Source organism: Acipenser ruthenus, chromosome 1, assembly GCF_902713425.1.
Source record: "Acipenser ruthenus chromosome 1, fAciRut3.2 maternal haplotype, whole genome shotgun sequence".
Classification (NCBI taxonomy): domain Eukaryota; kingdom Metazoa; phylum Chordata; class Actinopteri; order Acipenseriformes; family Acipenseridae; genus Acipenser; species Acipenser ruthenus.
Window position 1 is genome coordinate 22,500,221 of NC_081189.1, and position 62,045 is coordinate 22,562,265.

The 62,045-nt window shown below is 36.9% G+C and overlaps 1 long non-coding RNA gene across 1 annotated transcript; it reads right to left on the reverse strand.

Moving 5' to 3' along the window:
• Positions 1-49,993: 49,993 nt before the first annotated feature.
• Positions 49,994-58,747, reverse strand: LOC131740215 (uncharacterized). Its single transcript, XR_009330845.1, has 3 exons — positions 58,549-58,747; positions 57,085-57,172; positions 49,994-50,314 (listed from the first exon to the last, which is right to left on the reverse strand). It is a non-coding gene; the product is annotated as an uncharacterized LOC131740215 (long non-coding RNA).
• Between the last annotated feature and the right edge of the window lie 3,298 nt (positions 58,748-62,045).

The following is a 62,045-nucleotide window of genomic DNA, read 5'->3' on the forward strand; positions in this document are numbered from 1 at the left end:
ACAAAATGTCATGTTATTTGCAATGAAGGATAACAAAGTGGATGAGTGATATACTAGAACTAGTCACCACTTTTTCTCTATCTTCTCTTCTCTTCTCTTCTCTTCTGTGCACAGGGGCTGGAATGTTTTTGGTGAGCCATGTGTCGACTTATTAATGATGTAACCATAAGAAGCATATCAACTGAAAACGCCAGGGATTGTGTGCCAATTGTGTGTGTGTGTGTTTTTGTTTTTATAAGTATGGATTAGAAAAGTATTCAGAGAGTTCTTATGATAAAAACCATATCTTACTAAAGCGAGCAAATAGCAGATTTAATTAATAGGATTTAACAAGATTGACTAGATATGAGAGGAAGAAGAAGGGAAACCATAAGATTGTAAACTTTTGTGTTCTATTCATTACAGTACACAGGAAAACCCCATTGCCTTTTGCCAACTTATCAGAGAGTTCTGGTGCAAGGCATTACAAGCATCTGCAAGTATCATCAACATTTTAAATTCTGCAGCAGGTGTGCTCCTTGCAAGACAACATAATATGGGGTAGGTGAGGTAGGCTGTTTACAGTGAGCAAGTGGAGAGGTGTTATAACCAGACCCACCCTACACACACACCCCTAGTTTCTTTCTTTGTGAAAGGTTACTTGCTGAGTTTACATTACTCCTACAGGGAGACTGCAGAGCTGATAAAATCACATGTCACCTACACATTTACCGCAAGGCTGGGTTTTGGCTTTTCTCATTTAATCACCTAACCAGTAACATGTGAAACAAAAGATAGCTTTTTTTTTTCTCTGAAGAGGACATTTGCAGTTCAGATTGAGCACAAAATACAAGCACACTTTACTGAGAACTGATATTAATGATCTGTTTCTACTGAGTGCAATTCATCTTCTAAGATTTCAGAATTATTATATTTTTTTGACAGAGGCTTCCAGTAGTTCTAGGGGCGAGGCAAGGCTCGCTACGCTAATCCTTTTGGTCCAGGCTCTATATAGTCCAGGCTCACCTTCCACTACTTTCTCCTCCACCTCCTCCTTTGCAACTGTATCTCCCTTCTGGGGGTCGGCAGTCCTCTATCTCTCTGCATTGGTGACCTCTGACCAACGTCGGAGGTCGCCAATCAAACAATGGTAGCTCCTATCGGTCCAGAAGACCCTGGGCCAAACAGTCCATCATCCCATACTACAACACTTTGCATCTTACAGTGCTGAGCTTCGATCTTTGAACATTACATTACATCTTTCCATGCTTTAAAAGTTTTGAAGACATTGAAAAACACTTTTAGTCGAAACTTTGTCATTGCATGCATTTAGTTTGTTTAATGAAAGTAGCTGATCTCAAACACTACAAGAATGCTGAGTTTCTTCATCTAACTCAGCATACTTGTAGAGATTAAGATCAACTAGGGAAGACAATTTGATTGAACCCTTAGAACTTATGTTAAAGATCAATTCACTTTTAGACAGGGAAAAAGTTTTTTTTTTTTTTTTTTTTTTGAAATAATTAATATAATATACGAAGATGATGAAGTGTTACCAGTGGTGACTTGTGACTTCGGAGCCAGAGGAGGCACACTTATGTGCCTGCTTGCTTCCCTGTTCTAGCAATATATAAGTCAGAGCAGATAATGATCATACAGCAATACCAAGAAGTATAGAAATAAAGACATATTTTTACAGTATATTATTTTCTCAACTCAGTATCATAGGCATAAATAGGCATGTTTGCATAAATAGGCATTTGAAAGAAAGGGCATAAATAAAAATGGTAAAACTGAGTGCTAAATAAACAAACATTACTATGATTGATAATTTAACAGTAAAGGGAAAGTTTAAAAATAGAATACTTAAGTTGATTAAAAAGTTTTCTTACCTTTACTTGTAGATAAAATCTGCACTTCTCTCTTTCTGGGTTGTGAAATGGTCAAGGACCTGGTCGTACCATCAAGGGTTCTTTTCCAGAACCTTCACCATTCCCTTTTCAATTATAGAATTGGTTTTTAAGGTGTTCTTGTGCCATTGTGTTTCTTGTATAGCTCTTTAACCTTTTGAGAGAGGAGAAGCTTCTTTCCACACCAGCAGACGTCGCTCCGATTGTTGCTATTAAACACAGCAGCTTGTACAGCTGGTGCATAGCTTTTTCAAGACCACCGCCCTTGAAATACTGCAGCAAATCTGAAATTTTGCCACTGTCACCTTGCAACTCGGTGTCCGAATAGAAAACTTGCAGCTCTGTTTTCAAACGTAATTGGCCATATCCTCAGTTAAGCAGTTAAATGCTTCATCTGGGAACACGTTCTTCATTGCTGCAAATTTCTCGCGATTCAATAGCCCAAGGAATTGCAACTTATCCAGGCTTGCATATCGATGACGAATCTGGAGTATTAAATTGTCCAAAATGGAAAAATACAGTATGCTTTATGTCTTGGAACTAACCCTGCCGTCGGCGACTCTTCTCCTGTGTGTGTCCGCTGACTCTTCTGTCAAGTTGACGGCTTTTTCGTACAATGTATTAAATGCTTCTTCAGTGCTTTTCTCCTCTGTAGAACAGAGCATCCAACAGAGCATCCAACACAACATCCATAACCTTTTGCTGAACGATATCAAATAATGTATCTGTATCAGAAAAAAAACACGTTGAACCTGAAAAGCAGGATCGTGAATTCAAAATCTTTGAGAGTTCGAATGAACCCACTTGCGCCTCTGATGGCATCATCATCCATGCCCTCCGTTGACAATGCGTCAGAAAGTCTCAACCAGCTTGTTTATATAAAATCTGAGGTCTAACCTCGGATTTTATATAAACTTTCTCAGTATATTCTAAAGTACCAAAGGGAGACTTTAGCAACCGATCTACCACATTTATGGCCTCAGCCATTTAAGACGGTGGCACGGGTGCCACAGAATTCACTATACTTTTAATATACAAAAATGAAATCATGTTTCCTACCTTCGTCCAAAATTAAATTGAATAATATTCACCTCACATACAACAGTGCATGCATAATAGAACATGGGTAAGGTAATAATTATATTGAAATGAGCAAGGCTGGAAGCATGTCAGGAGACCTTGTTAAAAAAAGAAAAATCATTTATAGCACATGTGATTTTTTGCAGTTTGTATTGAAGTCTATTGCAGATGGGGAAAACCATTGGAGCCAGTGCCTCCGGCTATCTGAATAGTGTTGTTTTTTTAAAAATGTTTTGTGTGTGTGTCTCTCTTATAAACAGCTGTAAAATTTAAGATATTAAAACAAAAAGTACAATTGATTGTGTGGTTTAATTATATGTTATATATGAATAGAAAACAATTATAATAATTATATATAATATTATTTATATGCATTTTTGGGGGAGGCACTGCCTCCCTTGCCTACCCTGAGGAGCCTCCCCTGAGTGTTACATATATCAAAGCAATATTGTTTTTCTCTCTCAAACACTATATTATTTTATGTGCTTATGTACCAAATCTATCTGCAATATTTACCAGTGTTATATGTGACATTTCACTTTCTTTAAGGGTGAATGCTCCTCTAAAGTTAATTACTGAATCTGTGTTATACAGTACATTTGGATATAGAAGAACATTTTTATAGCTACTTACTGTCAATATCTAGTGAATGTGTTTAAATTATTATTTTTGTGTTTATCATTTGGAATAATACATTTGATCATGGTTGTTTGTATCTTTTCATTTGTCTAATGTTACATTCTGCAAAAACCTTAAGCATTAGTGCAATAAAGTAATACAAACAAATGTTTGTCAAAACAGCACTATAGTACAATAACAAACCCACTAATCATCTTGACATTCATAACTAAGGTTATGACTCTTATCTGAGAACAAAAACAAATGAAATCAATTTGAATCATTGCTGGAATAAACAGGGTCAGGTATCTTGTTTTCATACAGCATCTGCACCAAAACACTGCCTTTACGAGCTGGTTGACATTAAACAGTAAAACGAGAAGATGGAGTCAATAGTCAGTCAGCTCCCTTTCTTCAGGCTGAGTGCTTTGTATTTTTCTTTCTTGACTCACCACCCTGTGTAGCAGTGCCTGACTCATATGTAAACTGAGAAAGCTAAAAGCCAGAGTGGGATGCACTGGCAGGTAAATGTCATTCTGTAGTGTATCCACTACAGCCGCCAGCAGCTGTGAAAACTACCAGTAAAACAGAATGCTGACCGTCATTCCTCTCTAGCCATAAAAAGGTCAGCAACCCTGGAATGACCAGGCTACACGGTAGCTAGTAGATATTTAACAGGGTACTCATGTCCTGCTGGAGTAGGTCTCCAGGGAACAGCAGCAGATGTCTATTTGTCTGTCCCCCTCCCTTCTGTGCATATAGGATGCTTGTGTGCTTTTAGCTCCTGGGTGTTCATAGTGCTTTAATGGATTTCAATACTGTACTGAAATTATATATGAAATGGCACCTCTGAAATAAAAGTGCTGCAGTTTAATAGGAAACCAGGTGCAAGTAAAGTTCCTTGCATCATATTATGAAAAAGATAAATTTTAACTAGGTTGCTGGCCATTTATAGATTTATCCATGGAATACTTTAACATTAGAGTTACAAGATTTCCAAAGCTCAGAACCAGGACACATAGATTTAAAATAGTTTGAAAACTATACCATTTTTTTATTATTATTATTTAAGAATGCTTCTTGTTTGAATATAGTGTTTTTATCACCTAATGTTTTCAAATTAAACTAACAAAAAACAGCAGCCTCTGACTGCTGCACAGCCACTGCACCTTCCCTTTCCAATTCCTGGCCATGCTGAACTACATGTTCCATTTATATGATTGCTGATTGTTTATGTGATTAGCGCAAAGAGTGCTATCTGGCTCTATTGCAAACCAGGACTTTTTTATGGAAAAAGTCAGGATACTGGGAGATTTAATGGGAAAAAGGGACGGTCCCAGTCAAACCGGGATGTCTGGTCACCATATTTAATGTACTGTCAGACTATTGATCCACTGAAGCATTGTGGGTATTTCTGCTGGGATCCATTGCTGCTATAGTGTATAGATCTGAGGTTTAACATGAACTCCCACTGACCTCATGTTCAGCCCGGACTGGATGTACAGTAAGTGTGAGTGCATGTTCCCATGTTGAATGTGCTGTATTATGTGCAGTGCTTCATTTTTCGCAGTTCTTATAAAAATGTAGATGCATCTTAGACTTCATCCTGTGGTAAAAACATGTACATATTCTAATACAATTTGAATATAGAACATATGAATGTAACAATTGTAATCACATGTGCAATGGACAACACTGAAATACTCATTTTGACTAATAATTTTCCATTATTAGTCAATATTCAATGATTCTTTTTATCATTTTGTGTCCTGTCAAATGAATAATTTTTTTTGATGGTTGAATAATTCCTTAACAGGTGCAACATAGGCTATATTCCACACTGGTCTTTAAAGGTTTTTATTAAAAGTTTTTATTTTAAATTCCTTAGTATCTTTCTGAGACTTGGACCGGGGGTGTGAGGCCAGTTCATGAAGCTGACCTTCGGAACAGGAAGTGAAAAAGCATCAGGTAGCAATAGCTTAAAATTTCTTAGTTTGTAGTGTGGAAATTAAAATGATATCTTTGCTACTGCTAAGGGTAAGACAATATAAAGGGTTAAACCTAGATATCCTGTAGGCATTATATTGCTATTGTCTGTATTCCACACACTATAGATTGTGAATCATGCAGATCTGTGTGGTATCTCAGTGCCTGGAGTAAACATCAAATGACTCAGGCTCCTCTCTTGTCAGTAGTGTAATACAGTACAACCCATGGATTGCAAACCACATGCCTATTACACAATAATAATTCCCCGGAATCAAGGTTACAAACACCTGTTTTAAAGCTGACAGCTCCTTGATAAATGACAACAAATCAAATACATCATTTCAACTGCTAGTTAGTAAATCAGTTTACAACATATGACCCTTCTGAAGCTGTTTCCAATGTGAATGTTGAATAATTAAAACAAATAAAGCAAAGACTGAAGAGCCAGGCTAGTTGCAGAGGGAAAGACACACCACAATACTGAAAATCCCAGCAACTGGTTAGCTGTTTTGTTGGGAATTGTGTTTCTTACTAAAAACTCCAAACCCAGCATACACAAGGAAACTAGTTTTGTGTAAGAATGTTTCCTTCTGCATGCTGGGAACACTGAAGACAGCGTGGTTTGAACAGCTGCTTGAATGCACAATATTATTGATTATGTGCAGGTAGCCAGAGATACAACTTACTGTATATAACGATCATGTGATGGTTAAAATGTTTCCTTAAAAAGTGTTAAGAAACATTTTGTGTATGCTAAGCTTTATAATTCCAGTAAATGTTATATATAGGGGTAGATGTAAGTACAGGCGCAGTGCAAATAATTGCGGATGCAAAATTCAAATTGCATTGCAGCCAGGCAATTATTTTGCACTGCACCCACGTAAGCTTAAGAGCAATGCAAATTACTCAACATGCACAAATAATGATCCACAATTATGATAATGAGGGTCTCAATGAGCGCATCGGTCTATTTAGAGGCCACACTTGCAGCCCAGAGGTGACAGAGTTAGGAGTACAGAGAGCAGGAGACACATTTGTGGAGCACGAAAATACAAACAAAAAAAAGAAATAATGTCAGAGAAAGGGCAGCAAAGTCCTCTTGACACACAGAAAAGTTTTCTGAGAAGGAGTTGAGAGTCCTTACGGCTGAGGTCACTCAGCATGAAACGGAGTTGTTTGGAAAAGCCTCAGCCAAATTCAGTTATGCTAGTATCCTTAGGAAATTATATGTATTGGCCTGCCCTTTTCAGCATGATATCCAGAAATGTGCCTAGCACTCTGGAAAGGTGGATTGGGCTATCCCTCCAGATATTCCAGAGGCTAAGTAGTGCAGAGAACACAGCACTCTCACATGTTATTATTTGTTTATTTAGCAGACACCTTTATCCAAGGCGACTTACAGAGACTAGGGTGTGTGAACTATGCATCAGCTGCAGAGTCACTTACAATTACGTCTCACCCAAAAGATGGAGCACAAGGAGGTTAAGTGACTTGCTCAGGGTCACACAATGAGTCAGTGGCTGAGCCGGGATTTGAACCGGGGACCTTCTAGTTACAAGCCCTTTTCTTTAACCACTGGACCACACAGCCACACATGTGCAGGGATAGCGGTCCCTAGATTGACGCTGGGGTCTAGCTCATCCCTCAATTCAGCTATTAGGTCTAGGATGACCTGCGGAGTGAGACAATAACACTTTAGCACCGCATCCGCTGGCATCCCAAACAAAGTGACCCTGGAATTGAATATGCAGGGTCTCCTTCATCTTGCCCTTCTCCTCCGAACGTGTTCCTGTCTCTCCTCAACAAGAGCCAAGCGTCGCGGCATCAGGAAGTGTACAACAGCAGCCACCCTGAAGCCAATGACAGGTCTCTGCAGGTGTGTGCTTTTATACAGTTCTTAATCACTTGCCTTTACAATGGCTTACACCTTGTAAGAAGAGGTGTAAAGTTTGGAGGGTCAGCAATTGCCTAAGTCCAAGGCAAAATCCTTACATCACATTATAATGTTTGTGCCCGCTTAGTATCCATACTCTTTCTCCATTTGAATGCATTTCAATATAATTTGAATGGATTAATGATGGCAAAGTGCAAATTTGATAGCAGGTGCAGAACGCCAGGTGAACACCATTCTTTACATGCCGTGCATTTTTATCTACCAGTAAAATCAGACTTTACGGCTGTTAAACACGATTTACAGCTGCATTATGGGGGTTTTGCACCCGCAAATCACTTTGCGCTTATCCTTACACCTACCCCATTCATAATACATTGTATATTGTCTGTTTATTATGTTTCTTGTCTATTTATTCATTTACTTTAGTACTGTTATAGGATTTTTTCTAATTGCATACAGCTTAAAACTCACTTTGCCATATTTACAAAGCATTTACCACCATACTAAGTTAATATCAGTGTGGCAGGGCTCAGGCTCTGCACGTGTAAATAATGTGTTTTTGTTGGTTTGTAAATAAAATATGTTTAATTTGAAAATAAAGTTTGTGTTAGATATGGAAGGGCAGGAGTTTCGAATTCCCTCCCTGCCTAATTCAAGTCCAGGCGCAGCATGTGGCCAGGTGATTGTCCTCTGCCAGAATATAATTAAAAACCTTGTGTAGAAGGTGGCCATCTGCCGAATTGATTAAGTGATTAATTTGTTGCTAATCAGGAGATGGTCACCTGCATAAAAGACTGCAGCTCTGTGCACTCGGGGTGGAGTGTTCGGAGGAGCGAGCGAGAGCGGTGTGTAAAATAAAATAAAAAAGTACGATCAGTGAGATCAGTGAAGGCTACTGCCCAGCCTGTTCACAGTATTTGGTGTTTGTTATTTTGTTTTATTTCAAACTTTTATTTTGCTCTGTGAGCAAGTGTTTTTGTTTGAATATTTTATATATTTTTGTTATTGAAATAAAAGGCGCCGCAGCGTCCTTTTCCACCGCAGTATTTTGTGTTTGTTTTCTTCCTGCATTCTGGACGTCACCACATCGGCTACCCTGTCACAGATACTTTGAATGAACATTGTTGTAAATGCAAACTAGTGCAAATGGTATGTGTTTTGGCGCTTTGTGGATCCTTATTAAATCCAGCTCTTCAGTGCACTACCGCAGAATGGAACCTGCTTAATCAGGACAGTTTCTAGGCAAATCTGGATTTACTAGTGTACATTTCTGTTGTATGGAGTGGACAGCAGCCAATCAGATTGAATTGTTCAACAGTGTTTGTTATGCTTTCCCAACAGGTATGCTCGACCGCAAATACATGAGGCAATATTACCAGAACTAGAACATGTCTAGTACATTGGGTTGAAAGGGATTCTATTGGAAATGATTTTGCAGGATAAAATATATCATTAAAACCTATGCATATAATCCCACAATTAATCAAACCATTATAGTTTGCTTTCACTTCTTCCCTGCTTATAGTGTTTCACTAACTGGTTAGCAAACAACATCCCAAACTCAAGAAAGCACATTCAATATTAAACATTAAACACAATTTTGTAAATTTGCATGGGTTGACCTAATGGTAAACAATACTGTGCTCATTCACCACTACATTTCCTTAAAATCAATTTGTGACCATGCAATTTTGATGAAAAAGTATAAAATACAGTATTTCATCCAGCCTAAATCTAATCATCCAATTGATGTTTGTACTGTATAAAGCATGTAGCACTATCATCGCAATTGCACTGGGGTATTACAAAATGAAACATTTTAATGTTTTAGGTTTCATTTTTTATTATATAACTGTAGGACATTCCACAAAGAAAAGGTTTGCAGGGGGTTTCTACCACAACATTTTACCCGAATGCTTTGGAGGCAGGCCTGGTTCTGAGCATTAACGAGAAAGGCGACAATACACAGGAACAAAGCAGCTTGGTTTCCTGTATACAGTCGCATGCTGCCAAAAAAGTACAGCTCTTGTTCCTGTAAACAAGATAAACACTCTGACTTTATCTTACACACACCTGCTGTTTGGAGGCAGGCTTAAGGGACAAGAGAGTATAGAGAGTCTAGCAAACAAGAACCAACCACTGCTGGACAGGAAACAAGAGTTTGTGACAAGAAAAAGGCACTGATGAAACTCTAATATGAGGTTGACGTTGCATTCAGTGACAACCAAGCAAAGTGTGTTCTTGCATGTGTGTGTTTAATGTTTAACCAGAACATGGTCAACATGTCTATTGTAGGAACTGATCAAAAACATTAGAGTTTGATAAACAGAATGTACACAGGCACTATTGAAATTCAAACACCCTTGCATTTACCATATAGTAGATGACTATAGAGCATTCTGATAAAATGCCCTAAAGTTTTGTTTCCGTTAAATTGTTTATCTTTTTCACTACGTTTACATGCAGGCTAATTTTCCATTATTAGTCAGAATGCTCAGTATTCAGAATAAATATTCCAGTTATGTAAACAGCATATTCAAAATAAGGTTAGCAATATTCAGAACAAGATATGTGGAATATAGAGGTGTCTTGTGGAATACTAGTGCAATATTAGTTCCTGTAAACACTGTAGTCCAAATAGTTGACTTATTCAATCAGAGCCCATGGGGCACACAGTATTTGTGCGTCACCACTGCCAGGAAGAATGGATTATGCAAGATTGCATGTGAATAAATAAGTACTAAGACAAGTGAAGTTTAACACTTTATAATGCAGTTATTCATTTTTGGAAATGATGTGTGTTTATAGCATAACAGGTTATAGTTTAAAAAGTTGGGCTTAGATGTTGTTAACTATTAATGTTTTTTAAAAATGACCTGTTTCTACAGCCAATCGGTTGATGCTCAGTACTAGAAATACAGCAGCTTCACAAAGATCACTGGAGAAACATTTTAAACCCTCTTACTGTTATGAATAATTCTATATTCAAAGTGTTGGACTGAAGTTTGCCTTTCTTTCTATTTTGATCTTCTACATATTCTGTTCAGCAATGTCTGTGTAGTATTTATTATTAAAATAAATACATGAAGGACACAACATCAAATTACTCCTGTTAAACCAGGCATGCTTTGTAAAAACGAGTAATTCTGTCTTTGCACATGCCCAAGGTGTGTACTATTCTAGATATTGTATCTAGGATTGGTATTTCAGTTCTGTATTTATCCCATTATTACTTCCAGCACTGTTATTCCTGAAATGCTTGTGATTGTCTTCCATTCATTGAAAGGGATTGGTTTTCCAATAATTCGATTATGAATCCTGGAATTAGTATATGCTGCTGATAATTTGTATTCACACTCTTTGCCCTTTTACAGTTCATTCAGGGGGACCCATTAGTCAGTGAGCTGAATGGAATATCATAGTGGTATAAAATGTTTGTACAATCTCGCCTCAGCTATCCTGTCAATATTTGCACTGGAGCGGCACAAAAAAGAAATCTAACACAGACCAGTTCTACACAATTAGAAGCAATATATTTACACTTCACACCGTATGAGCTTTCTACTCATAATCAACAGGTATGTGTTGAGAGGTCTGTGGACACAGAAAAAGCTAACAAGTAAAATATTTTTGGTGTGTACTTTTGGATGTTCGTAACTTACCAAAGCAATAAAGGATTCAAAGGAAAAAAACAAAAACAAAACCTAAACCTCTATAAAATTATATTTACACACACACCAGTAATAATCACTGGAGAAGACAAGAGTTTTCTTGTTTTTTGTACTGGGTATTGTAATGTATGATTCAATAAGTCAACGATTTACTTATTTGTTATCCAACTATCGTTTAACCTTGCAACAGGACAGATGGTCATGTGGTGAGGCCAGGGAAACACAGCAACACTAATGTGTACATTTAGAAGTTTGAGGCGTCAAAGAAGCAGGCACATTTAAAAAAAAAAAGGGTGGTATGGAGTGTGCTAGACCAAATAATAATAATAATAATAATAATAATAATAATAATAATAATAATAATAATAATAATAATAATAATAATATCTTTATATAGCACCTTTCATAGTGGACCACCATCACAAAGCACTTTACAGAGTTAGGCTGTGAACTGTGCATTATATGCAGAGTCACTTACAATAGGACAAGGAGATTAAGTGACTTGCTCAGGGTCACACAGTGAGTCAGTCAGTGGCAGAAGTGGGATTTTAACAGGTGACTCTCAGTGGCAGAGGGAGGATTTGAACCGCTGACCTTCTGGTTACAAGCCCTGGACTTTAACTATGGGACTACACTGCCTCCTGAAACACCCTCACCCAATGGCAGGGATGGACTCTGATTCTTCCTATCTTTGTTCCAATCCTGTTCAGTTTTTAATTGAACCAAGTAAACCGCCATTCAGGTCCTGATGCAGCTAACCTCTACAGTGTTCCTGTTAAACCTGCCTGTCCAAAGGAGTGGATCATGTGACCAGGACAGGGCTGAGACACAATAGTGTGATACAGTGGGGAAGCATTTATTTCTGTTAAGATGGGGATTCTTGCAAGATAATTGGGCAAAAATACCCACAATGCTAGCAAATTGATTTCTAAATTTCTCAGTAATAAAACACAGAACTTAGTGTCCAGCCTTCACTGTACAAGCAACAGGTCTGTATCAATGATCACGTCACCCACAATCCCTTTCTATTTAAAATGAAATTGCACTGCTTTTTGAGGACACAGGTACCACTAACAATAACTGTATTTAGAAACAAAGCAGCAGACGTATACAAGATGCTCTCTCAACAAGACCCTTCATTTTAATTTAATGTCAGAAGACTCTGCAGAGTAACAGTACATGTCAGTAGATTCTGGAATTACCTGGAATGTGTGTACTAGGCAGCATACAGTTGCTACATGAAGTCATTCTTATGCAGCTGTTGGGATATTGACTTCAACGCTGATGTTCTAAATTTGCCAGCTATGAATGATGGGCTATGTTAAATTGCACCACAGCACTTGCATACACTGCATTCATGCAGACCTGGGGGATTTTAAATATGTAAACAAGCATTACAGGAACTACATCAAACAGATTCTCTGGCATAATGCTTGGCCCTTTCTGCCCATTGGACATGTCCAGGAAATTGACCTGGTTAGTAGTAGTTACAGTAAATACAATGATTAGTTCACTGCACCCCCTGAGAAGTGAACTGTGTCAGTACAACCACATGCTTTCAAGTGTGTTATTCTGCTTAAAAATGACCTGATAGCATAGTAATATAATTGATGAGGTTTAGGAGACCTAGAGATGAGCCATTGGGCTGCAGTTGGAATACGTTGCATCAAATCACTCAGCTTGTCCAAGCCTTTCTACAACTAAAATATTGAGTAGCCTTGAAGCGCTTGTTTTGCTTCTTTGCCTTTGATGTGTACAGAAAAAGTAAACAGAATAGTGGCAATATTGCCGCACAATGACGCACGCCAAGCATATCCCTGTGCTTTATGCCTAACTATTTACTCAGGACTTTCAAAAGCAAGCAAATGTATGAAATATACAGCCTGAGTGCAGGTTAAGTGACCAGGCTATTATGACCTAAATGTTACTGCTGAATCAATAAGCTGAGCATTTTTATTTCTGAACTGCATTACAGTATTACAGTTATGATTTTGTTTTGTGTAATCAAGAAAAAAATACAGATTTTTGATCAAAATGTTTTTTACTAAGTCTCATTAAGTGCTACTTTATAGAACTATTAAGCATGTAAATGTTTAACGGCAATGACAGCTTTTCTTTTTCCTATATTGTATATGTATGGGCAGCAGTGTGGAGTAGTGGTTAGGGCTCTGGACTCTTGACCAGAGGGTCGTGGGTTCAATCCCAGGTGGGGGACAGTGCTGCTGTACCCTTGAGCAAGGTACTTTACCTAGATTGCTCCAGTAAAAACCCAACTGTATAAATGGGTAATTGTATGTAAAAATAATGTGTAAAAAAAATAATGTAATTGTATTTTAAAATGATGTGATATCTTGTAACACTTGTAAGTCACCCTGGCTAAGGGCATCTGCTAAGAAATAAATAATATCAAACAAAAAAAAAATAATAATGGGTAATTTCTCACCCAAATTTTGAAGATTTGAATTTTGGAATGTACTCCAGGTTATTGTGTTCTCTTGCTAATCACCTACAAGGATAGGTTAAGGATCTCCTGAGAGTTTTTGTGTTTCAGAATTAATCATATGTCTACAAACAAACAGTAACAGCTCATGTTTAGATGGGAGTTTTAAAAGAGTGACATTTAAAAAGCTGCAGTAATCCATTAATTAAAAAAAAAAAAAAATCAAACCTTTGGGAACTATTTGGATTTTGAATGCACATACTTATGTTTGCCCTTTAAATACAGTCACTGACAAATAATATAATTATGGGTAATTATATACTATTGTATCTTCTTATGTTAGGTACTGTTCCATCTCATGAAACTAGATTTCATGTGAAATCTAGTTTCATCTAGGGGGCCTCAAAGTAACTTTGGGGGGGCGGGGAGGGGGGGGGGGGGGGGGGTAAGAAGAGAAACAGCCATGACTTACTTGATTCTCCAACCTGTTTTACAACTGAAAAATAGATAAACCAGAATACATGTGAGTAATGCAAGTACATTCACACTGGTTGTGCTGACCGATTACACGGGTTATGTGTCCTGCATATTACCAGGACTGTTTTCTTGGCTAGTCAGATTGGAATTTTTCAGGCCATTAAAAAAAAATGGTAGTGATTTCAGTTACTCAGTCGCAGTGGGCTTATATCTCTGGCAGTGTCAGCTGTTAGTGCATGTTACAGCATTTAATAATCACATTTTTAAACAGCTGAGATTTACCTACATAGACTTTTACAAATGTGACCTTCACTTTAACAAGCTTTTCAGTAAAACCAAAAAAAAGTACTGTAGAACAATACATGAAAACAGTTTTGATTTCCTTTCATTGTAATATCAGGCCTACTGAAGAAGAGTGTGGTTATGACAGGAAGCTGATGGAGAAGAAATTCACTAGAATTCACAAATAAAGTCTTTAGCCAAAATCATTTATTACTGCAGCTTTCAGAATGCTACAGTTATGACAAAATAATGGCATTCAAATGTTTTTTAAAGATGATGATCAATAACTTCCAGCAATTAGCTTCATCGGATACCCCAAAAAACTAAAATATTTGTATTCTTGACCATTGTGTTTTGCTTGAGTAGTGTGTTGTTGAATTGGTGTGCAAATGTGTAACTTCTTGTGCGTTTCCATTTGGGAAAAAACTCTACACTCACTGCTATTATTCTTAAATATAAAAAATATATTATACATTTCTGCCTAGAGAAAAACAAATGGGATATTGGCAGGGTGGTATTTCTGTCAGTTAATCCCCTCGTTACCCTACTGGATTTGCGACACTGTGTCAGTGGAGCCAACAATGTAAGACTTTAGAGACTCAACTGGCACTTCAGTCCAAAACCAGAAATGTTGGAGTGGCTCTACTATAAAATAGCATGATAGGTGGCTGGAGCCGCAAGTCCTGCTATGCAAGATGTGTGATGATGTAGACGCTTTGAGGCCACAGAGTATTAGTGGGGGATTTGTTACAACAAGCCTCCTGATTTGTTCATGGTCGGACTCTGTGTGTTCTGTTTCCTCAGCCCCTCTTTTAAACATATGGCCAGACTGGCAATCATTTTTTCCATGGGTAGGTTTTAAACCCAATCCCTGCCAAATTTAACAAAAACTGTTCAAATTATATCAAACTTTATTTAGAAAGAACAGTCAAACCAAACAAACTCTTGGGGTGGGATGTAGTTCCTGCCAAAGTCTGATATTAGGTTAATATGGGAACTTAATATGGGAGCTTATCTGCACATGTTGTTGACCTACAGTCCTTCAAAAAACAACTACCCGGCCAAGCTAGACATACACCCTGTATATAACACACCTCTTGTATACTACACTAAAAAAAACACCATTGCATACGCTGTAGAATACTATTACAGAGTACACTGGGAAACAATAAGGCACATTCAGTATGTTCATTTTGTTTTACAGACATGATGGATAATATAATATGAAAACACTGACCATTTGTTGTATTAGACCATTGAAAATTGCTTACCTGCCATAATTTGTTCTTAGTCTAAAAATCTGCTTTGTCAACTCTCTGAGGAAATTGCACCTTCAGCGGTCCCTGCTATTTGTGACAGCACCACCGTCATGGACACACCAACGTGATGATGTCACCTTGCTGCACTTTTTGTCAACCATGATTGGTGATTGTATGACCACTCCACAAAATAACTACTACTCAACTGTAAGACCAACTTGCACTATGAATACATTGATGAAAGTTCTTCTTGCCCTCCAAAGTTCTCACATGATAACTATCTTATACTATAAACAGTACTATAGCTGTACTGTGGAATATTTAGTTATGTATTATATAATGTAGACATGCTAAACAAACACCAGAAAGGTAAAACTTGACTGAATATGGCTGCATTGCGCAAAGCCTAGGATTTCATTTGAATTATGCCGTTGTAAGACTATAGTCTTGCTTCAGTCTGACAGAATGTTCCCACTCAGCTTATCTTAATTTCCCCCCTTCTTTATATATCCACACTTAGCAACAAAACTAAAGCAACATTGTACTTAATTTAGCTGCAAATAGCCATGATGTTAGAAACATAATTGGAGGGAAACAAAGTGAATGGCATACTGTCTCGTAAATGTAACTGGCCCTATTACAGAGCCTGATTCACAGGGTGCACAAATATGGAATTTTACTGTATGCACTGCAATATGCTGAGCTTGCTATTTCAAGATATTAATACACTGTAGCTCTTGAGCATGTGTGCCGTTTCCAGAATGCCCCGCTGGGTTGGAAAATGGAAGGCACCTGGGAGAATTTGGCTTCGGAACAGGGATACCCCTGCTTTTCAGTGAAAACCACAAATTATTTCTGTAAAGTTCTGTCTTCTGTTTTACACAAAAGAATACAAACATAGCGTTGATGCTTGAACTTTATTTATATGTTGTCCTGTAGCTCATATGTCTAGGCTGATAGCCCAATTTCTCTGTCTACTCTTTCTACTTCTCTATATCCATTGTTGTAACCCACCCATTTCCTGTACGTCATCTATTAATGTCCAATGCACTCTAATTCTTAAAGGGCTAGGTAAATGATTGAACATTACAATTCCCATTCACAAACCAGATAGGACTACTGTGCAAGACTCAACCTACAAAAGCTCAGAGCAAATGATTGTTCTACAAACATGCTACACAAAGCTAAGGATTTGGTAGAGTCACCATGTAGGATTCAAGCGGTGGCAGGGTGAGCTGTCACCTGTCCCATTATTAGTGATAATTTTATGTTTTGGGTTGTGGTTTAGCAGGGATAGGATTGAAATTCCCTAACCGTGCCGGATATTGGTCCTTCAGGTTCTCAGTATTCCAGCCATGTGGGAATGTCACTGGAACAGAGGAAACCACCTAATAATGTGACAGGGGGCAGCTCACCCTGCCACACAAGCCCTGACAGTAGTTGAGTCTGCTGAGTAAGCCATCAGCACACATCCACACACACTTCTGCATTGTATTCACAAAGCATACTTAATTCAGTGCTTGGGTTTTTAAAAATTTGACATTAACCTTTTAGGTGGTTTGTCTTAAAAAAACAACCTTGATGTGATTTAAAGCTTTGTGAATTGCATTGTACTGTGGGGTTTGCACATTAGGCAGCATTATGCAATGGGTTGATTATAGTATTCAAGGCCTAGTAGTTAGCTTTATCTGGGTTTGAAAGGGATATCACAGTGGGTGTCCCTCCACTCTGAGAAGATCCCTGACAGCAATCGCAACATGGGAATTAAGGACCACTTTGTCACGCTTCTTTATGCAATAACGCATCTGAGAAAATTGGTGACTGATATGGGAAAATGAGGGCTGCACTGATTGTATCTTCTGAATAATGTCAATCAATATGTACAATAGCTTAACCACAGCCACACCGAGCAGAATAAGATGGTAAAAATGAAAAGAGAAGAAACCGAGGCAGGTGTATCTAGTACTGTATAAGACTTAGATCAATACATCAAGAGCCAGGATCAGCTTGAATCCCAGCCTCTTGCACTGTAGTAGAATTCTGCGTTTATAGTTACTGTGCCAACACAGCACAAATTACCTGCAAGATAATACATTGTGGCAATAATTAAGCAGCAGTATTGTTTTGTTTCTGTGTCTCTGTGTGTGTTTTTGTGGTAACACTTTATATTAAGGTGCTGCTTATTAATGTTTTATAAATGTTTTTTTATAAATATATAACAGATGCTTAATAACTATGTTATAGAGTGTTAATTAAGCATTGTAGATGGTTTATAACCATGCAATAGTCATAGACAGAATTACGTTTAAACATCTCAAAGTAGAATAGGTGGCTAATTTAATGTTTAAACGTAATTCCGTCTATGGCTATTACATGGTTATAAAACATATATAATGCTTTATTAACACTCTCTAACATATTTATTAAACATCTATTATATATTTATAAACATTTATAAAGCATTAATAAGCAGCACGTTAACATAAAGTGTTACTGTTTTTTGTTTGTACTGAATTGCTTAGGGTATGTTAAACTAAGCCGCTTACAGGGTGGGCTCAACATTCTAAGTTTAGTGGCACCTACAAATGTATTACCTAATTGGCTAAGGCGATCCATGAGGTTTTGTTATAGACAGTTAAACATGACTTGTGATATCAGGAAGCCTTTCTAGTTTCTAGTTTGGCTACCAGGCTTGTAAAAACTGTCTGTATCTAATGTAAAATATATTGCTTTTACATACATTCTTTGTAATAGCCAGACATTCTGTTTCCATTGCTGGTTGCTACCAATATCTGCATCTTCTATACAGCCTACAGATCCCCAGGTCTTGTTGTAAGAGTGAGACTTTGCAAATAGCAGAGCTAGACGGGGATACCCCAACCCACTGCAGCCTACACCATTCACACACATGTTCCAGGGGCTAACAGAAAGCTGTAGCTTCAGCACTGTGGGGTGTAGAAAACCCATTATAGCACAAGTGGAAAGAAAATGTTATTGATTCCCTTTCCATGGAGTAAAAATGTGCTTAGTGCTTTGGAAATGTCTCCAGAATGTTTTTTAAAAAGTTTCCTAGCTTTGTACACATGTCTCCATGTAATTTTCAGACTATTAACATTCTATTTTATATAGCCTCTGTGCAACAGAACTTTGCAGGGCTATACAAAAGGTACCATCTCAAGCCTGTGCGAGACATTAACCACATTCAAAATGCAACTGGGATCGTTTGTTCAATTTCTGCAGATCCCTCTTGACGAGCTTTGAAGGTTTCTTATTATGACTTTTCTCAACCTGCAATTTATTTGCCACACAAAATGTTTTCTTGCTCACCAGGTAAACTATCAGAGACCTATCTTAAAACAAATGCAAAGGCAAATTAAATAAATGAAACTTATTTAAAATAGCAAGAGTTAAGCAATAAAACCCGCTTCATGAGAAATATATTACAAGTGACATATTTGACCAAACAAGAATAGAGCAGAATATTCCGGTAGGATACCACAGGACTTGAGATCTGAGTCAGTTTATCAGGTTCATTATGTAAGTTGCTCATCTGCATGTTCAGTGTCATGGCATATCTGAACAGTAAATAACCTGTAAAGAAAAGCCATTAAGCATTGCAAGCGCCACTGAAATAGTAGACAGCTGTGAAGAATGTTCTTTTTATTTCAGGTTTTTAATACTTATTAGTATTTATTGCCTAATTAAACCAAACCCAGGATGTATCCCTCATTGGGCATAAATAAGTTAATAGGCTGTTCATTAGGTAGCAATCCAAACATCTCGCTGAGGGTAAAAGGGACCTCTTACTTCTGTAAACAGCCCTTACACAGTGTACTCTCTTTTGGTAGAAGCCTTTAGGTTAGATACAATAGAAACTCTCATCAGAATGACGCCCCAGCCTCCCACACACACACACACACACACACACACACACACACACTTTGCCAACCTAGAAGGATGGGGAGAGTTTCACAAATCCCATTACAAGTACATTATAATACCTTCCCTTTTGGTATTCTGTTTCTTAAAAGTCTGCCAGCTTCAAATCAATATAATGGACATGTCAAAAGAAGAAACAACTTTTCACTACAATATTTTAATTCATAAAAGGCAAGTACATTTTATCTGCAAAGGTCATTGTGAGATTCTAGAAATAAAATACAGCACCAACATACTGTATTTCCTAGGCAACCTTGAAAGAACATGATACTAGTTTCTATTTTGATCGGCTGGGCTCAGTATGGTTTTATACCTGTGAACACTATATTAGCAATATCATCATTTTCATAATATATTACATGACACTTTTGTTTGGATAGCATACAATAAAAGGGTATTATACAAGAGGTGTGTATTTTACAAGCGATGTAACCCGAGGCTGTGTAGTCATGCACATTATACACAGGGTGAGCATTAAAGGTTAAAGCATTACTTTAAGTTACACTTTATCAGTAACAAAATAAATAAAAAAATAACTATAAGTATGCTAGGTAAAAACATTGAAATGAATACCATACCATATATATATATATATATATATATATATATATATATATATATATATATATATATATATATATATATATATATATATATATATATATACATATAAATATATATTTATGCAATCACAGCATTTGTGAATTCAAGGAGATTTTTTAGCAAAAATGATTTTGTATTTTAAATGCATCCAGTAATGTTATCTATTTTTAAAACCGACAAACTTACAGTTTACTTGACGTTCATGTTAATATAATGACAAAGTAAGCCAATCTCAATGGTCTTTGTCAGTGATTTGGCTCATTTGGGCTCCTTATTTATACAACCTGGTAAAACTCCTGGAATCACATACATTTGTGTTCCTAAAAACAGAAAAAATAACAGAATGCAAGAAAATGGAAAGCAGCTACTTATATTTACATGCACTACACTTCAATTTTGGTAATTGCTGGAAACTTAGAAAATTGCGATAAACAGTGCAAAGTGGAATATTACAGCGCTAAAAAGAAACAATTGTGTCGCCATTAAGCAGTTTTAAAAGTGCAATTTGGACCAATTCCAAATAATTTTTATAGATGAGAACTCATTGCCAACCTTCTGAGTAATCACATGGAAAAGTAAAATGAAATGATCAAGAATAGTATATATATATATATGTGTGTGTGTGTGTGTGTGTGTGTGTGTGTGTGTGTGTGTGTGTGTGTGTGTGTGTGTGTATTAATTTACTTTTGATAAGTCAGAGAACCAGATATTCAGTAAACTAGTAATAAAGGAGGCAGGACCAGTCAAGGGACTTTTAGTGCTTCGCAGTACCAGGCTGAGGTGGCAGGGTAGGGGGAGAGACTGTGTATACTGAAAGGAGGCTTTGTATGTGACTGGACTGATTTTGCTCTATTGGTTGCCTGCACAATGCGACCTACAGGTTAGATATAGGGAACTAAACTCTAGGTTGGACTCCATTAGTTTGCGTACAGTTATTGCATTGTTGTACATTGTTGAAAACACATTTATATTATATTTAGCTGGCTCTTTGAGCTAATATATATATATATATATATATATATATATATATATATATATATATATATATATATATATATATATACAGTAGCCTACATCTGGAATAAAACATATTCTAATTTCAACAAAGACTAAATCCATTGGTATTATGAATGCCAGGTTCAGGCAAGGCGATCTGTAAAACAAGGTGAATAACGTCATGCTTGCAAAGATTGAACTGCATGCAGTCTGCTTTGTTCTGCACAAATGGAATTCTATGCTCTTGCTGCTGCTGTTGACAGAACATCCTCCCATTTCCTCTGAGTAAAAACACCCTGGGCCTGCCAGAGCTGAGGAGCAGTGAAGGAGAAACACAGGGGTCCCTTTGTATAATTACTACTGAGCAACCATATAATGTTTTGTGTTTAAAAGTCAAGGTTGAGTTCATAAAACCTGCAGACTGACATGGGTTTGTTTTATTGGTTGAATTACAAATGCAAGCGCTTGTATATGTGCACAAGAATAACTCTTCCCACCTGCTCCTGGTAGACAGGTATGATTTACCTAAAGGGTGTATCTTAAAAAGGATAAAAGGGCTCATTTATGAACTGAGACTCTCACACTGAATCATTGCCCAATCATTAGCCCCAGGATAGCCTGCTGCAGCAGGGTCACAACCTCATTAGCAAAGTCCTTGCAAATCCAGGAAAGATGATCACCCCATTTGCACAGTGCATGTAATTAGTTTGCTTCAGTCCCATGGCTAATCTGTTAAGAATGGGACAAAGACTACATGAATTTCACATGCCATATATGTTGTTATTTCAATGTGGGGGTTCTTTGTGATTTCTATGTAATAAAGCTGATAAATTATATCTGACATTTGAAGGCTGGTGGCATGCTTGCATAGCTGATTTCATTTTACACTAACGTTACAGAAAGACAATGCATGATAAACAATGCAATAGTTGTTGTTTTATACCAGGTTCAAGTTACATTTTCAATGTGTTATTGTCCCCTTTCCTTTCATGCTGTTTGGAATAGATCTGTTTCTTTTTGCAATGACTCACAAAACCCTTTTATCGCTTCTGTTTTAAGGTGCTTTGACCAAGTTCAGGAGTTTCTCTTCTGTTCTAGCTGACTACCATGCACATACATAACCCAGGCTGGATCAGTCAAAGAGGCTTTGTAGGCTAAGAGCTAGCGTCATATACAGCAGATCAAACTCGGTGTATTGTCAGCAATAAAAAAGGGAAATTGACCCTCCTGTTTACTAGATGGTGCTGACTCCTACCTCTATAAATACACTTTAGCTGATCCAACCTGGGGTACATATGTCTATGGCAGGAAATTAGAACAGAAAAACAGCCCCTGAGCTAAAGTCAAAGCAGTTTAACGCAGAAAATAAAACAAATAATTAAAGTACTGTAATATCTGATGACCGTTACATATTTTTTCATACAATTATTACAAACACTTTATTCTAATCTTCAGTGTCGTATTTGCAAAATGACTCTTAATTAAAAATAATCTGGAAATAGTTTACGAATTTACAGAAATAGGAAACCTAAAAAGCTACTTCTTTTCTGTTTCCTCGTGGTTGACGGTGGCATGCTTAGAGTGATCATTCTTAATTACTTCACAAGCATTGTGAATATCAGGCGCTACTCCATGTGTCTGACATCTGCTTGTGTCTGCTTAATAAGCACCCATATGGGTGGGCTGTGTAAGAAGCAAACATCAGTGTTGAAAATTCATGTAATAGATGCTGAGGCATCATTTTTGGAGATTGCTGGATTAATAGTAATTAAGTAAATCTAAATACAAAAAAGTGTAGCACTTAATTTTTTGACCCCACTTACCATAACTGCACTAGCTGCATATTCATGCCTCAAAGATTTTTCACATTTTACTGGTTGATTATTACTGTATCCTGAAACATGACCTCTACTTTCTAATAAATATTTAAAGATTAGCATTTAAGTTATTAATGGCAATGGAAGTTGGCTCTTTTGAGCAAACACATTATTATTATTATTATTATTATTATTATTATTATTATTATTATTATTATTACTACTACTAAATGGGCAACATCATTATCCTCTATACTTACAATGCCATCCTCAGTAGTGTTCCAGCACATTATGATTACTCCACAGCCTCTCTTCACACAGTGCCATGGTTTTGACACATTTTTCCTGCTCTGTGTGCGCATGACAGACATGTTTATTGTCCATAATTAGCAGGTTAGAACATTTCCTGCTTTTCCTACTTAAAGTGTTGCTATATGACATGCATTGCGCTTTCTCCCTTCATTTGTGATTTTCATATCTTCAAACTGATCTATGAATGGTCTCTCCACATCAGGACATCAGAACAAGCACACAACAGGCCATCTCCTTGCTTCCTCTTGTGTTGCTCTTCAATCATTAGCCCATGTTTTTTTCCCTCCTCTACATGTTTCTGTGATGTGTTGATTTTTTGGTGATGAGTTCCCCTTTGCTGGTAACTCAAAACAACATTAGCTGCTTGGAACAAACACAATTTGATGGCAAAATCATAGAAATACATAATACACTATAAATATTATTTAAGTGTTACTAACAGAAGATAAATAAATAAATAAAGGTAAAAGCATCAGGGCACAACTCACAGGGCAGTTCCACCTAAATGACATGCACTATCATCAAACTGCATATTCTGACCATTGAAAAGGGCAGAGAAAACATTTCCTAATGCAATCTGAGTGTAATGTTTTTGTCATAAAGATGCAATAAAAAAATAACCCTGTCTTCTCCATGCTTAAGGGTACCTAATGTTTCTATCGCATTCTCAAAGCACAATTAAAAGGTTTATTTCACAAATAAGTCTGAGGAATTAGTAACATTGTCCAATGTGCAGGAGCTTTATTGTACATCAGTGATTAATTGCATGCTAAAACTTTCATTTGAATGCATTTGTTTGTCTCAGGCATGTGTCCTGGTAAATACAATAGTGCTCCACTGACAATGTGAGATTTTAAAGTTTTGAAACATGTGCTTTAAATGTTAGACCAGAATGAAACGTGGTGTAACACGTGTTAAATCACAGTAAGCAGCCGAATACGTTGAGTTCCCAGGGGAGGTTCAAGCATATTGTTCAGTGGCGTGAACACCATGGAGCAGCATCAGCAGGCACATGGAGTGACACACAATAACAATAACACTCACTCTGGTTTGCTGAAGTTCACGTGTCTAAGGCTGCAGCGGTTGCAGCTGTTTACTGACATCCAGTGGCAGATGTGACAAATTACAAATCTATTTTTGAAAATTCCAATAAATGGTCAGCAGTATATTTGATTTGTTGGAGCTCAGTGTTCAGGTTTTTAGCTTTTTATAAATAAGACAATGCTGGCTTATTATACTTCCTTGGAAACCAGTAATCATTACATTAATGATAACAAATACATTATGTAAAAAAAAAAAAAAAAAAAAACAACCCTTTTTTTAGCTATGCTGTTTTACCAGTAGTCATGTAATGCTTGTAAGTTACACATATATACCTCTATGTTATTACTATAAAATTAACAACTTAGAATACTCCTAACAAAATAAAGGTTTGTAAAACTATGTCAGCCAGTAGAGAATTACTATAAATAGATGATAAAATGTGTACAATTACTGAGGTAAAAAGAGTGCAAATTGAGATTTGTACATGTTTAGCACTAATTTAACCTGAACTGATTTTACCATTAAGGGTTAGGAGATTAAAGCCAGGCTTTCAAAATGGGTACCTTCTGCCATCTTGTGGCTGTATTTAGCCCCAACACACATTTACCGAATAAAAAACAGATTACTGTATGTAACAATGTATGTAAATTGAATTTGAAATAATGCTTTATACCACTGCCAATAGAATTGTTTATTGGTTGTTTCTAACTTCTACATTTCACTTCTATTTAGGACTAAATATATATATGTATTTTAAAATTATTATTAAATACAATTGCACCAAATTGAATATAAATATACAAAAAACAGGTAGTGGCATGGACACAAAAGATCCAGTGTTACGTTAACATATATGTTTTCATGCCAGTTACCAGAACTGGACCCGTATAGACCCAGTAATCTAATACCGGCACAGTAGAAATGTGTATTATTCACCACTGCCCATTTACTGGTGAGGCATGTGTAATTCCTGTAAATAAAGAGATTTTCATAACAGCAAATGTATCAAGTGAAAAATACTGGAATAATATTGTGTGAGAACTGGGCTGTTTACTGCTTGTCGCTCTGATTCCGAGCTCCAACCAATTCCCGGCAGTAGCTCCATTTATAAGCATGACGTACAACACTGCTGACTGGATGAGAAGGAAGAGCAATAGAACACTTCCACCTGGTTTCCAGGCAACATTATTTTGTTCCAATGTATAGATCTAGCTTTGTGCCTTTATGTCCCCTAATTCACATGGTTTACCTACATGTGCATCTCTGCATCAAAAGCAGAGTGGAAACATTCATCTAAACAGATGCAACCATCTACCATCAATTATTTACTGAAATATGTTTGCTGCCCAATGATGGTAATTAGCAATTTAGCTCCTGATACTTCTTATATGAAATGAGACCACAGTCATTATAAGATCTCTATATGCTCTCAGAGAACAAGTGTAAATGAGCAAGAGGCAACTTGCTGGAAAATATGCAGATTTATTTTTTGGTAATGTCCCATCAATGGCTTTTAACCCTTTAAGGTACAAATTATGCCAACTTTCTTATTTTTGCAATGATATGCACAAGACAGGGTTTCAGATTTACTCACAGATTGGATCTGGTCATCCATATTGTCAGTTTCCTTGTGATACTTGAGTATTTGTATTTTAGGGGTTAAATTTGTGTCCTATAGGTTATTATTTGTGCATCTGAATGTTATGGATTTAATTGCCCTGAATAACTGAATAAAATGAAAACATTTCTGACTGTAACCTTAAAGAGTAAATAGCGGGGTTTCAAAAAAATATAGCATTATACGTCCCTACGTGTTGCTACAACTGTTTAAATAACATACCTGTAATCGTTCTTTTCATTGTTAACATCCTGACAACCTTTTACAGTTATAATTTTAAAGTCTGTTTCAAAGCTCTTTTCAAAATGTCCACTCTAGTGCACTGATAGTGTAAGGATTATTGAACACACTGTCAAACCGGTAACACAGAGATAACAATCCATGATGTGGTACAGAACAGAAAAGCCACAGCACTTGTTGTTATGTTTAAAAAAAAAAAAAGTAAAATTGCTCTTCCTGCAGTGATTTAGAGGACAGATCTAAAACCTCAGTGCACTAGAGCAGCCATTTTGAAAAGAGCTTTGAAACAGACTTTAAAGTTATAACTGTAAAAAGTTGTCAGGATGTTAACAATGAAAAGAAAGATTACAGGTACGTTATTTAAACAGTTGTAGCAACACGTGGGGACATTTAACGCTGTAGTTTTCACAACCCCGCTACTTACTCTTTAATAAGATAAACTAAAAATACAAATTAGAGCCAAATAATACAGACTAAATAGTACCAAAGAAGTTGAAAAAAAAAAAAACGTTTACCAGATTAAAACAAAACATATATTTTGTATGCTAAACATGGTAGCATTTTTATTATACTTTACACCAAACACAACCATTTATCTTTGTGTTCTTTTCAAAGCATACCAGTAAAGTATTTTAATAAACTAAAAATACATGTGTTAATACAATTAGACAAACATCTGAAAATGTCCTTTTTGGGTTATTAGTGTTTTCTGACTGCAGGTGCTGTTGAACCTAGAATACAGAGTCCCTATTGTTTGTTAAAATTCAAAAGTACAGGCTCCATATGATTATAGTTTAGATGTGGGCCATACAAAGAGAAAGGTTCTTCAGCATTGTACTTTAATGTGTGTTTTTTAAAGATACAGATGCAGTAGAACACAGATGAACTAAACTCTATATTGGTTGCCTCTATTTGTTCCTGTAAATGCAGCTGTTTCTTTTTCCTTCTCAACACACAGCATAACCAGCAGCTGTTCAGCAGTGGTCAGACTGGTTGACTTCTGACTTGGGTAATGGAGTGGCACTTGGCATCTCAAGCTCAGATTTTCAAGGCATGATTTCGGAGGAAGTATTCCCCAGAGGGGACAGGATACCCTCTTCTATTAACTTTTATTTAACTGGCTTCATATGGATTAAGGATTACATTGAAAAGGATTACAGTTAAATTGAATTCAAAATGATGCTTTTACCATTTCATGCCAGTTCAATTGTTATTGGTTGTTTCTATGTTCTGCATTTCTCTTCTATTTAGGACTACAGAATTATTATTTTTTTTTTTACAGAATTATAATAACTGAATATAGATATAAACCAGGTAGTGGCATGGACACAACAGATCCATTGTTAAGTTAACATATATTGATTTAATATACCAGAACTGGACCCGTATAGACCCAGTAATCTAATATCGCCACAGTATAAATGTGTATTATTCATCACTGCCCATTTACTAGTGAGGCATGTGTAATTCCTGTAAAAAATCAGATTTTCATAACAGCAAATGTATCGAGTGAAAAATCCTGAAATATTATTGTGTGAGAACTGGGCTGTTTACTGCTTGTCGCTCTGATTCCGAGCTCCAGCAAATTCCCAGCAGTAGCTCCATTTATAAGCATGACGTACAACACTGCTGATTGGATGAGAAGGAAGAGCAATAGAACACTTCCATCTAGTTTTTATCTGGTTTTTAATGGAACATTATTTTGTTCCAATAAATAGATCTAGCTCAGTGTCTTCAAGTCCCATAATTCACATGATTTACCTGCAGTACATGTGCACACCCTGTATCAAGGAAGAAAAGTGGAAACACTCATCTAAACAGATGCAACCATGTACCATCAATCATTTGCTTAGTAATTTTGCTGCCTAGCCATGGTGACAAGCAATTTAGCTGCTGATATGAAATGATATCACAGTAATTATAAGATATCCATACGCTCTCAGAGAACAAGTGTAAATGAGCAAAAGGCATCTTGCTGGAAAATGTACCAATTTCTTTTCTTGCAACGTCTCATTTACCTACAATCAATATCTTTTAGATGTGTTTCCTATAGGTTATTATTTTTGCAATTGAAGGTTATGGATGTAATTGCCCTGGAGATAAAGTGGCCAAATCCTGAAAAATGCACTATAAAAATATATATCAGATTTTTGTTTCAAGCAGTTTTTGTTGTTGTTTTAATTTGTATTGCATTCTTGCAATTAATAGAGACCTTTTCATCTTAATAGCCTTTGATGACAAACACAAACTGAATAAAATAAAAACAGGTCTGACTCCAACTTAAATAAGATACATTTAAAAATACAAAATAGTACCAAATAACACAGACTAAATAGACATTGAAGAAAATATGGTTTACCAGATTAAAACAAAAAAAGTATTTTTATGCTAAACATTTTGACAATACTATCCACCAAACACAACCACTTCTCTTTGTGTTCTTTCATATACCAGTAAACTATTTTATTAAAATAAAAGTAAATGGTGGTAATACAATTAGGCAATCATCTCAAAATGGCTTTATGGATTATATTAGTGTATTTGACAGCAGTTGCTGTTGAACCTGAAATGCATTCAAATTCAAAAGTACAGGCTCCATATGATTATAGTTCATATGCGGGCCATATAAAGAGAAAGGTTCTTCAGCATTATACTTTAATGTGTGTTTTTTAAAGATACAGATGCAGTAGAACACAGATGAACTAAACTCTATATTGGTTGCCTCTATTTGTTCCTGTAAATGCAGCTGTTTCTTTTTCCTTCTCAACACACAGCTTAACCAGCAGCTGTTCAGCAGTGGTCAGATTGGTTGACTCCTGACTTGGGTAATGGGGTGGCCCTTAGCATCTCAAGCTCAGATTTTCAAGGCATGATTTCGGAGGAAGTATTCCCCAGAGGGGACAGGATACCCTCTTCTTCTATTTAACTGTGCTCATATGGAAATGAGTCTACAGCACCAGGACTTGTTCCTTACAGCAGAGTGCATCACTCAGAGAAGTACAGACAAAGGATTAGCTGATTTAAACCTTTATGCAAGGTGACAGCTTAAGTGCTTCCATGCTACTCACTCGCTTCAGCCCATCTGCGCTACAGAAATGTCACTAGTAAGAGCAACATATTGGCAATGCTACAAGAGGATCGTTCTTCGTTAGTCACTCGGCTAGAACAGCAGTGGATTGGTTTGTGATGTTCTTAAAAAAACAGTTTCTATCAGTACATGTACTGTATTTATTTATTATGTTTAAAAATGTTCATGTACGTATTCAGCAGTTGTCACTGTAGTCAAATAAAGGTCACTGAGGACAAGACGGCCTTGGTTTTAAATACACAATAAATGGGAGATTAAAATACCTTTTCTGGAGTAATACAGTGATTCCTTCTTTGATAAGAAGAGCGCTACGAGTGTAATGTTTGAATGATATGAAGAAGGCCATGAAGTGGTACATCCTAAAAATAGTAACACTGTGACAACACAACCTATTTGTTCTTACACTTTGCCAAACATAGTGATTTTACAGTATTGTTAATACTACTGCCTTCCAGTAGTTTTAATGCATGATAAAATGTACACTTTTTCTTACCATCTTTACCTAACTATCAGCTATAGCGCATGGTACACATCTTACTATGTATTGTGCCTTCCGGACGTTAGTGAGAATGAATGCGGGTTCAATATGTTTGTAAGATTATTACTGTTTCTTATGCTTCTCAGACTTCCAATGCTAAAGTGAGGCAAATTATTCCATAACTTAAAAATGAAGAACCATCAAATTAAGATTAGAATTCATGAATGTATTAAAAACATTATTTTATTTATTGTCTGCAGAGATATACTGAGTCACAGTTGGGAAACAAACTCATCAGCTGTTATGAAGACCAGTTGCACATCATTATGATTGTGTTATAAATACATAATAGAGAGATAGACTCTACTGTACCTGTGATGAAGTGCTGCCCTCTATAATGAGACCTATTATTTTCTCTTTGTACATGTTACCGCTGGGTGTGATAATCCGTAAACATGGTGTTAACTGTCACTGCTATGCCAATGAAAACACAGCTCTACATCTCTGTAAAACCTGATGACACCCTGGCTTATCAGCCTTAGCTGAATGTTTTACTGATGTGAAAAGGTGGAAGTTCCACTTTTTTTTTTTTTTTTTTTTTTTTTTACAGTTAAACACTGATAAGACAGAGGCTCTGCTGTTAGGTTCTCAGCAGCAGGTAGAAGCAACAACATCCTAAAAATAGATCTGGGCAATTTGACCAGAAACCTAAAAACAGAAGTGAAAAATCTAGGGTTCTTATTTGACTCACAATCACATATTCGCAATGTCACCAAAGTGTCCTTTTACCATTTGCAAAACATTGCTAAAATTAGGCCATTTCTCTCCTTGTTTGATGCTGAGAAACTAATTCATGCTTTTGTGTTTTCCCGACTTGACTATTGCAATGCTCTGTTCACTAGGCTTCCAGGTCACGCCACAAATTATCTGCAGTTATACAGAATGCAGCTGCTGGGCTTCTCAGAACGAAAAAAAGAGACCATATGTTGTGCTGGCTTCACTGCACTGGCTCCCAGTGAAGTTTAGAGTTGATTTTAAAATTTGACTTCTGACTTATAAAGCACTTAAAGGTATAGCACCAGATTATATAAAGGAGCTTCTAGTCACATATATACCTTCTCGTGATTAAAGATCAGCTGATGCGGGCCTTCTGTGCCTCCCACAAGTGAACATAAAAAGGAAGAGAGAGAGAGCTTTCAGTCACTGTGCTCCCAGACCGTGGAATGCACTGCCACCTCATATCAGAAGTGCTACATCAGTTGATGACTTTAAGTCAAAATTGAAAACTTATTTTTTTAGGATTAGCTTTTTAATACTGTACTTTTAACTGTGTTTCTCTTTTTTCTCTATACAAATGTATTATATTTGGATTTTCTTCTGTTTTTTATATTAGCTTTTATAAAACTGAATTCTAAACTCAGTTTTTCTTTCATTTCTATGCACACAAATTGTATTTTGATGTTCTTCTGTTTTGTCCTTTACAGCGCTTTGTATGAAAGGCACTATATAAATAAAGTATTGATTGATTGATTGATTGATTGATTGATACTACAAAGACCAATGGAAATGTCCTTTTCACTGTCTGTGGTACCAAGGATTTACAGGTACACACTAATCCTGTCTGTCTATACAAACTAGGAAAGAAATTCAATTAATTAATTGCTGTTGCCAAACCAGTCATGTAACTTCCAGTACATGCTTCACCTCTCTTCTATATAAGTACTGTGATTTCCGGGAGAGCCTTACTGCACTGCAGTGTGAGTTACCCTGTGCCACAGCTGCCATCTTGTGGTGAAGAATAGGACAGCAAGGTTTTTTTGTGCTTTTGATAAACACTGCCATTCCATCAGACCTTAGTTAAAAGAAGTGTGGATTAGGTGGAACGTTTGGCATTACAAAATGGCCCTGACTAATCAAGCATTATGGCTGTGAAGTGGTCAAAATAGACTGGACAGATTTTAATATCTAGCATGACAAACAGTGTTACATTTTCTCAGTAAGTGGATGATTAATTTTCTTTTTTTTTTTTTTTCAAAACTACACAATAATGACAATATGTTAAATGCTTAACATTACTTATTGGTGGCGTGGGAATTTTGACCAAATTCTTCATCAAATCATATATCAAGTCCTTTCCCTTTTTCACTTGACTGACTGTAGCAAGCCATGGATTTGCAAGAACACACTATTCCCTTCAGTCTTCCTGCACTGCACATTCTTCTAGACCAGAGGTCTCCAATCCTGGTCCTGGTGAGCTACAGGGTCTTCTGGTTTTCATTTCAACTGAGGTCTCAGTTACTTAATTGAACCAATTATTGGCTTAATTAGTCAAGATTAACATGTGTTCGAGATCTTTAGCCACTAATGATGCAAATACACCTATAAAACCTGCAGGATTAGGGCTCTCCAGGACCAGAGTTGGAGACCCCTATTCTAGACTAAAGCTACATGATCCGATCAGCCCTGTGCAATTGCTGCCACCTTGTGGTTAAAAGTGGGAAATTATGGTGTCTTGCACTTGAGTCAACCTGTCTTAAACATGCCTGCATATGTTAGGACCACCTGGGCCGTCAATAGTGAATCTTCATGTTTAAACAGTATTCCTTGTGTCAAACCACTATAGGACCCTTGGATGAGTAGTTTTGACAATCATCTCCTCTTTAAACATATGCTAAATATGTTAATGAGCAAGACATCTGACAAGCAGCATGATCCCCCTCCTTTTTCTAGGAAAGCAGTAAAACTGTGGATGGGGAGTTTGTTGCCAGAAAACTTCACTCAGACTACTTTCTCACTAAATATCATATTTTTAAAGAGAAGACGATTATCTATTCAGGAATAACGAGATATTTAGTAAGTAAAGGGTCTGAGTGAAGATAAATTGTCATTACAATTCTCACCCCTAGTCTTGCTGTAAATCATTTGCTGTTTCCAAACTTTTGAACACTACCATATATAGAAACATTCTTACTCAAATATGATGAAACATGGTTAGTCTATTCTTTAGCACGATACATTTAGAGTTTCAAAATTAAGAATATGGGGGTAAATGGAGGCATCTATCCATTTGTCTTTATAAACTTTCATTTTTACATGTGCTTACTTAATTTTTCAATTCTCAGCAGTTCTCTCTACTTCTGTGACCTTTACCCAGCCTCCCCATGCTTCTCTCCTACAAAATGGAAGTTGGCACATATGAAGTTCATTACTTATGGTCATGCCTAATAGGTGTGCAGTGTTTGTTCCTGTAGACTTGTTTTTGACAAAAAGATTTTAAAGCAATGGAAAGCAATTAACATTATATGACTTGTTAAATGGCAATCGCATGTTAGATAAGAGACTCACGATGCTGCCTTATTGTATTACACTGACTGGATTTCTACTGAGTATCTTTCATGCAGCTTGACTAGAAAGGTTCTTTGTCCTGTTCACAAGTACAGCGATTGGCTAACTGCATGAAACAATCTCTGGCCTACATTAAAACTATCACAGCTTATGTGTATGACCCTTTAGAAAACTGAATAGCAATGCAGTTTAGCATAGCTTTTATTAATAATATTATTATTATTATGAATGTATTTTTTTGTTGGTTGGTTCTGATTATGGCCCAGATGAATTCTGGAATTTTTATTTAATTAACACAACATAATGTGTTTGCTTGTTTGTTTTTTTACTGTCAAATGGCTCCACCTTTATAATCATTTACCATGGTAAATGTATATAGTATAGTAAAGCACAGTGAAGTATTGTAAATCAAACAGTAATAAAACCAATGGAAAATAGCATAACCATATGAAAACTGCAAAATTACTGTGCAAATTTACCATACATTACATTTGAATCTACTTACTGTTTAATATATTATCAATACTGGTAACAATATAGGAGGCTGTGTGGTCCAGTGGTTAAAGGAAAAGGGCTTGTAATTAGGATGTCCCTGGTTCAAATCCCGGCTTAACCACTGACTCATTGTGTGACCCTGAGCAAGTCACTTAACCTCCTTGTGCGCCGTCTTTCGGCTGAGACGTAATTGTAAGTGACTCTGCAGCTGATGCATAGTTCACACACCCGAGTCTCTGTAAGTCACCTTGGATAAAGGCATCTGCTAAATAAACAAATAATAACAATACAATCAATCAATCAATCAATGTTTATTTTATATAGCGCCGTTCATAGTGGACCACCATCACAAAGCGCTTTAAAAGATAGTGAGGAGCAATGCATAATGCATTAAATACAGTGAAATGCAGGGCATTGTCCATTAAATGCAAATAGTAAAAAACAATGCAAATACATTGAATACAGGCATACTACATTAAATAAAAGGCTAGGATGTGAATTCTAAACATTGTGGATGCGTGTGTCAAGCAGAATCCTACAAATAAGATGGAGTGAAAAACCTGAAATAGCAATTTAGACAACAGTGTGTAACAGACATCAGGCTTAAAGAGCATTGAAAGCAAGAGGGAACAAGTGGGTCTTGAGAGGTGATTTGAAGCAAGCGACTGTGGGAGCTGCACGCACTAAAGCTGGGAGAGAGTTCCAGAGTCAGGGCCATGAAGCTAAAAGAGCGCTCTCCGGGTGTGGTGTACTTTTACTTGGGTATAACAAGCAAGTCTGAGTCAGAGGACCTCAGCTTGCATGCAGGGACATAGTGGATCAGCAGGTTGGAGAGATACTCTGGACCTGTGTGATGAAGGGCCTTGTAAGCAAGCAGGAGAATTATGAAAGTAATCCTGAACTTTACAGGTAGCCAGTGCAGCTGGGCAAGACAGGGGGTAATGTGATCATGTTTTTTACATCAGGTAAGGATCCTAGCAGCGGCATTTTGAACCAGCTGCAATCGGTTTATGGCACGTGATGGAAGACCACCATAGAGAGAGTTGCAGTAGTCGAGTCGAGAGGAGAGGAATGCATGACAGAGTATCTCTGCATCTGAGAGGGGATACAGTACATCCCCAGGCAGTCATACTCTATATCGTCTTTAAATATATTGTAGCTCTTCAATAGATTGAAGATAATGTCAAAACAACAGGAAAGGATCACCTCACTCGAGCACAGATTAACCAGCTGAGGAAAATGACGTGTGTGATCCTTTCTCAATCTTTCTAAACTGTGATAGAGTCATTAATACCTTGCTCTGAACCCTGTAACACATACAAGAAAAAATGATACCGTATCATGCTTGACAGTTAATCAGTGTACTGACTGGTGCCTAGTCTAATGTGAATTACTTATTTGGCAGCAAAGGCAATGCTACAGGACATACCTATATAACTTATTTCCTTGACAGTTTTAGATGGCAAATATAAATATCCTCTATGCATCATTTTAAGAGTGAATAAGCATAATTACAATTACTGGTACATGATACTGTACTAATGGGCAAGGCCAAGCTCCATCCATAACTTCAAACACTCTCATACATTCTCAGGTAAAGTCTAATTGACAAATGTTTTGCCTAATACTGTCTTTGTGTATGAAGACATTACAATAGACAAATTGTTATCAGTAGTCCAAGACCATATATCCCATTACATTGCATAATATAAAAACTGAAGAAAAAAAAACTGAAAACAAAAACAAAAAACATGCATGCTTAAAACAGCAGATGGTGCTGCAGGTTCATAAATGATTATTCCATGTGTCCAGCAGGGGGCACAATAAAACTGTTCATGTAGTAAAGATGCCCTTGGATTAGAATGACAGACACTGATCATTTAAGTCTGGAGTTGTTGGATTGCAGCTCATATTGAAGCCTGTAGCAATTTATCAGACCTGAGTTTGCCTAATTTGTTTTAGTAATTTAATAATGCGTTTTAATATAGTAAAAATAGGCACAAATTGGACCACTATTCCCCAAGACTGCATTTCCCCTATTTGCTATATAGCTATAACTGTGTTTTGACAGATCATTGTACTCCAGTATGCTTTCCTTTGCTTATAGATCCATTAGCAGTGTATAATAGACAAGATACGGGTCAGCGTCTCAGGACTATATTGGTCTCTTAGTCAGACAAAAAAAAATGATAATGGTTGCTGGTAGCTTTTATCAATATCCTGATTAATTAAACATATGTGAGCCTGTCCCTGGTCTGAGTCTGATGAAACAGCTCAGAAAACAAAGTAAGAGACCACCATTTGAATTGATGACTGTAGTTAACAGTGTATTTTCATTTTAAAACGTGCTATCAGGCCTCACTGGTAGGAAATCTGTAACACGTGCACTTCCTGGTCATTTCACCTCAGCAGTATCTACTGGGTCAAAGTGTGTTACTGGCTGAAATCATATCAGTCAGTAGGGGGAGTTGCTAGTTGGTTAAGGACAGGAAAGAAGCCATTGAAGGGGTGGGGACGATGTCACCCTTCAAGTGAAGCGCAAGACTAATTGAAAGCATGGCTTGCAAACATATTTATTTTATTTAATTAATTATCAGATAAGCCAGCTTTAAAATAAAAATACATCTTTAATATAACATGTGCTTCTTTCGAAACTGCACATTTGAAACATACCATATTTTCAGCTGCAAGTGCTCAACAGACAAGATTATTTTGTTAGGTACAACCACTTTAATAGAAAGGATATACAGAATTAAAATTAGCTCAATATTTCATCTTACTCAATAGTAAGCTACATACTGTAGATACTTGTCATGTCAACTGTGATTAAGACTGCTTATAGATTCAGTTACCAGAAACACAGGGAACTTTCTGATTTTCCAAGGTCTTGGACTGCCTATAAAGGCAACATTATTCTTAATCTGACAGAGTTTCACAACACAGTGTCTACACTGCACTGCAGCCATTACTAAATGGTGTCTCTCAATTGAGCAGAAAATGTTTCATTAGGGTAGGGAGATTTTTAAAAACCCACTGAAACCTTTCTATGACCCCACCTGTGAGAGCCCATGCCCCAGACTAGAGAATACGTTGCCATTGTCATAGAAGATTGTTTAGTAATGGTCAGGCAGGGGGAATGTCATTAAATAGACAGCATGACCCATATGGGCTCTTGGCATTTCCACTGTTACCGAGGAAAATGAACATGATCTAAGGCGGTGAGCAGGATTTGTGATGCATCTGTATCCCTTTTTCCCCATTGTATTTAGCATGAGGTATCTGACAGGGAGCAGCTGACTTGCTCCACATGCTCCAGTCTAAACAGAGAGCTGGCAGGCATGCAGTGAGTTTACATGTCAGCGAGCTTTACATGAAAAGTGGGGCAGCCCTTTCAAAACACCTACATGAAATATGTGGTCACATAAGGAAGAATGTGTCATGTTATTGGATTTGTAGGATTGCAATTGTGAAGTTTACCAGACATTCACATCTTTACATCTTCAGCTCTGCAAAAGAAATGAAATTCCGTTTCACATCAGGAACAACCAGCAGGCCAGCCTGGGAAGATCTAGGGGTACAAACTGGCTGATAAGGACAAAGTAATTCAGTGAGGTAAGCAGGACCAGTACCACTGAGTGAGCAATAAGTCAGGAGAAGTAGTTTAAAAGGGATTCGATACTTGATAGGAAGACAATGAAGTTTAGCCAGGACTGGTGTAATGTGGTGGTACTTTTTCATACCAGTCAAGATTTGCTTTGGATTGAAGGCCTGCATATAGGGAGTTACAGTAGTCAAGCCTAGTGGTTACAAATGAATGGATCAAAATCTCAGCATCAGTGAGAGAGAGAAAACGTCAAACTTTGGCAATCTTCCTTAAATGGAAAAAAGAGGATTTGACAACAGAAGAAATATGCGTCTCAAAATCCATTGTGGCGTCTAAGTGTACCCAGAATTAACATCCAAGTGAGCTAGTGGAGATTCACCAAATTTAACATATTGTGTTCGTCCCGATGGATAAGACACAAACCAATCAAGAACAATACCATCTATCCCGACAGCAGATTTTAGTATAGAGTGGTTTAGTATCGAAGGCAGCTGACAGGTCCAAAGACAGAGAGGGTGAACCCAAGTCAGAATTTAACAAGAGGCCCTTTAAGACACAAACTAAAGCCATCTCAGTGCTGTGATTAGGCCTGAAGCCAGATTGGAAAAGCTCAGATATGCCATTAGTGGTAAGATGTTCTTGAAGTTGTTTGGCCACAATACGTTCTAATGCTTTATGTTTTTCATGCATCAATCAAAGCCATCGTTTTATTACAACACTCATACAACCACACCCTCATAATACCATATAACAAAGTACTTTATACTGACAAAAACCCACATAATACTAATTAATCAATCAAGGATATATACACAAATACATACCACACACACAATATATACAGATGTACATGCACAGGGCCTCAGCCCTGCCACAAGTACTAATAAGCAAATTGTAATTAGGATTAATGTGTGCTGGCGTTAGCTAATAGCAGTGTGTTAAATAATGTACTGATAAGAAACTAGTACCAGTAATTAGGATATTAGTTAATAGGAGTTACTGTTTCTTACCTTAATACACCAATCTTCTTTTAATCCAAATAAATTGTCATTGCCACACTCCATACTGAACCTTGCTCTGTCTTGTACGGAAGTGGGCCTTAAAAACTATAAACCTAATCTGAAAATACAATAGATCTGCCTGAACACACAGAGCATGTCTGTCACCAGAGCTTAATATTTAAAATATGTCAGTGGTGGTAATAAGAACATAAGAACATAAGAAAGTTTACAAACGAGAGGAGGCCATTCAGCCCATCTTGCTCGTTTGGTTGTTCGTAGCTTATTGATCCCAGAATCTCATTAAGCAGCTTCTTGAAGGATCCCAGGGTGTCAGCTTCAACAACATTAAATGTGCAGCAGAGGCTCGATTTGAACAAGAAAAAAAAAAACAACAAAAAAACACTCCAGGAGGATGCACTATGAATCCTTAACACTAAATATTTTCATTTAGCTACAGTACCTCATTTTTTTTCTTCCAAAGGTGAAAAAGATTAAGGTAAACTTTGGTTTATTGTTGCTCAAATAAACATAGCTGTGTGCTCTGCAGGGCTGGTTTCATTTTGCACAGCTTATCCAGCTTTAATAAATCCGCCTCTGTATCTGAGGACCAGATCTTGAGATATTCAATTTCACTCCTGACAGCAAATACTTCATGTTCTCAAACTCGCCCGTGTCGGCCTGTAATGCTGGCTACAAGAGCAAGGGTTATTGCATTTTAAAGCAAGCAAAGCCTTGCCTTATTAAAAATTGAATGGAATGTGTTACACATCGGCTCCCAGCAGAATGAGATTAAGTTCAAAATCTGGTTTGTGTGTCTTGTATGAAAAAGGTAGGGAGTTTTAAAAGCTACAGATGGTGACCGTGCCCAGGATTACTTTGCATAGAAAGGTTAGAGCAGTATGAGTGGATTTCCTACAGCTACACTCTGATTACAGAATAGCAATGCACATGTTTTAAATAATCCATACACATTTTGGTTTGCTTAGACTTTGCCTTGAGATAAGTTCACAGTGATGTTCTAAAAATGTAGGTAAGTCAAAAACGAAAAACATTCATCCATCGCTTAGTTCCTTATTCAATGCTTCAATAATGCACCACTGCCAACAGACCATCAGACCATCAAGAATACTGCAATCCCTTTCTACTCAGCACCCTTCAGCTAACTTCCCATCAGCATCTGGTAATAATGTTCCAGCTCATAGGACTGTATCTTTGTGGAACTGTAACAACTCCTACAGGGTGTAATATGATAATATCAGTTTTCTGTATTGGAACTAGGGGTCAGTTACATATCATGTGCATTGGAATTGAAGCCCCCCTTCAGTCTCCAGGCAGAGTGAACCATGTGTGTCCTGTGTTTATGTCACATTGTAATGATGACACTGGCTGCACTTAGTATTTTTAACACCTGAGACTGTCCAGCTTGATTTTGCTAGCTACTATAGTATGTCCAGAGTCTATAGATTCTGCTAGGAAAGTAGGTGTCAGTAGTGGAATGAAAGAGACCCAGAACGGATGTAAGGTTTTATGCCAGAAGCAGCATGCCAATCAACCTGTATGTACAAAATGCAGGGAGAAAGTATCCTGGGGACCAAGTTGAGTGTAAGACTCCCTCAAAGTCAATAGGACATTTTCACAAAACATTTGTTAGTGCTATGTTTGGAGCATTTGTTTTCTAAAAGGAAAATGATAATGTTCCCAAACTGGAAACACACAAGGTGCATACACACTACATGCAATAAAATGTACCTCATGAGTTATTTTTCTGAAACTTTGTAACATTAAGGTTTTGGTTAAAACTGGCCTTAATACTTTGTAAATGTGGACCTATGTGTGTACAGTAACTTGTCTTTTGGTTTGATTTGATACTCATGCCTTTGCTGAAATACAGTCTCCACCATGAGGAAAACCCAGAATGTACAGCCTACCAATCCCAATCAATCAATGGAGGCTGTGTGGTCCAGTGGTTAAAGAAAAGGGCTTGTAACCAGGAGGTCCCGGGTTCAAATCCCACCTCAGCCACTGACTCATTGTGTGACCCTGAGCAAGTCACTTAACCTCCTTGTGCTCCGTCTTTCGGGTGAGATGTAGTTGTAAGTGACTCTGCAGCTGATGCATAGTTCACACACCCTAGTCTCTGTAAGTCGCCTTGGATAAAGGCGTCTGCTAAATAAACAAATAATAATAATATACAGTGCCATCAGGAACTACCCCCAATTCAACATAAACATCTGAAAATGAGAACAGCCCTGCATATGCAATACTGAGTGCACAAAGAAAATCATTCACATATTTACACATATATGTATGTGTGGAGTGTTAGTCTGCCTTGTGGAGTTTGATATTTCCTGTGTAACGCTAGTCATGATGTATGGAGTGGGACTATATATACACAACATGTCAAGATACAGGTTCAGGAAAAGTCTGGATAATTATTAATGCTGGAATCAATGCGGGAGATATTTGTGTACTCGTTGGTAACAAATGGCAGCAATGTATAATAATAAAGGCTGGGCAGATTTCAAGCCTATAAAACCACCAGTTAGGTGCTTAAAATCTGTCACACCTCTGATAATGATGTTTGAAATGGCAACAAAGGCCCATACAGTCTAGCGTTACAAACAAACAAATAATTGTTTAATATTCAGAGAGAGTTGGAGAAAGCCACACTTCTTGATTGTGATTGAAGAGAGGTTTTACAGGCTTTGCATATCTGTGACGCTTTGATTAATAACCCTATTACTGTTGCTTCAGGATAAATGACTTGCTCCTTTTCATATAGCATCAACAAACAGCATTAAGTAAACAGTTTAACCTACAAAAGATGACACTGACGCTTTCCTTATAATACTGATTCATTAAGCCATACTTCCAAATTTCATGTAAAATTGCAATTGAAATGTTTTAAACTCAATTTACAGTCCATCATTCAAAGAGTAGAATACTGCTAAAGAAGACACATTCTATTAGTTGGGGGAACCAATTCTGCCATAATAATCAATTTTTAATTAATCTCTGTGCATAGTCAGGAGATGCTGATTAGTTTTACAGACGTTAGACCGGGAAGTAATTCAATGTAATATATTATTTAGTAAAAAAAAAAGTGAGTTGAGTGATGGAACTTGTCATGCAATTAAGTCAGGCAACAATATTATGACCCAATGGGCAAATTCATACAGTTTGTAAACAGGTTTGGAAAGGACACTTTATTTGGTTTAGTGTGCCAAAAGGGACACATAAATGAATTAGCATGATGAAAAAGAAGACTGAAGTATAAACTTTAAGTAGTGAGTCTGCAAATTAGATTTGTTGCTGGAGGGTGGAGCAAAGTAAAATACATCATTGTGTATGCTAGTTCCTCAAAAAAATTCTGTGTGTGCACACACTGGAACCACTACCGCCTCCCCAGGCTTGCCATAAGGGCTTAGATTAAAAAAAAAAAGAAAAGTCCATTGTGACATGCCAAGCAAAAACTTAAAACTAAAACAAAGAATAATTCAAATCTCTGCTGCTGTATTCATATGCAGACTTGCAAAGACACATTAAACTAAAAAATGTCTTAGAAGTGGAGGAGGACATGCTTGCAGTGTTTTGAAACGCAATGTTGAATGCAAGACTAATAACCATTCAGACACAACGAAAATACAAATGCCATGCACAAAAAACTTAACAACTTATACAGTGTTTCTCTTAGACTACAATAGACTGTGAACTAACCACTAATTTCCTGATTTCCTGCGTAAACAGAAGGTGCAGGATAACTAACCAAGTTAGTTGGGTTAGGACTAAAACCAGGACATAATAATTTTACATGTTCACACTAATAGAAAACAACATTTAAAACACATGCACATTTTATCCTGTCTGTGGTGGTCATAGTACTCAATTGGATCTGCCGAATTGGTAATTTTAATTCTTGACACTGCTGCAAACACCAACAGAGCAGAAAAAAATCTGGTAAAATTGATCAAAATAACGGATACAAAATCAAATGCATTTATTTTATGCATGGTTTAGCAATGTTTATGTGTCACATGAATAATCATCCTTGTTTAAGAATCAAAATGTTTCTGGTTGTTTAGAATTAGTACACTGGGGTACACAAAGCTATACTTTATTATACCGTTCATGTCCATAATACTGCTGTGGACAACTGTAATCACCGGCTTCTGCATAGTGAAATACCACTTGGTTGTCAATCAAGGATAATTGTTCATCTGGTACCTGGACACTAAAAGCCCCCAAAAGTTTCCTTCAAAGAGGGGTTTTTACTCTTTGTGTTGCCTCATGCTTCTGAAGGAAAGTATACTAAATATATGTCTTGTACGAAAAGAAATGTCTATAAGGTTACATTGCCTTATTCAATTGAGAGTCCTTTACATGCTCTCTGAAGCAAGTCAACCTAGATGGAGAGGACTACTACTACCACTACTACTACTAATAATAAATGCTAAAGCACATTGAAGTGTGGTAAAGTACAGTAAATATGCGGTACAATCAGCAAAAATAAAAAAGTCATACAAAGTTTGGAGTTAGTGGATGCTGAAGTTTGAATTCAGAGCATGTCTTATCAACCTTTGTACTCTTACATGTACTGACTGAACAGCTGGCATTTTAAAAGCTGGGGCACAAGTGCAGTAGATGCCACATTTTAAAACTTGATGTATCGTGAATGATGGCTAATCAAAGACACCTGCTCCCTGTCCTTGCCTTCCTGAGTCAAGAGCAGGCCTATGTGCAGAGATGTGCAGCACTCTGACTCACAGGCGACCCGTCTCTGTGTGTACGCAGTTTGACCCTTCACGTTCACACTCTGGTGATCAGTTGTTTTTCATTACATTCGCTGTCACTTCTTTTCCACCTGACATTTCTTTGTTTTTTTTTTATTTTCTAGACCATCCAAAAATCTAAATTACATGGTCAATGGATAATGTAAATTAAAACCGTATTATACAATGGCAATAAAAATTCCTAAGCTCTGATTGGTCAGCCTTGCACTAGACCCGTGATGTTATCCCACTGAAAACCTAGACAGACATATCAATCTACCACAACAGTCAATAACACAGAATAAATTACACAATTCCTGAAGTGAATTTTACCTTAAATAGCATGACAACTGTGGAAACCTCGTTTGGCAAAGAGCCTTCAAACACAGAGCAGCCAGGAGACCAAACAGCACCTCTCAATGAGAGAAAAAAAAGACACCTTGAAATCAACACAAATACAGACTTAAAAACTGTCACAATAGAGCACCTTAATATAGTTCTACAACAATTGTATGCTTATGTCAGAAATAGCTCCGGAGAGCCGTATGTCATAAGCAGTTACCTGGGGCTCAGAGCGGGCTTAAACAGACACTTAAATGAACCCTAACCCTGAGCCATAACATTAATATACTATCAAATGCAGAGTTCAGCTCTGCAAACAATGTGTTCATGGCATACCTACAAAACTTGAGAAGTCCTATTGTTATTAACTCACTGTAAACAGAAATAACACTTGTATATCTGTTAGAACATCATAGTTATACTTTACTACATTTGTAAATGGAAAACAGGAACTATTTTATGAGGCGGAATGTTACTTCCACATTTTTCTAATTAAAATCACTTTTAAGCATATGAAATGAGTCTTATTTGCTATTTTTTTACAGTGCGAGCCATTGTATAATAGGAATATTGCACTCCAGATTGTGTGTTGTGCTGGGATAACATTACTTCCCGGGAGTTGGACCCACCACCCAAGGCGTGATGTTATCCCAGCACAACACATGCCCTGTAGTGCATTATTCCTTTAATAACAACTACTCTTGAGCACCTGAATATAGTTTTCTATGATTAAAGCTGTGAGAGTGCATCACTTAATCCTAGCAAAACTATGTACTATCCAACTGTAAACAGCATAAATCTTTTAAGAAAATATATACAGTAGATTTTTTTTTTTTACATTAGAAAAGCAATAATTATATTTAAATATTTAAACAGACAGCAAGCAAATACCATGTTGGTTATTACAAATTCTGAAATAATCAATACTTAAATATCAGAAATATATTTTTTCTTTCCTTCTGTTGTTGCCATTCTCCTAACACAGGTGTCTGTGCTCATTTTATTTCAATAAAAGTGAGTCTGAGTCATAGAAACTTCAGTGCCCTTCAAAAAGGAAAATATCGCTGCTTTATCTCTCCCCTAACATTTTGTGGCACCCTAACTTTCAGGAGTTTTTAGATGCTGCTTAAGAGAAACCCCTAGTCTCCCTGCTAACAAAGCCACTCTCACTATGAGAGTGCATTATGACGTTCAAATTTAGTGTATTTTTATTATTATTATTTTTTAGTACTGAAAGGACTTTCCAGTGGTTCTCATGCACAACACACTGGGACTAAATCGTTACCATTAAAAATCCTACCGTTTCCTAAATGGTTATATAAACCTGGATTATACTGATGCATGCCCTGATAATTATAGTGATAGTTCTTCAAAGTTTCACTGAACTATATAGATTGTAGTCTTTTTGTTGTTATCGAAATTCAATATATTATATTTATCTTGGGTGCATTGAGGAAAACCACATTTGTTTTCCCGTTTTAGATCTGAAAGCAATGTTCTTTCTCTGTCCTTGCTGCCATCCTTCCTGCTCGGAAAGGACATTAAGAGGGACAACAGACTATAAAAGAAGGAGTGAAGTGGTTTATAAATACCTGATTCCAAGGACCATTCCCCAGGAGATTACAAGGCAGAAACAAGAACTACATCTAGTAGAACTCATCAGAAACAGGGGTAATAGGTTGTACATTCTTTTCACTTCTTTATCTTCAGTCCTCAGAGAACAACTGTACAATACAGTGTCCTTTCCATAAAGCTCTCTAGACTTCTTATTTGTGCTATCTAGTAAATCAGAATTTAACTGTCTTTCATTTGTAGTCCAAGTTTAAATAAGAAATAAATAACCGACCTCCAACAATGACAGTCAGGCCTCCCTGTTTCCCAGTAGTATTATATATCCATTTGCGTACAGTATTTGTATTTACTATTATTATTATTATTATTATTATTATTATTATTATTATTATTATTATTATTATTATTATTATTATTATTATTATACTTAATAATACTTAAAACATAATATCTACAGAATGTTTAAGTGAGTTTTGAACCACCCTTAATTAAAAAGGCAAATGCTATTGAATTATGTTATTTAGCACAGGATAAATACCAGATTCTGCCCAATGAAGTGCCCCCGGCAAGCAAGTTCTGCTTTTTTTCTTATTTATACTAAGTGCACTTAGATGTCCTCTCTATGTATAAGAAATGGCATGAAATGTGTTAGTACACAGCAAACAAACCAGATTTGATTAATGTGACTAAACTGAGCCAGATTAAATTGTTGTGTTAAAATCTTAAATTTCTTCTCTTGAAATGCCTCTTTCAACATGCACACGATGAGCTGCAATTTTCTTTGTATATGCCACGTCACCTGCATTCATCTGGCCTTGTGAGGGTGCACTTGGTGGAAAGTTTAATTTCAGGCCAAGCGCTTGCAGTTCTTTTTGAATGTCAAACCCCTTATCTGCCATTATCCCATCCCCCTTTTTAACATGCAACATTCAATCATGTTTTCAAGATGTTTCAGAAAGTTACTCTGTGTGGAGATCATCTTATCAGATATTGACCTAGAGAAGAGCATTGAGGTTAGGGTTAGGGTTATTTGCATTACAAAGGAAGACAGCCTTGATTACTCAGTCAGGATGCCTGGTGTCATGGGTGGGGACCTGAGCCAAGAAGGTTTGGGAACCCCTGGTCTAGACTCTATTCTTATAGCACAAACATGAAGACACGTGATGATTAATTTACCTGGTTTCGATATGTCTTCTGGGATGTATACAGATTGGCCAAAATAACAGTAAAGGAATACAGTATGGTCTTAATAGGAGCCAATGCAAAGCTCCCAGCACAGTGGAAGCAGAGTGGTAACAGATCTGTCTTGTTCATCATTAAAGGTTTCTGTTGGGTCACTGTGGCATGTGCTTTTTGGTATTATTATTTTTTTCAGACTGTCTTGATGAACACATTGCTCAATGCTGCCAGTTGCAAGGGCACATGCTTTCATGAAGTGCCTGAGGCCCTGCTTTGTCACACATGTAATAACTGAAACAGAAAATGATATACAAAGAAGAATACATGACTGTAGTTAAGTAGGTACATTCTGTGTCAGGGTGCTCCCCTAAATGCCTGTTGGAAGGTAGTAAATAAACTGCACCAGCACTAGGAAACATCAACACATTTATCACTTTGTAAAGTACGGTCCTTGTTGGGGGTGGTAGTGTTTATAAGTGAAGATTACAGGGTTTTTTTCTCATCTACAGAACGTGTCCTTTACTGGTCTGTTGCTCTGCGTGTAGGTGCATGCATGCATACAGTATAATAGTCCATATGCCTGTTGGTTTCCTAATGGATTTGATTTAATCAACAAGTTTAATAACACAGACGTCAACTGCACTCAAAATCACTGAGTCATGAACATTATCTGATCTACATTCACTTTCCCTTTAATTATTATTACCCTATGAGCAGACGCAAATAATATAGTTGAGCCTAAGGCCTGGCTGCATTTAATCATTACTGGTCACATTTAGCATACACATGTTCCAGCAGTAGACATGCTGGGAAAATACAGTTTCACTTTGAGATAAAGTACATGATAAACTTTTGCTTATAATTCATTCAGCCCTATCAGAGAAGGTTCGTAATTTTACATATGAGCTGTCTTTGATGCAGGAAAAATAAAACATTGACAATTAAGGCCAATTATCTACAGTAACAAAGACATTGTATTTCTGCATTTAATGAAAGTAATGGAGACACCTTATTTCTGAATCCTGATCATATACTAATCGGGATACTGATAATCAGGATTTCTGCTTAAATGGGGTACAACTCTGGGAGACGGTTCTTCCCAATGCTATTTATGTTGTGAGAACGCTTCTCCGGTCCTCTGAGAGTGAGGGTCTGTCCGATCCTGTCTGTCCCGTCTCCTAACACTCCTTAATAAAAGCCCCTCAGCCCTTGCAAGCGCCCCGTGAATCATAATGTGATGTGATTTCATTCTTTTACTTTTCATTAAGAAACAAAAAATTGTGATTAAGGTCATCCCAACTGCCTCTCGTTTAATTGGGACAGCCGCTTATTCAGGATATTTTTCCTTCTCCTGAGGCGTCCCGATAAAGAGGCGCTAACTGTAGTACAGTATGTCAGTTTATATATGGAAAACTACAAAGTGGTATGTAATTAAATATGTCAACATAACATTATTCAGCAGGTTTCATTCAACTTTATGAAGCACAATTTGTTCTTTCTATAGGGTGACCAAAACTTTAGCCCATAGCTGTACAGTGTAGGTGTAACTCCACTGAAACAACATTAAGGAAAGGGATATTTGTTCGGTAATGTTAAACACAATTTGCTCTTCTGCAAAATCTGATTGTAGTCTTTAAATAGTAATCATGTGTGTATATACCACAAGCAACCGTGTACATAAACAGACATTGATATATTTTTATTTATGAATGTATTTGTTGTTTAATGAGATTTGATTGTGTTTAAATTTAAAACTGTGTCCAGAATTATTGTTTTCTTTAATTGCAGGCTGTTCATTCTTCAGCCTGATGTTACAGCATGTCTGTGACACTTTCTTCTACATTTAATAAGATTTCAGCATTAATATTCGGCACAGCAGGCATAACTTGCTAGATAATTAACTGTGATGAGTTAGGTGTCGTTAGCCGAAGGCATTTAATGAAAAATGAGGTCAATTATGGACAGCAACAGAGACATCTTATTACTGAATCCTGACATCTGAGTTCCTAGTTTTGATGGAGTTGCTGAGTGTGGGCAATACTTTTCCAAAGCTGCTGCAGACCATCAGTCATGGACATGGTGGATGTAATCTGTTTGATTTATAACAGAGCAAAGTCAATGGGAAACGCATAACACTCAGCTGTTCTTCCCCCCTTGGCTACAAAGATAATTGATGTAGGTCGAGGGAACTGCATGGGTTATTGTAATTGTGAAACCAAATATTACACCGCAATAACCGCGTGTAAGTTTTAGATTTAATGTGCCTGTGCTTCTTAAGAAATCATTTATTGCGAGAATGTTGTACAGATTGCTGGACTGTAAATGAATGAACGCCTGTCCCAATAGGAGGGTGGACTTTCTTGAAAACAGGTTTGATATGCATTTCAAGTATATCCAACTTTGAGGTAGTAGAGGCCACAAAATCCATGAAAACCTTTGGCGGGCCATACATTTATTTTAGTAGGCTACATAATGCATAACTCAGAAATAATTGCTACAATACAGCATGTTAACATAACTGTGTAAAACTGTAAGTGCTCCTCTAAAATAGATCTGTGCAGAAGAGTGGGGGGTTAATAACTAATAATAACACAAATAAAATGTAATTCTTAACTTTTTTCAGTTTCCCTGAAATGCATGTACCTGTATTTGCCTACATACAAGGCATTTGGTCTTACCTCCATGTTCAGGAAAAAATCAAGTACAGATATGGGCAAAAGTTTTGCATCACCATATAGAATGAACTCATTTTGGGTCACGAAGTCGAATGAAACCTGCTGAATAATTTGACGTTAACATATTGAATTACATATTGCTTTGTACTTTTCCATATACTTAAAGAAAAACTGACAAAAATTGAAAAATGTGACATTTCAAAATCTAACATGAAATACTGTACTACTATTATGGCTTCCGGTAGTCTTTTTCAATATCATCTAAATTATTAAATTTCCTTTTACAGCATACACACTACCAAAACAAGTGAACACCCACCCTCCTAGCAATCAGTCTTCCACATAAGTATGCTTATCATAGCAAAAATACAATATACATGTGTATATATATATATATATATATATATATATATATATATATATATATATATATATATATATATATATATATATATATATATATATAATCATGACAGAAAAAAAGATCTGTTACTGTTGGCAGACCAACTAAAATGGTCTGGTGGGCTGGATGCGGCCCTCCAGTTGCCCATTCTTGAAAATATAATGAAAAAAATCAATCTAAATAATGCAAGCTGATGTTCAGTCAGGACATGGAAGCTCCTCCTTCTGTAATGGAACAGACCTTCACCATGCAGCTCCTCCTTCTGTAATGGAACAGACCTTCACCATGCCTCCTCCCATTCCCCAAGGGGAAAATGGCCTTTCTATCTCAGCTGCTGTCCATGCTATCATGTATATTTTTATTCAGGTTTACAGTTTACAATGTCCTAACCAGCTTTGGAATTACAGATTTTACAGAACTTTGTACTGTATCTATTTTATTGTGACTTTACAGTAAAAAATGCATCCATTTTTTTTTAGCACATGGCTAAAACATGCTTAAACACGCACATGAGTGCAATATAAGCCGTAATAATACCCCAGTAAAATAGTGAAATGATGTATATGAAATTAAAGTCTAAGCAAAATGTTCACACAATTCTCTCTAAAACCAATATTATATAGTGCCTTAAGAAAGCTCTCAGTTTATTTACTTAAAGTAGGTAGCCTGTTAACCTTCTAGTTCATTTCGCCTCTGAAATGTCTTTGGTGTCAAATAATGCCACTGGCTGCAAAGAATTTCAGGCATTTGGGCAAAGAAGGTGGTTGGTTAATGACAGGAAAACAAAAAAAAAACCTTTGAAGGGGTAGAGAGAATTTCACTCCTCAGAATTCAGTGCTACTATAAAATAATATATGAAAATAAAGAACACAAACTGAGATCTGGCAGGTATAATTTATGATCAATTAATAAATTCATCAGCTAAGACCCTTTTGGAGCTGTTCTGATTTGGGGCATGAGAATATTTATAGGTATATTTCTAAAGACCTAGATGTCGAATCCACCCATGGCAGGATATTAGTTTTTCTTAATCCTTGTCCAACCCTCTGTGTGCTGTTGTGTCTGATTTTTAAAGAGAACGTGAAAGATCCAAATTGATGACCTGGGAAGACTGTGACTTAATCTTGTTTTAGCTTCCATGTACAAACAGCCTTCAGTATGTAACAAGCCTGAGAATCTGCTGGCTGTGATTCATCTGAAAAAAAAGAAGAAAAAAAAAACACCATCTGGAAATGAGTAATTGTATTTTACATAGACTACTTCAAACAGTGGACCTCATCATTATTGCTTGACGTTGTTATTGAAGTTACATAAAACTTTCTTAAGCTTTTAGATGATTATGCTTGGAATCAGCATTGCACTTAAGTGATGACCTGGTTGCTAGTTCTGGAAATGTTTCAGCAGCTGACAGCAGCAGGATTTCTTCTGACCAAGTTTAGGCTGCAATAAGGGGAGTTTTATCTGTTGTCTGACAGTGCTAATCTTTTTTTTATTAAAACAACATGGTACCTACTAGTACAATATGAAGAACCGAGTAATTATTTGAAAACTATATTAGAATGTGGTCATTATAATGTTATTATTATTTGTTTATTTAACAGACGCCTTTATCCAAGGCGACTTACAGAGACTAGGGTGTGTGAACTATGCTGCAGAGTCACTTACAATTACATCTCACCCGAAAGACAGAGCACAAGGAGGTTAAGTGACTTGCTCAGGGTCACACAATGAGTTAGTGGCTGAGGTGGGATTTGAACTGGGGACCTCCTGGTTATAAGCCCTTTTCTTTAACCACTGGACCACCCAGCCACACAGTAATTATTTGCTAATTATTGTAGCATTTCTTATCTATTACTGCCATTAATAATTTAAAAGAGATAAAGTGCACACATTTGTGTTTATTATTGAAGTCACAATGTGGTACCATGTACACTACCTTTACTCAGTGATAAACTATGGTTAATGAAGTGCCAAGTAACTATTACCCCTTACCCTGACAAATACGGGAATTAAGCTGTAACCACTAAAGTAGTAGTTCCATGTTATACGTCAGTGTAAAGATTTCTGTACTCTGAAGTCTGGCCTTCGAAAGCAAGGTCACTAAATTAATAACGCGGAATGTTTTTAAAACATGGTATACATCCCTAGATGCTTACAGTCCAAACTGCAAATTAAAACAGTCAACTTATCACAATGTTGCCTTGTGACAGAGATCGAATGATTCTTGGTCTTAGATCTCCCTTCCGACCTGTGAGGGCACTGTGTAAAAGGAACAGAGTACCCTTAACTAAATGGCACGACAATTTATTCCTTAGGGTAGGTGGAAGTCGGTCATTTAGGAAAGGGGCGTACCCAAACTCAATGACCCAGATGGTAAACGACGTGGCATCTGAGGATTGGAGGAGCGGATGTGCTCGTTAACCTAGGGGTCATGAGCGAGGGTATAAATAGGGGACATAGTGTAAGTGATCTGTTCCTTTGTAAATGGTTAGCCTAAACCTAGAAGGAGAATCCTGTGTTGCCAAAACGTGAGTGTTGTGTTTTAGTTTGTCTAAGTAAAAACTGTTTGTTTGTTATTTTAGACTGCTACTAAAGATCCGGAGCTGTCGCTATTCAGCCAGCATCAAACCCGGACACCGACACTTTCCCTTTGTTCACGGAGAACTGTCTTTGCACCACGAGCACTAATATCACTCACTGGTAACTGTATTTGTGTTGTGTGTTTCGTGTGGATGTAATAGAACTGGACTTTTTGGTTACGGGTCAAACACGAGGATTACAATTACCGAGTGATACACGCCGCTGTATCACTCCATCATTATTATTTACAGATGTTTGCCATAAGGCTCTGGACATTGTTAAATAAATCAATAAACACCCTTGCACCTGAAAAAATCATTGACTGTTTGTTTTGTATCCACTCTGCACTGCACGCACCTGTAATCAATCACCACTTTGCCACATGCCTATTAAAACAAGAAGAGAAAGCAGGCTTGCAATGGTTTACATTGCTTTGTCATAGTAAATAAGCATGAATTCTTTATATATACATTTTAAAATGCCTCAGACTTATTTTTGTTTATTTGTTCTATGCTTACAGAGTTCTATGTTCAGTTTTCTTTCTCTCAATGCCCTGTATGTATCTGTACCTGGCTGCAGCATTTAAAAGAAACAGAAAAACCCAATTGTGAGTGGCAAATAAAACAAACCATAGACTCTTTTTTTCTTTATGTGTTTACTTTTTTACGTTATAGTACTCTATTCTAATCAAAATATTTGTAATCGTCACAGTAAACAAATGATTTCCGTCGTTAATCTTTCATAATCTAACTGTAAAACAATTACAATTGTTTTAACAAGATACTGTCACTGAGATTAAACGCATTACATTATACATTGCTGCATTAGGTGTAGGAGCAATATATTTAAGTTTTGGAGCATGAGAAAGGATGCATTAAAATGTATATTTAGCTGGCATTATATAGCAATACATTAACCATAAGTAATTAATTAAAAAATGATAATAATTATTAGCATTAAGTTTAAATGCCACCACTGGCGTAAATTAAATAGACCCATATTTATTTAATTTTCAGTTTTCATATCAGAGGACCATAATCCAAGATCTAAAGAAGATATTTAATATGTGTTATTTTTGGAATACTGTACTGAAATCTATACTTCTAAAAAAAAAAAAAGCAATTACATGAGCCTGATTTGCGTTTCACATTTGCTGGTTGAAGACAAATACTTCAAGGCAGGTTCGGATGCAGCACCATTAGTAGGAAAAAAAGTACCTCTAGCGTAATCCCAGGGATAAAATTCAATTTTCTGCAAATATGCACATTACACAGAAATAATATCTTCCCATTCTCTGTCTGTAAACACATGCTTTTCACCTTGCAGTTGTATTACGCTAATAAAAACCATAGCAACAGCTATTGCACAGAGCTCTTTCTTCAGTTAGAAGTGAATGTACCTGGGCATATGACTTCCAGCAACCAAGGTCTGCTGATTCTGCGATAAGCAAAATAGTGATATGATTAAAGGTATAGTGTACAGTAAAGGGCTGAGGATTTTGAAACTAGAAATGTATTCCATTTATAATATTTCTTCAGCGTTTTAGTTCATTCTAAAGTAATTTGTGCTGTTATAAATCATCCATGCTGGAGCACATTATGCACCTGCTACTTTCAAGATTAGATTCATTAAAAGTGCCGCTGCATTTTTTCAGCCCTGATACAATTACATGTTACAGGTCTTATGAAATCCAATTTAAAGACATACTGAAAAGACAGACATGCTACTAAAATGTATCTAAGTTTGAAATTATTGCAGTCTTTTTTTCCATTGACACAAATGAATTGATCTTTTGTTTTTAAAAACACAGAGCATTCCCTTCTTTACAGATCAGCAAATCTTCAAACACTTACAAACTACTGTTTGATGAAATGGAGGGCACTCGGGTGAGCAGCTCAAGTGTGCTATGGATTGCACAGCCATCCTTACAGAGGTGTTTTACAATGCAAGCAGTGAACTAAAGCCACAAAATACGTAGGTTGAGGTACAATAATAGAGAGCAATAAGAGGGAGTCGAATGCATGAAAAGTCTATATAACTTGGCAAGGTTAGAACTCTCATTTGCTCTGACTATTTTACCGGACATGAATTTACACAGAAAACACTAGTCAGCATATTTTTATATTTTGATTCAATTTTAACCATTGAAAGACAGCACGTTTTGAACCTCTGATTTAGAGAAAATAAATGTTCTCTGGTCCATCCACACGGATACAATAATGAATGTTAAATGCAAAGTCAGCTCGTCCATCGTGAGACATGCATAATGAATGTGCATATGTGGAAAAAAACAGGACAACAGGCCATTTGCACGCTCATATCTGCTTTGTCATCTTCAGTTACAAACTTTGTTTTTAAGTATGGATGAACGAACCAGAAAATGCTGTATCTAGGGTTTATCTTTAATCGATAACAGCATATGACACTGTTTGAGGTTGCAAGTTTCCATAGGAGTATTACAAATCATTGTGTGCAGTAAACTAAATTCAAAGTTTTCAGAATGTAAACTGGAACAGCTAACAATACTTTTGAGGTCTGTGACCTAGATCCTGTTCTACAGAAACATGCAGATGCAATGTGGGGTGTAATGGTGTTCACTGTCAACAAGGTGGAGGCATTAAGTGCCATCAGCAAGGACCTGCTTTTACCTAATAGAAACATTGAAGAGTTAGTAGCTTCATATTATTGTTTTTATTTTTTTGTACTTGTTTTTATATTTAAAATCATCTAAATGGTTCTAATTGCAATTACTTCAATATTTGTTTTTATTTAAATGTGTGTTCCTTTGGCCTGGCTTCAGTTCTATTTGCCTGCTAGTTTTAAAATGAAAGTACATTTTAACGCTGTTTTGAAAAGGAATAAAGTCAATAGAGTATACCCCATGAACTTTCATTCCACGAATGAGGATGGCCGAATACTTGTTTAAGCACAACCACAACACTCTGTAGGGTTAATGAAGGTTAAACAGACATGGTGAGCCAACTTGAGAAAAATGCAACTGCAACTCAACCAACTTCCAACTCAACCAATCGAGGATACAGAGAAACAAGGAACTGATAAAGTGGGGTAATAATAATAATAATAATAATAAGAAGAAGAAGAAGAAGAAGAAGAAGAAGAAGAAGCTATTCCTTTTTTCCTGACATTTGATAATCAGACCTCATCCAACGTGTTGGCTAGCCCAAAGACCCAATAGAAATCAATGGCTGAGCTGGGATTAAAACAGCATTTCCTGTATTTTAGTGCAGTGCTGTAACCCCCCTGAGATTATCAGAGTTCAAATTTAGTCTGGATAGAATTAAACCTTATGCCCAGGCCTTATGCAAACATAAATAATACATGTTCTATTGTATTCATACACAGAGTGAATAAAGAAGCATTCTCGACCTGCCCAAACCTGTATTGTGATGCTTGTGCTTTACAGTGATTGTTCATCACCACCATATTAAACATTGGGCACTGTTTACAAAAGCTCCATTTGGTCAATCGTATTCCCACCAGTTGTCACTGCCCCATTTGATAAATATGTTAGTTATCCACAAGATAATTAATCACAATGTGTTTGTGTTTCCATTGAAAACATTTGAGACAGTGGCAGCCCCATCTACACATGATTTAGAGGGCTAAGGGAAAGCATAGGAGTGTGGGACATATTCCCTGAATATGATAATACATGAATGTGTATTAATTATATAACTGGACTAATTAATGAATTGCTGTATCTTAGGAAAAAAAGCAAACTGCTGTGTCTTGAGAAAAAGAGCAAACTGCTGTGTCTTGAGAAAAAGGGCCCCTTGGTTCCTGGCAGGAATACTGAACTGAAGATGACCAGGGCTAGGAGGGGGGCATCTGGACTGAGTGAGACTGAAAGGACAGTGAAGACTGTAAAACTGCAAACACAAGCGGTTTGGTGCAAGGAAGACATAAATATAGATGTCAACAAGTCCCAACTGCAACAACAAGCTGATGGACGAAAGGAAGCAGACAAAGGACAAATCTCAAAGATTAGTGAGTTAAAACGGCAAGATACACGAATGATCTCATGAAAGTGGTTACTCAGCAGAGTGAAAAGACTATAAAAATCTAAGTAAAACTGAACATTTTGTGCTCCACATCGAATGGTAAACAAAGTGCTGTCACTCTGCTAAGCAAAGCTGCAACTCCGGGACCTTGCCTATAAAAATGGAATCAAGACGGGACTGCCTGAAAACAGACCCAAGATGAGGAAGCAAGCTGCAAGCGAGTCAACAACCACAAGCAACGAGACTGAGGCCCGGCTGAAGGACTGCCGTAAAACTTACAGAGACTGTTATCAGACAAACCAGTCTAGGTCTGCTGTACACCTAAAACCACAGTATCCAAAAGAAACTGTGCCCTGCTACCTGCATAGCTAAAAGATTCAACGAAAAGGACAGAGCGGACAGGCACTTTTGTGGATCCTATAGCGAGGACTGAAGACTTTGTTGCAGATGTTTGTTGATTCTATCGAGAATTGAAAGCGTTGTTGCCAAGTTTGATCCAATGTAGGATTGAAGACTTTGTTGCAGAGAGGAGAGTTTTGTACTGGACACTTCGACAGATTGTGCTCCCAAGCCAGCAGACCAAAGGTTCCAGTTGCATTTTCCTTTCATGGAACTAAATTTATTAATTGTAACACATTCACATAGAATTGTACTGTTAATTATGTAGTTTGCACACTTTGCGTGTGAAATAACTTTTAGTGAAACTTGATGAAGTACCTATAAGTAATCTACCTCATATTGTTGTATGAAGAATTTCTTTAAAAGTAAACTTGCCATATACTTAATCTAGATACCATTAATAAGCTTAATGTGATATATTCTAAGAGTGTCTGCATCATCTCAGTTGAGGCTGTGTGCTTGGATGTGGGCATGTGTGTGTGTGTGTGAGCAAGCTACTACGTCACAGCCCTCTTGCTTGCTCGAGTGATGGTGTGTGAGGAGACAGGCTCTGTCATATTTCAATTGCCTGCTAGTCAAGTTAAGGAGTTAGTAGAGTTTTTTAATTGTGTTTTGGCTTAGAGACTACTTGCTGCAATCGTTATCATGTAATTTCAGGGTAATTTCATGTATACAGTAAATCTCCATACCTAGGTTGTTTTTCCAGTCAAACATAAGAAAATGGCAATTCCTTAACAGCAGTCAGATGTATGATAGTTAATGTACTGTGCATTGAAGTGTTTCCATGTTTTCTAGGTTTCTAGATTATATGTTCATGGGGTCTTCAACTGTTTTGTGGGTTATGAAAAAAATATTCTCATTGGATTCAAAATTCAGCTATGTTGTCAAGAATATTAATGCACTTAGAAAGAAAGAAACGCTATGCAAGTCTGTATTTCAAATCCCAGTTTAGCTGTTAACTTACTGTTTGATTTGGGGGCAAGTCACTTCACTCAGACAGCACACTTCTAGTCCAGGTCTTGGTTTGGTTGCTGCATCCATGTTGGGCAAATCTTGGTTAAAAAAAAAAAAATACCTTGAAAAAGCAAAACTAGGCAGAACATTGTTTAGCTTTTTGTGTTTGTTTTAATGTCTTTATCCTCTCGTTTTTGTCAGCACAACAAAGCCATCAAATGTTAATGTTCTTTTCTATAAATATCCAGACCTGACATTACTGCTCTGAAATGTACTTGTCTCCCAAACAATCTGCATATTCAGCGCCTGTCATTGCACTATTTGTTGTTGGGTTTTTAAATAAAAAAAGAATATTGCTCATTTACACTGTGACTAAGAGCGTTAAATAATGAGCTAAACTAACAAGAAATTGTGCTTTGATGATAAGTGCTGCAGGAGTGGAACACCTCTTACTCTAGAAACAGCTATACAGAAATCTGTTAGCTTGTTTTAAAGCTTTCTGCTCTAGTGCCATTTGTTTTTGTTCTGGTTTCAAAAGTAAAAATAAATAGTTAATGTCCAAACATCAGAAATAAATGACTGAAGCTTCCCTTTATTGTCTAGTTTTTGATAACATATTGTTATACATATATATGATGTACTATAATCAGACAGAAAACTATGCTACACAAGGAACAAAATGTATATGAAGCCAGCACTCAAAGGGTTAAGCAGGAGCCATTGACAGATGGGTCCAAAACACTTTTTTGATAGTGGTACAGTAATCTACATAGAAGTAAGACTCTAGTTTGCATGAGGATGCCTTGGTTCAGCTTGTCTGGTTAGCTGAAATCTTGAGGGCCAGTACTCTTCAGTGGACAGTAAACACATTTAAAAAATCCAACACTGATACAGATTCCTTTTTGATAATTTTATAACTGCTTATTACCACATCTAGCAATAAACCTGCATACTTCACATACTGTAAAACATCTCCACATTCATCTTCATCCGGGATGCTGCAGTTCAAAGGAGGAACACAGCACAATCCAGACCATCTACTGCAGACTCAATAAACCCCAGGTTTCTTTTACAAAATATTTTCATTAATACCATAACACATCGATATAATTACCTTTCCTGCTGCCTTGGTATAAATCTGGAATTGTTTTTGTGTAAACAGCCAACATGGAACGGATGAGTGGAATATAAAAGGTTGGTTAACAGATGGCAGTGTGGGGATTTCAGCTGCTGAATGTCAGTCTGTCATTGTGTTTTACATCTTAACAGCCTTAATGATATCTAGCATACACACATGAACTAAAATATCCTTTTCTGTCATCTCTTTTTAATACATATGTTGAGTACTTGTAAATAAAAAAGAAAATAAAGTTGAATTTGCAAAGATAAACCAAAGGTACTGTTATTTATAAATGGCATTTAAATCAATAAACAGTTTCAGATTAGATTTTTGGTTTATTTTTTAAACACTTACTGTATGTGAAGTGGAAACCACCCACCAGGTTTTTCACCTGGATGCTCAAAAGTATTCTGATGGGTAATCCATGCTCTCAGTTCCTTCATCCTACAGATACTGGTTGACTTCGCTGCTTGGATACCTGCTAGCCCCATTCAGTATGAAGAATCTGCAATGTGGATGATTTAAATTGCAATTGAACAGACAATTTGATGATGATAATGAATTTGGCTGTAGACCTTGTCTGTGGGAGCTGACAGCTATCCGCAAAACTGGCCGACTAGCGAAAACACGGTGACATCATGTAGTCCAGTGCCACAGATAGGAAGTGGCTCGTAGGGCCACCTCTCCCTAGAAGAATGAGCCGCCAAACCATGACTGGAAAAATGAAAATGGTGAATGGTTAATGCAACAACTGCAGTGGCACAATGCCACCTACCCACAAAATAGGAACAGGATGAATGAAAAGTAAGCAGCTGAAACAAGGGCCCGCCCCCCATGCATGAAATGCACTGAGGGAGAACCCGGCCTCATCGGCCTGCCATGCACCCTGCAGAAACTAAATACGAACCGCTCGGCTCGTAGGAGGAAACCTTAGGGAATCTATGGCTGAGGGTAGCCCTTCCTCCAGGTTCTAAAGACGGCTGTCTCCCTGTTTGGCCTCGCCGCGCCTGACTGAGAGGCCAAATGAAAAGAAGCGACATGAATGCAAGCCACACAGTTTTATGGCACTTGGATATGATGTGTTGATTAGTGTGCAGATTCTCCTTCCAGAAACACAACCAAGTTTTCCAACAAAAAGGTCTCACATTAAGATGAAGGATTTATTATAGAAGTCAAATTGCCAGTGTCAATCGCATGAGCGTTTTTACAACCCTCAATGCTTATGCCTTCCCAAACCATTAACATTACAGAGCTTATGTTCAGTTTGTAATCCCAACCTTGTTGGGTTCAAGCCAGGTTTCAGCTCTTGGGTTTTACCACACCTTTAATGCAAGTCTTTTACTGGTGTGACAACAAAAGTAAGCTTATATAGTGATCTTGCAGATAAGTCTCTATGGGGCTGAGTTTCAGGTTCTGTTCAGAACAAGCATTAGGCACTGTTTATCTTAATTAACATAACTAGACACAGTGCCTTAGACCCGTTATCTCAAGGGACTGCTGAAATAAGAACATTCTTAAAAAATGTCAATCCAATCAGGCGCATATCACAATAATGACATGATTATTTGAGATTGACTGGACTATATATACAGTGCCTTGCAAAAGTTTTCAGACCCCTGACCAATTCTTTCATATTACTGAATTACAAGTGGTATATTGAAATTTCGTTCTGTTTTATATTTTATTTTAAAACACAGAAACTCAAAATCAATTATTGTAAGGTGACATTGGTTTTATGTTGGGAAATATTTTTGAGAAAAATAAAAAACAGAATACTTTTGCAAGGCATTGTATATAAGAAACAATAGATAGATAGGGCATACCCATTATAAACTGCAAGCCATCTTCATTTCGTTCAATGCAACAGATAGGACCGGATTTTAGCTTTTTTATCATGTAACATTAGTATACGCCTGACCACATTTACATGCAGGCAAAGATAAACATTACAGTAGATGTACTGTACTAAAATGTGTTTACTTTTACAAATACAAGTAACCTGAAAAGTACTATGGATTATATTGAACTAACTTGACTATATTATATATAACCTCATGTACTTCTATTACTTCACATGCAAACAAACTGATAAAGCACTCTGACTCCCCCCAGGCAAGATGGCATCCCTATTTACACACCAAAATGACACATTTTCCTTAAAAGCTTTATAAAGCAGTTACTAATGTAAATGTCAGTCTACTGTCATGCTCTTCTGGTTTCATCCTGAAAAATAAATAATATACTTGTTGCAATAATTTGTGGCTTCATCGTGAACATTTACAAAATCATAACACCAACATGTCAACATCAGAAAAACAGCTTGTGGCGGAGTGTCCCGCCCCTAATTATTATTATTATTTGTATTATTGTTTGCGGCACGGATAACAGCGCCGCGTATTTCTTATTTATATTTAAAAACCTCGTGAGGATGCATGACTGATCAGCTACTGATTATTTAACTAGCTGACAGTCATGCATCCTTACCAAACGCGTGCAGACTGTGGCCGAGGGGTAATAAGATAATTAACAGCTAGTTAACCCCTCGGCCAGAGTATAAGAACCTGCAGCTGCCCATGCTGCGGGGTTGGAGTGTAGAGTGGAGTGTATGGGAGAGCGGAGAGAGAGAGAGAGCGAGCGAGGAGATAAAGAACAATTGCTATATTTAAAAATATACTTGTTTGTCTGTCTGATTCGTTTGGCCCTCGTACCCTTTGTTTTGTTGTTTTGTTTAAATCTTTCATTTTGTTTTGTTTGTTAATAAATCCACGCTGAGTGCAGTAGCATTCAGCTTCACCCGCCCATCCATTGTTTTGGTTTCAGTTACTTCCTGGTCCGTGACGTCACCACACCTCACCACACCAAGCCATCCTGTCACACAGCTCTTTCACAACCAGTCCTTTATGATCCCTGTTTCCAGTTTTCTGAAATTTGTATAAAGGAATGGATTAGAAAGATTACTGGTGTTGCTCTAGTTAAGCTATCCAAGTAAAATCACTCTGCTATAATGGGTTATATGATACTAAATGCTATTTGATGGATTTAAAATGCATCCTACTATCTTCTGCTTGGTAATTGCACCTTAAAGACTATTTAATTTAATTGCTGCAGTTTTTCACGTATGCTAAATTGACTGTAACAGTCATAAAGCTAAAATTTAGAGAAGGCAGTAAAAACACTATTTAAACCTGCACAAGTTATTTCATAAGAAAGAATAATACTGTGTTTACTGTGTAGAGATTCAAGCAGATTGTTATCCGTGAGATGTTTCATCACCTGACTAGCTACAGCCCTTTCGAGAGTTTTAGAGAGAAAGGGGAGATTGGAGATGGGACGGAAATTAGATAAGTCAGCCGGGTCGAGGGTGGGTTTTTTGAGTAACAAGGTTTAAGTGTGTGCTCAAGGTAAATTAGTAAATATCCTAGTTTCCTTGGGCTACTGTTGTTCATGGGCTGTATAAAGAACATTCAGCACATTTTATGAGGCCAAATTCTTTCACAGCCCAACATTAGGCCACATAAGCAGAAGGAACTCTTAAAAGACTTTTTCTATAAATGTTTAATTTTTAAAAAGTCACCCTCAGTTTTTTGTATTTGTATGTTTTTTTCAGCTCACACACTTATTTTTTTCAGGCCTGCAGTACTCTGTTACACCCACATATTCCCTGATCGCAGCACCTGTAATATAATTGCGCTCCAAAAATCCATTAATTATAGCACTTATATACAAATATTTCATACCAGCTAGTTTTTATTTCGTACATTGTAAAAAAAAAAGGCTTTTAGAGGCATTGCTGGCTTATTAATCTAACATTTGGATTGTACAGAAATGCATGCTGCATTAAACAGCAAAAT